This window comes from Castanea sativa, chromosome 7 (genome assembly GCF_040712315.1).
Source record: "Castanea sativa cultivar Marrone di Chiusa Pesio chromosome 7, ASM4071231v1".
Taxonomy (NCBI): Eukaryota; Viridiplantae; Streptophyta; class Magnoliopsida; order Fagales; family Fagaceae; genus Castanea; species Castanea sativa.
This window is the reverse complement of record NC_134019.1, coordinates 15,336,531-15,408,619: the sequence shown is the minus strand read 5'-3', so window position 1 is coordinate 15,408,619 and position 72,089 is coordinate 15,336,531. Positions and strand designations below refer to the sequence as shown.

Sequence of the window (72,089 nt, the reverse complement as noted above, 5' to 3'; positions counted from 1 at the left end):
GGTGCACTAAGGTGGCCATGCAAAAAATGCATTTTTGACATCAAGTTGTCAAAGTTCCCAGCGTTTAACAACTGCAATTGTGAGGACAATTCTGATGCTGACTCGCTTGATGACAGGTGAAAAAGTCATAGAAAAATCCACTCCATTGACTTGATTAAAGCCTTTTGCCACTAAATGTGCTTTGAGGCGTTCAAGGGAACCATTGGGCTGTAGCTTGGCTTTGTAAACCCATTTGCATCCCACCACATTCATTTCTGGTCTACGGGGAACGAGGGTCCAAGTTTGATTGGTGGAAAGGGCAACCAACTCCTCATCCATTACTGTAGACCAGCCAAGGTGTTTTTTGGCTTCAATGACTGATTTTGGGATTGTTGGAATCTCATGGACAACATGAAAATTTGAATATTTTGGATTTGGCTTACGTATGCCAACCTTGGATCTAGTAAGCATAGTATGCTGAATTGGTTGAGGCCTGATAGTAGCTAGCTGTTCTAAGATGGGTGAATCATTTTCAGATAGTGCTCTTACTGCTGGATCTAACTGTGGGCTAGCAGGTGGTGGTTGAGGCAAAGAGAGTTGAGAATCAGTTGGAAATGGTGGTGGAGCAAATGCTGTCAATGGTGGAGAAGGATTTGATGATGTAGGAATGGTCTTGTCAGCTGCAAAGTTCTCCCATTCAAAGAAGGTGCAAAGCTCCCCTTCAACTGGTTCATGGCCATAAAGACATGTGGGTTGTGAGTATGGTAGAATGGATTCATCAAACACCACATGCCGTGAGATGTAAATGGGACCTATTGGAGGATAGAGGCACTTGTATCCCTTGTGTTTGTTGCTATGACCAAGAAACACACAAGGCAGTGACTTTGGCTCCAATTTGTGTTGTCTATAGTCCCCAAGATAAGGAAAGCACCCACTTCCCAAGATTTGAAAAGTGCCATAGTTTGGATGTTTGCCATAGAGACGATAGAAGGGTGAGTCCATCCCTAAAGCAGGAGAGGGCAATCTGTTGAGTAGAAAAACTACTGTGGAGAAGCATTCTGGCCAGAACCTTGATGGAATTTTGGCATGGAACATCATGGTTAACCCTAGTTCTGTGATGCTTCGATACTTTCTCTTAGCTTTGCCATTTTGTTCTGGAGTCTTAGGGCATGCAGATTGATGATGGATACCCTTAGTTGTCAAAAAATCAGTGAATGCTTTGGCTGCAAATTCCCCTCTTTCATCACTTTGAAATATGTGTATTTTGGCATCAAACTGACAAGAAACATAATTGTGAAATTGGACAAATGTGTCAAATAGATCAGATTTATGTCTAAGAGGAAAGAGCCATGTAAAATTTGTGAATTCATCAACAAAAATGGCATAGAACCGAAATTTGTCTTTGGAAACAATTGGAGCTGGCCCCCATAAATCACAATGAACTTTATAGAAAGGGATACTTATATTATTATCACTTTGTAAAAAAGGTAATCTATAGGATTTTCCCATTTGACAACTGGGATAAAAATCATGCAATTGAGATTGAGAAGAAGTGATAAACTTCTGAGAATGGAGATAATTTATATTTTTTTGATGAGGATGTCCTAAGCGTTGATGCTAACACTGTTTATTGACTTGGCGAAATGTGTTTGAGAACAGAGCTGTTGGGTCTTTATCTAAGATTCTGTTAGGCGATCCTCCATAAAAAATATATAGTCCCTTCTGTTTCCTTCCCTTCGCCACTATCCTTTGAGTGATCCTATCCTTTATCACAAAAGCAGGGCCATCAAACTCAAATTTGAGAGGATAATCAAAAGTTAACTTACTAATAGAGAGGAGATCTTTCTTAATGTCTGGTACAAGTAAAACATCATTAAGTGGAATAGAGGAATCACCTGATCCTACAGTGGCTTTGCCAATGTGTGTAATTTGCAAAGTATCACTATTTCCAACCATTACACCATCATTCCCAGTATAAGGAGTTAAGGAATGAAGATTACCTGCATTTCCAGTCATGTGGCCTGTGGCACTAGTGTCAGGATGCCATGCAGAGTCTTGAATATCACTTAATTTCATTGCTGCAAAACTTTGAGGTAGATTGTCAGCAGTGAATGAGTGATTAAATCTATTAAAACACTTGATGGCAGTGTGATTTTTTTTTATTGTATATCTGACAAACAACAACTTCATCTTTATTTTTGTTGTTTGTGTTTTGATTGCTTGACTGTCCTCGAGATTGAGAGTTGTAAGGCTTGAATTCAAATTGGTTGCCTTGAATGAACCCTCATCCTTTGGAACTGAATGATACTTGCTGCCCTTGATTTTTCTTGTTCTTGTTTTGCTTTTGATCATAAAACACCATGGGAGAGGTTGCTGGAGTGTCAAGCTTGTATCTATCTGCATAACTTTCAAGATGAGTCACAATCTCAGCATATGGTGGAATAGGAGGTCGAAGCATAGTTACTGTGAAAACCTCATATTCTTTGCTGAATCCATTAAGAAGCTACCATGACTTCTTGTGATCAGGTACAGGTTTACCTATGGCAGCAAGTTCATCACATATAGTTTTGAATTTTCTTAAGAACACACTCAAGGTGTCAGTTCCTCCAGTAATGGAGGTGAGCCTCTGCTTGAGTGCAAGGCTTCTATAGGGCGAAACACGGGTAAAGGCATGAACCAATGCATTCCAAACCTTAGCTGCAGTGCTGAGACCAACGGTAATACCAAGGACTTCTTCTGAGAGAGTGGCAGTGAGCCATCCCTTGACAAGTCACTCAGATCTACGCCACTTCAAAAACGCAGGATTTTGTTGGGGTTCAGTTTCATCAACAGTGATGAACTGAGGTGGTAATGTAGTATCACCATTGATAAATCCTTGAAAGTCATAGCTCTCCAGGATGTTAAGCATTTGTGTCTTCCATAGAAGGAAATTGGTGGAAGTGAGGCGGAGTGACATAAAATTGGCAATATTTTGTGTCACAGGGTAAGGGTAATTATTAGTTTGGGTGGTAGTGTTTCAAATATTGAAAAAAAAAATGTGAGAAAAGATAAACAAAGAAGACAAGTTCTCTCTATCTTCCTGTTAGCTCTGATACCATAAAGAAGTTTGAGAAATTCTATCTCATAGGGTTGAGATAGAGTGAAGACTTCTATATCTTATATATAATCAATTACATAATGTTTCTGGTCCATTTTATGTAGACTTGTATAGGATGGCTACAATCAAGTAAATATACAACAAATATGGAATACCACAATCTTAGCTTTCCTAGAATAGATAGAGTGATATGCGCCTCTATTTAATAATGCTAGAATCATGGAGGAGCCTTTTTTACTACAGTTGTAATCACAGTGCATGATTTTCTGGTCTGCTCATTGCTATGATCATGCTCTATGGGTGTAATTCTATCACCCTAGACACCCTAATTCAAAATATACAATTTATCATGAAATTTATAAGCTACCAATGCAGAATTTGTCTAGGTGGTAGTAGTGACAACTTTTCTCATAAATTCTCAAATTAGAGATAAGTGACCTTATTTTCATGTGGGAACTTTTATACATATACTAGACCTTATTTTCATAAATTCTAGAGATAAGTGACCAAGCAGCGCGTTACTCAATTCAAGCATCATTGTTTACCCAAGAAAGTCAGGCTGCAAGTTAAGTTAATAACACATAAAATTTTCTTTGTATGAATTAGCCTATTGAACCATATAACACATGAATTCAATTTTAACTACTTAAAGGCCCTAAACCATTTCAAAATATCCCTTTGCCCTGTGCATTATTTCACTAATCCATTCACAATTTTCATGCTTTCTAAGACCCCAAACACAATACACAATTTACATTAAAAAGAAAAAAAGAAACCCATGATTAAAGGAGTGAGAGGCTAGATTTCCTTACTTAAGGCTTCGGTCCTTGGAGAGTTATGTTAGACTCATTTTATCTTGAATTTGTGAACAAGGCTTTGAGAGAAACTTGAAACATCAAAGAAGTTTAAGCATTTTCTTGGCTGGACCCATGGGTTTAGAGAGTTAAAGAGTTACAGAGTTGGAGAAAGTAAGAGCCAAATCAGAAGGAGATGTTTGTTTGCATGGCCGGTCATGTGGCAAATTTTTGGGGTTAAGTAGAGAACACATGTCACTCATGCATGTGTTAGTGAGTTGCTTAAGATGGATTTACTAAATTAACCCTCTCTTGAATTTATAATACAACATTAACCAAGCTACTATATATATTATATACATATATACATTAAAGCATTTTATATAATTACTATCTACAACTCTACCCACATCTTATTATGTGACTATATATATATTTGTTAGGATGTGTGCCCTTAAATCTTATTGTAAGATGCTATGTACAACATTATGTATGACATTAATGTTGTGATTAATAAAATTGTTTTATTATTATCTAAAAATAATGGTAACATGAATATTGGGACATTATCATATAATCCTTGAGATGTATAGTATGTGATTTATGTGAAAAGTCATAGAAGATATAAATCACAAGTTCTTTGTAAACTTAGAATTTTAGTTCATAGTCGGTGATGAAATTGGGTATTTCATCTGCGAAAATTATAACATATCAACTAAGATGATTTATCTTGATCATGAAAATGGAGATTTCTAGTTAGTATGTTGATATGTTTTAAGAGTTAAAACATATTGAACTGGACCGCTGTGAGATTTATTATTCTCTTAACGACTGTCAAATGAATAATATATATATATATATATATATATATTGTTAGGATGTGTGCCCTTAAATTCTATTGTATGATGCTATGTATAACATTATGTATGACATTAATGTTGTGATGCTATGTATGATGCTATGTATAACATTATGTATGACATTAATGTTATGATTAATAAAATTGTTTTATTATTATCTAAAAATAATGGTAACATGAATATTGTGACATTATCATATAGTCCATGAGATGCATAGTATGTGATTTATGTGAAAAGTCATAGAAGATATAAATCACAAGTTCTTTGTAAATTTAGAATTTTAGTTCATAGTCGGTGATGAAATTGGGTATTTCATTTGCGAAAATTATAACATATCAACTAAGATGATTTATCTTGATCATGGAAATGGAGATGTCTAGTTGGTATGTTGATATATTTTAAGAGTTAAAACATATTGAACTGGACTGCTGTGAGATTTATTATTCTCTTAATGACTGTCAAATGAATAATAAATCTTACGACTTATATTTACATGAACTCTTAATCCTGAGAGAATAATGGACCTGATCATGAGGTGTCGGTTGCTTTGATATATCAGGAGTGAGATCTAAAGTTAATGATCAAAACCTCAGTATGTTGGGCAGCCACATTTAGTGTTGATGAAACATATATTCTCAAGATGGAATTCATAGTCTCTTAACGGAAAGATAAAATATTCCATTGAGATAAGTTTAATAGGTTTGGTTATTCAGAGTGTTAGGCCTAACCACTTTAGTAAGAAGTTACTAAAGTATATATTTATAAAATTGGATTTCATAAATATATGATGAATAACATTAAATGATTAAATCGGGTATTAAGGACTTTGTATTACTACCGATATTTTATGAAGGGATTGTATGTACAATAAAGTCTTGAGATATAATTTATAAATAAAGCCTAGAGTGCAACTATATTTATATAGTGGTATTAGATATAGTTAATGGTAATTTTTGACTTGTCAAGAGTTGACAATAAGGCCGAAGGCCTATTGGAGCTAGTGTCTAATTGGTCCCTTTTGGTCTCACTCCAAGCCACACACTTAAGTCCAATTGGAAAGGCTTAAAAGACTAGCCCAATTAGATAATTAGTTAGATATTAAGGGAGAAACATACATAATTTTAAGAAATAGAGAGGCACTATTGTAAAATGGTGTGTATGTGTGAGAGAAAGCCACTCTCTAATTCTCCCTTGGAAACTGATTGAGAGACCACACTTCTTGGAAGTTAGTGGAATTGGAGTAAAAATTAAAAGTGTTCCCAAGTGCTTATGATCTTTGTTTTGAAATTCACTGCTTCAAGGTACGCTCCCTTGTTTTTAAATTCTGAAATTTACATAGTACATGTTAACAATTGCAAATGAAGTAGATTCGTTAATTTTTCGCTGTGTATATTTTGTATGCGATGCAAATATGTATTTATCCAACATATATATATAGACTTTAGTTAATAATAGTCCTAGTAGGAGTTAAACAAAAGCGGGGCAGCAATGTAAACACGTGCGGTAGGTAAGTGCAAATCTAAAAATTTGGATTTGTAAAGGGTAAAGTTCTATGTATTAACCTTGTTGTTATTCATTTCCCTTTGCTTTTATCTTTGTTATTGCCTTACTTCTATGTTGTTGTTGCCTTCTTTGAGTATTTTGTTACTAGTACCTTTTGAGCAATTTTAGGTTTTTATTATTATTTAAATTTATTTAAATTTTTTTTATTATGCATTAGTTATTAATTTTGTTGCTTGGTGTATTCTAAAAATCCTTATGACATTTTTCCTTTTTGTCCTAATTTTTCTTAAGTACATGCTTTTTTGCCATTGATTTGGGCCTCCAAGACGTGTTCGAGGGCGACTCAAAGCAATTATCTTCAAACACTTCACTTTTGATCCACCAAGTTTAGCTACCTTCGGCCACATAGTTGACGATGCTCGCTCCCTAGCAGCAACGTTGAGGATGTTTTCTTTTTCACACGTCAAGTGCAAGGGTAACATGGTTGTAGAAAAACTTGCAAAATTAGCAAAGGTCTTGTATGAACCCCAAATATGGCTTGAAGACATCCATAGTAATGCAGCCAACTTTGTAATTTCTGACAGAAATTTTCTGTCCTAGTCATGAAAATTCTCTACTGGTTTCTCAAAAAAAGGAAAAAAAAATGGATTGACTATGCAGTAATGTATTATTCTGGTAGGATAATATGTTTGGCCTTTTGTAGTTCATTTTATACATACAAACTATGGGTCTTGATAGGTGAAGTTGTGAGGAATTTTTTTGTTGTCTTGAATTGTTACTAATCATACTTCACTAGTTCAACCCAAATTTTGGGCAATAGATTACTGATTTTTATATTTTGTGAGTGCATGCCCAAAATATTCTAGGGTTTTGGTTCAAAATAATCTTCCGAAATTTGGTGATTTTAATTTTCTTTTAATAAAACATAAAGTATTTCTAGATGAACTTTGATTCTACTTAGACATTTCATTATAAACATTATAAATGACAAACTTCATGGCTAATGATCTGCATCTGTAGCAATTAATGGGGATGCCAAGACAAAGGAACATCTGAAAAGGTCAATTTTGTATAATTAAGTGTCGATTTTATGAACATTAGATTTAATCTATGATTCATATTGAAGTTATTGCACCTCATACAATACTCTAGGCATTGCATGAGATCTCAATTCTATCTAAATACCCTTTTGTTAGAGTTTTCTGACCAAACAACTAACTTAAAAGTGGGTCCCATAGTTTTAAGCATTTAAATCACACAAACACTCTTTATATGCTACTACCTAACATGCCCTTAGTTACAATGATAAAATTTGTGCAAAAGTATCTAAGCTAAAGTTTAATCATTCTAGAATTTAAATTTTATTAAATAAAATATATTAAATGAATTTTTGACAGTCATTCACTAAATAATCTATTGACTATTACATGAAATACAATGTGAATTGAAACATAAACCTACAAAAAGACTTATTTTTCATCATTTTATTAAAGACAAATTATTTGTCATGAAAATTTCAAATTTTATTGGATCTAGAAAGATGGACTCACATATTGCAAATATAATAACCAAAAATAACCCATAAGTGTGGGTTCTAGTTAGCTCAACTAGTTAATTCTATGATGGTTGAATAAGAGATCTGAAGTTCAATCCCCACCTACAAAAAAAACTGATTGGTGTCTTGGTTTGATGATAAAAGGCCATCATCAGGAATGGATGCAATAGGTTGAAACTCTTTTTTTTTTAAAACCCATATGTTTAATGGAAAAAAAAATAAATAAGAAGAAAAAGAAAGGAACAACGTACAGTACTTGCAGTCCCAAGCTCCAAGACTCCCAAATATTCTAATTTTTTTATTACCAATTATTTAAAATAAATTTCCATAAAAAACATTTTAAAATAATTTAATAATAGAAATTAAAAAATACATAATCATTCACAAAGTACCAAATTGGAGTTTTTATGTGAGAGAGAAAAAAAGCCGTTTCAAAAGTCAAAAAGCGAGAGTCTGAGTAGGTTTACTTTACATTTAAAAACTATGGCAAATTCCAACCCCCAAAACCTTTTTTTGTGTTGAATTGTTCTTTTTTTCAAAGCAATGCAGGGTTTCTTTCCAGAGTACCGTAGTTTAGGGATTGTTTTGGTGATGGGTTGCAAAAACCCACAAAAATCCAAATCCCATAAGCAAAACCCATGGCAAATTCCAACCCCCAAAACTTTTTTTTTTGGGTTAAATTTTTCTTTTTTTTCAAAGCAATTTAGGGCCTCTTTCCAGAGTACCGTAGTTTAGGGATTGTTTTGGTGATGGGTTGCAAAAACCCACAAAAATCCAAATCCATAACAAACTCCAACCCCCAAATTTTTTTTTTTTTTTGGAATTTTTCTTTGTTTAACAGCAATTTAGGATTTCTTTTTAGAGTACTATAGTTTGGTGATGGGTTGTGTAAGTTTGGATTTTGCTGAAATATCTATTTGTTGTTTCACAACCGTCTAGTGGGACGTGTGGCTGGACAACTTCCTGCCACACGCACCACTCAAGCAGTTCTCAAAAAAAAAAAAAAAAAAGCATTGCACCTGAAATTTAGCTACGACTATACCGAAAGCTAGTGCAGCACTTTCTTTGAAGTTTTGGCCCATGAAGTGATCAGTTAAGAGAAAAAATAGAAGAAAATTGCTTCGGAGATCCTCTATAAATTTGAGAGGAACACGTAAAAAAAAAAAAAAAAAAGGAGGGCAGATATGAAGAAAAAAAAAAGAGAAAGTAAGGAAAAGAAAAGGTGAAATACACAAAAAGAGAGAGCAAGTACTCAGAGAAAAGAGGTAGAGTGAAGAAAATAAAAGAGAGGCACGGACATAAAAAAACATCAAGCAGAGAAGGAATACACAACATAGGTTTGTATGTGAGATTTTATCAATCCTTTTCTTCTCTAAATCTTTCTCTCCCTCATTCTTAAATCTGAATTTTTACTTGGTAATGCAAATAGGATCGAGTTTCATGGGGAGTTTCTAACTCCAAGCATGAAGCTTTAAATACGAGTCTTTGACTCGTAATTCCTATTTGTACATTATCAAAAAAAAATTCTCTCAAGTTGTGGTGCACTGTTCTTCTTTAATGGAGTCTTTGACTCTACCCCAATAATGGAGTCTTTGACTCTACCCCATTAATGGAGTCCTTGACTCTACAAAAATAATGGAGTCTTTGACTCTACCCCATTAATGGAATAATGGAGTCTTTGACTCTACCCCATTAATGGAGTCCTTAACTTTACAAAAATAATGGAGTCCTTGACTCTACCTTATCAATGGAGTACTTGACTCTAATGTTTTTTAGTGGAGTCTTTGACTCTACCATATGAATCATGACGAATTCTTTGAGATTATTAATTCTTTAATCAAAATAATTCCTAAAATAAAATGACCATAAAAATTGATTTAAGGAAATTTTCCAATTCCAATGATTAAATTGCTTCAAATGAGTTTTCTTTCCATTAATTAAATCTGGGAATTTCAGTCAAAATGCCATTAAATTCCTACAAAGAAGCAAACAAAAGAAAGGAAAAATTACTTGGACATTTAATTTCTCAAAGATAGAATCCCTGGTTCAATTTCCCATAAAAATATGGCCCATAAATTTTCCTTGAGATTAAAATCAATTATCTCACCCAAATTAAAAAAATTATGTCAAGACTTAATTAAATACCAAGTATTGACTTAAAGGTCCATCACTTAAAATTGGACAAAACCATATTTGAGACTTTAAATTTAAGATCTCAAATTAAGAACTACGAAGAGGCTTGATCCTTGCCAAGGGTACGTAGGCAACCTAAACAAATTATTAGGTGCAACCACAAATAAATAAAAACACATATCTCCTCAAACATAAAAATAAATAAACTTATGTATGAAGATGACGTGGTTGGAATCAAAGGGTCTTCCCTTGAAATAAGGGACTGTAATTAAGAGATACATAATCTTGAATGGGCATTACTCATATCAATAAAACTCATACGCCAAAAAAGGCCTATGGGTGAAATTATGTTTTGACGAATTTGACAACGTTGGTTAAACATAACTTGACAATATTTGTTAAACACAATTTTACGACGTTTGTTAAACATAATTTGACAATATTTGTTAAACATAATTTGACAACATTTGCTGAACATAATTTGACAACATTTGACGTTAAACATAATCTAACAATTATTGTTAACAATTTTCGTCAACATGATTTTTGGCACGCCCGGTGGGACCCATTCTCCTTTTCATCTCCAACTATGTTACTTATACATTTGATTTAATACGTTCTACTTTTGCATTGTGCATAGGTCTACCGATGGCTCCCCACGTTACCGTTTACTTCCATAAGCTTCTTGCAATAGCACGAGGAGCAAGTGGTTGTCGCATGACAATTGCCCTTGGTCGCCCTTCCATCAAACTCGAGGTACCAAATGATGAATGCATCACTAACATCTAGGTTTTGTCAACTTCAAAGACTTCAAAGAAGAGAAGGGCAAAGAAAAGCGCTAAAACTAAGAAATCCCAAACCAAGGGTCCAAATGTGAATGACTCTGACACTATGGGTACGGTCTCAAGGCCTCTCCCTATCCAAATTATGATTGGTTCCATCCCAATCACGTTGGGGACAACCGAGTCGGTAATGATGACTTCAACTGAAGAAAGGGAAGCAAGTCCTCTTGAAACCCCAAACCTTAAGGTTACCAAGAAACCTACCTAGGCTTCAAAGAATGCGTCATCACTAAAGCAAAATGTGACTTCTCAACCAAAGATAATGCGACCTTGCATTTTTAAATCAGCTTCACCCAAGTGTGATCCTATTTCAAAGGGAAAGAAGTAGCCATGGACATTGATGCATTGCCACCAACCAAGCAAGGTCCTAGAAAAAGGGTAAGGAGAGAAGAAAGCCAAAATTTTGAATTATTTGATCACTTTCCGTTAACGACTCTTTGTGTTGAACAATCGAAAAGGGCCAAGTCAAACTTGGAGGTTCAAAAATGGGCATTCTTCTCAGGCTATTTGTTGGCAAAAGAAGAAAATTCTGGATTCGGGACAAGTTCAAAGCACAAAAATGTGACAAAGATTTGTGAAGAGGTTAATAAGCCACCAAGGCTTTACTCAGGTCCTGTCACACGCTCTAGGGCTCGCCTCATGTCCCAATCCATCATCAACGATTCATCAATCTCCACCACTTCTTCTGATACTATGGAAACACAAAGTGATTTTCATAGTCCACTATATGGAGATTCAGAGTCCATTTTTCAAGAAGAAGACTTTCTAGAAATTCTAATAAACTAATTTGGCAAAGTGTTAAAGATCTCAGATGAAAGTGATTTTGAAGACATGTTGGTTCTAGCACCACAAGTTTAAAAGAGCAACTTCAAGAGTTGCAAAGGAAACTCATTGAAAAAGATGCCGAAATAGCATCCTTGGCAGCCCAAGTAGCGTCTCAAGCAAGTACATCTGCTCGAACCATGTGCCTACAGCCGAAGAAGGGCACACATCATCTAGTTCTATAACACAAGATGAATTAAAGACACTCATTGCTGATGGAATCAAAGAATTTTAGGCATCTATAAATTTACCCGTTCATGGGTGTCGAAAGCCTTATCCAGCTCATTATGATACTGTTCCATTCCCAACAGGTTATTAAAAACCAAACTTTGAGAAATTTGATGGTTTGATCAGTTCCCCTTAAGAACATTTGGCACATTTTTATTCGGCTTGTGGAGAATCTGCTTTGACAGATGCCTTGTTGATAAGACAGTTCATGCAATCTCTCAAGGGTTCCGCGTTTACTTGGTACACCCAATTACAACCAGGGTCAATCCATACGTGGGATGATTTGCAAAGGGCTTTTCTTGCCCAATTTGTAAGTTCAAAGAAAAAGGTGTCAATCATTGATTTAGTCGATGCTCGACAAAAGTCAAATGAAAGTGTCAATGACTTCATTACAAGATGGAGAAGCCTAAATCTCCAATGTTCTGAAAAGTTGACTGAACAATCTGCAGTACAAATGTGTTCAAACAATCTGTTACCAGAGATTGCCACGTTCATAGGGACTGCAGAACCTCATAGTTTTGATGCATTGGTATCTAAAGCAAGCAATGTTGAAAGACAAATTGCCCGACAAAAGAGTACCACGCAAAGGGGCCGTAATTTAGAAGAAAAAGATACATAAGGAAAAAAGCCCCGAAATAATAGAGAAGTAATGGCTACCTTTGTCAATAATGGAAGGCAAAATGGAAAAGGTAAGGAAGGCTCAAAAAAGCTCACTCTTGAAGAGAAAAAGAAAACAAAATACTCATTCCATGATGATAATGTGGAAGGGAATTTTAATGAGTTGATGAAAGAAAAAGCAATACAACTCCTTGAGCCTAAAAGACCTTCTGAGGTTGATAAGATAAATGACCCTAAATATTGCCGCTACCATCGAATCATTAGCCATCCTCTATCAGAATGCTATATCTTGAAGAATATAATTCAGAAAATGATAAATGATGGTGAAATCGAGGTAGATAGTTCTTCTCGAGCACCAACTGCTGCATCAAATAGCATTTCCTTACTTGAGGAGGAACCAAAGTCCACTTTCCCTTGCCCACTGGGGGCAAAACCAAATAATGGTGAAAAGATAAAAAAGACTCTTAATGTCAAGGCCGAGTCAAGCGGTCTCCCAAATCTTTATGAGCTTATGACTGAAGCAAAATTAGACTTTTGGGAAAATTCCTCTAAAGATGGAAATGAAGAAGAATGGCAAACATATATCGGTAAGAAATCCAAGAAAATGGCTAAAAGGCCATTGCCAATCATTATACCCTTTGAGAAGTCAGGAATCAAAATCCACGGAAGGAAGGATTCCAAGAAAAACAAGAAAAAGAAGAACACTCAAGAGAAAAGCATGAGTTTAGAGGAAGAAAAATATATTCAATCTGAGAGAATGCCAATAACTCTAGTTGAATATCTTCCTAAGGGATTTCTTCAAAATCATTCCGAGGATGAGATGAAAGAGGAAGTTGTGCAATGTTGCATGGTTTCAATTGATGACAATGAACGAGAGGTAGATGAAGTAACTTTGCTTTCAAGCCAACATTTTTCATTACCACAAAAGGAAAAATTAAACCAAAATGCAAAAGATGATGCTTCTAAAGGGAAGGAAGGCAATTCCTCACAACCCTTGTCACCTAGACTATGTGTTTCATGTTCGGCATGCATAATGTTTAGTGATGAGGACCTCCAGCTTGGGAAAAAATTTCAGAATCAGTTTTTATATGTCAAGGGCACAATTGGAGATGTATGGTTATCAAGAATCCTATTGGATTACGGATCAACTGTAAATCTTCTCCCTTATAAGACATTCAAAGTAATGGGCATGAATTCCAAACAATTGTCCCCATCCAACTTGACCATTCAAAGCTTCAACCAAGTTGGACAAAGAGCCATGGGAAGCATCTCATTAAAGGTGGAAATTGGAGAATTGTATCCTTAAGCTCTTTTCCACGTAATTGATGTCGATACTTCCTACAATGTGTTGTTGGGACGCCCTTGGGTACACACTTATGGCATAATCGGTTCTACACTTCATCAATGCTTTAAACTTTGCGATGAAGATGGAAATGTGAAAATGGTGTACACTGATCCTAACCCTTTCATGGGAGAAGAGGCAAATTATCTTGATGCCAAATTTTAAGCAACGACCATCCTTATGCATCCATCCCAAAACAAGGATACTGAGGAAGAAGGGTGAGGAACAATGTGTTTACCCTTGTGTAAATGAGAAGTTCATTAAACAGCTCTACCAAAAAAAAAAGCCCGCTAGGTTGAAAACCTTTTTATAAGGCGGCATAGGCAAAAGTTTGGGCGCACAAAAAAAAAAAAAAATCTATCCCCTTGAACTACTTGTTGACTTGATCCCCTTTCGGGTACGTAGGCAGTTTAGTATCATTTACTAAGTTCAGTTACACCTTCCAAAAAAAAAATCCTTTAAAAAAAAAAAGAAATTTTGAACTATGTGTTGACTTGATCCCCTTTCGGGTATGTAGGCAACTTAGTATTATTTACTAAGTTCAGTCACATCTCAAAAAAAAAAAAAAAAAAAACATTTCCCACCAAATAAGTGATAAATCTTATGCATGCAAGAAATTTGCTGAAGTATAAAGTGCAAATCAATGTTCAAACAAAGAATCAAAAAAAAAAAAAAAAAAATCAAGAAGCCAAATGAATATGCCACTTGGGACTTCGAAGTCAATGGAGGTTCCAAATCACACCAAAAAAATATATATATATGAGCGTCACGCAAGAATCGTCATCGTTCTCACATGACACTGGGGGGCACTGTTGAAATATTAAATTTTCAACCAAAAAAAAAAATGGTTACTTAAAAAAACAATAATGTCCAAGCAAGATTTATCAAAAAAATATAAATTTTGGACAAGCTCACAAGACAAATGCCCTTCAAAATTAACAAATGTAATTAAAAACAAATGGTGCAAAAAAATAATAATAAAGGGAGATGTTAACAATTCACACTCACACATCACGTGAGTGAAGTTGTTTATGGCAGTACTGCCACATTGTAATGTCACATCCCTATTTAAAAAAAGAAAAAAAGAAAAAAAAAAGAAGATAACGATAAGGTGAAAGTGGGACGTGTGGCTGGACAACTTCCTGCCACAAGCACCACTCAAGCAGTTCTCAAAAAAAAAGAAAAGCATTGCACCTGAAATTTAGCTACGGCTATACCGAAAGCTAGTGCAACACTTTCTTTGTAGTTTTGGCCCATGAAGTGATCAGTTAAGAGAAAAAATAGAAGAAAACTGCTTCGGAGATCCTCTATAAATTTGAGAGGAACACGTAAAAAAAAAAAAAAAAAAAAGGAGGGCAGATACGAAGAAAAAAAAAGAGAAAGTAAGGAAAAGAAAAAGTAAAATACACAAAAAGAGAGAGCAAGTACTCAGTGAAAAGAGGTAGAGTGAAGAAAATAAAAGAGAGGCACGGACAGAAAAAAACATCAAGCAGAGAAGGAGTACGCAACATAGGTTTGTATGTGGGATTTTATCAATCCTTTTTTTCTCTAAATCTTTCTCTCCCTCATTCTTAAATCTGAATTTTTACTTGGTAATGCAAATAGGATCGAGTTTTATGGGGAGTTTCTAACTCCAAGCATGAAGCTTTAAATACGAGTCTTTGACTCGTAATTCCTATTTGTACATTATCAAATAAAAATTCTCTCAAGTTGCGGTGCACTGTTCTTCTTTAATGGAGTCTTTGATTCTACCCCAATAATGGAGTCTTTGACTCTACCCCCATCAATGGAGTCTTTGACTCTACAAAAATAATGGAGTCTTTGACTCTACCCCATTAATGGAGTCCTTGACTCTACAAAAATAATGGAGTCTTTGACTCTACCCTATCAATAGAGTACTTGACTCTAATGTTTTTTAGTGGAGTCCTTGACTCTACCATATGAATCATGACGAATTCTTTGAGATTATTAATTCTTTAATCAAAATAATTCCTAAAATAAAATGACCATAAAAATTGATTTAAGGAAATTTTCCAATTCCAATGATTAAATTGCTTCAAATGAGTTTTCTTTCTATTAATTAAATTTGGGAATTTCAATCAAAATGCCATTAAAATTCCTACAAAGAAGCAAACAAAAGAAAGGAAAAATTACTTGGACATTTAATTTCTCAAAGATAGAATCCTTGGTTCAATTTCCCATAAAAATATGGCCCATAAATTATCCTTGAGATTAAAATCAATTCTCACCCAAATTTAAAAAATTATGTCAATACTTAATTAAATACCAAGTATTGACTTAAAGGTCCATCACTTAAAATTGGACAAAACCATATTTGAGACTTTAAATTTAAGATCTCAAATTAAGAACTACGAAGAGGCTTGATCCCCGACAAGGGTACGTAGGCAACATAAACAAATTATTAGGTGCAGCCACAAATAAATAAAAACATATATCTCCTCAAACATAAAAATAAATAAACTTATGTATAAAGATGATGTGGTTGGAATCAAAGGGTCTTCCCTTGAAACAAGGGACTGTAATTAAGAGATACATAATCTTGAATGGGCATTACTCACATCAATAAAACTCATACGCCAAAAAAGGCCTATGGATGAAATTATGTTTTGACGAATTTGACAACGTTGGTTAAACATAACTTGACAATATTTGTTAAGCACAATTTGACGACGTTTGTTAAACATAATTTGACAACAGTTGTTGAACATAATTTGACAACGTTTGACATTAAACATAATTTAACAATTATTGCTAACAATTTTCGTCAACAGGGGTGAATATTTGTGGGCCATTGGTATGCTATTGAGACCCAATAGTTGTGTGTTTTAAAGCAAAAAGAATTGAAGAAGGTTTTATGGTAGGTGTTAACTCCCCCTGTTCCAATTTGTTTATCCTATTTAAAAAATTCATCTTTTCAAGGGAACATTATTTATTATTTTGTTTGCTGTATAAAAAAGTATAAATTTCCAGAACTACCCTCATTAATTTGAATTATAGAAAAAGAATGGCATTGAATTTTTAAATAAAGTAAAGGGTAAGATAGAAATTTTATTTATTAATTTTAAAAAGAGGGCTTCATTTTGGGACATCTCAAAATGAAATAGAGGACTAACAAATTTGGACGAAGAGAGTACTTCTTAAGGCATATTGAGAGAGAAAAAACAAAACAGTGATTGTCTTCGCGCGGGATACTTAACGCGTTAGCTACAACACTGCACAGGTCGATACACACAACGCCTAGTATCTATCATTTACGGCCACGACTACTAGGGTATCTAATTCCATTCATTCCCCTAGCTTTTGTTTCTTAGTGTCAGTGTTGGCCAAGTATAGTGCTTTCGCCGTTGGTGTTCTTTTTGATTTCTACGTATTTCACCGCTCCACCGAAAATTCTCTCTGCCCCTATTGTACTCCAGCTTGGTAGTTTCCACCGTCTATCTAGAGTTGAGCCCTGAAATTTGACGGTGGACTTTAAAAGCCAACTACAGACGCTTTACGCCCAATCATTTTTAATAACACTTGTATCCTTTGTATTACCGCGGTTTCTGGCACAGAGTTCACTACAAGAAAAAAGTCTTATTCCAATGAAATATTTTGTTGCAAAAAACTCAAAATTGTTGCAATAAACACCTTTGCAACGAAAATTTTTTGTTACCTATTGTTGTAATAAACTCTATGGCAATAAGTTATCGCAACAAAAATTTCATTGCAATAGTGTTTCATCGTAATAATTAAATTTGTTGCAAAAAATATTTTTTATTTTTATTATAAATATTTATTGCAACGAAATATATTGCTGCTATAACTTATCGCAACAATTTGTTTGTTGTAATAGATATGACCATAGTTTTAAAAATGTAATAGATATGACCATAGTTTTAAAAACCGGACTGGACTAGCCAGTTTGACCGGTTTAACCGGAAACCGGACAGTAATCCGGTCCAGTTATGCTTAAAAACCGAAAATATAAAAAATCGGATTTAACTGGTAACCGTCCGTTTAACCGGAAAACCCGGAAACCGAAATGGTTGAATCGGTTTTGCAAAATTGATGAAAGACAGAAAGAGATTTGAAACAGAGCTTTATTTTGCAGAAAAATCTTCTTTTTTCTCAGATCTGTTGGTCTAAGCAGGTAAGGATAGATTTTTTGCTATAAAAATCTTTTTTTTCTCTCAGATCTGCTAAGCTTGAGAGAGTGAGAAAATTACTGAATGCTCATGCTTGGTGTTGAAACTAGCCTCTTGAACTGGTATGAGATATCCACAGCTCTTCGGTGAGACAGAAAATGAGAGGAGCTGATGGAGATCTAAGGCTGAGTTTGGATACGGATGAAAAAGTTAGCGTCTGCAACTTCAGCGTTTTTTTTTTTTTTCCTTCTGCTGCACGCGTTTCATAGGGGACAAGGCTACTGTTCATGTTACTGTGCATGAACAGTAGCCGATTTTGTTGACTTTCAGCATATTTGTGGGTCCCGTGTACTGTTCATGGGACCCACAAACTTCACTTTACAGATTTTTTTTATTAAAAATGGGTCCCACGGTACTATTCACACATTTAAAAATTATTTTGCTACAGTATTTTCAGTTTTCAGTTTTCAATTTTCAGTTTTCAGCAATAAGCTCTATCCAAACGGACCCTAAGTCTAACTTCGAGAGAGTAAAAGAGAGAGAGAGATAGACGGAGAAATTGGAGGACAAAGCAATGAGAACTGAAAAAATAAAAGTAGCTGATAGGAAACGGTGTGGGCCTGTGGGGGTGCTAGATTTATGACGAGAAATTAAAAATTAAAGAAGAGTATACCGTATACGTGTGTGGCTGGGAATGGAATAATGGATTGGTCACTCATAATAACAAGTCAGTGAGTTGTCTAATCTTTTTTTGAGAAGCAGGGAGTTGTCTAATCACTTGACTCCATTATGGATTTCTCTTGTAAATATTGATCAATTAAACTGGGAAGAGCATAAGACCATAACAGTTTTAACAAAAATGGTGGAATTCTTAAATTGTTGTGGATGTTATCATATATTAGTTATTTTCTGATATTGACTCATAAAGAGTTTGGTTTAAACACCTAGCCATCATTAATACTATTGGAGTCTTTGTTGGAAAAATGGCATGGAGTGAATAAGAAATTGATGTTTTCTATGTTCACTTGAAGATGTTATTAAAAATGGTAAAAATCCTGAGTCCCACATAGAAAAGGAAAGAGATAATATATGAGTTTATATGCTCATGAGTTGGACATTGGGTTAAGCTTGTGGCATATGTGGATTGGGCATACTTGTCCAAATAATAGTATTTTATTATTTTAATATTCTGAGTCAGTTAGTCTGTGCACAACAGTTATTACTGAAAAAGTGTGCCTGTTCAATAACGTATAATTTTTTATAGTCCCTCATTTATAAAAAAACAAAATTTTTTTCTTCAGAAAACTCTCCAAGTGAGAATATTTTTTGTGCATTTCATTTTGTGTCAAAGAGAAAGAAAAAGACATTGAGTAATATGCAGAGCACGACCTTGTGTGCTTCATTTTCATGCTGTAGATAATTTTATCCTGGGAGACAGATGTTCGTGAGTCTCAAAACACCACAATGATTGTGTGAGGGGCGAAATTTGCTTTAAGAAGATTGTGTCAAACACAAGACTTGATCTGAATTGTTCATCTTTCACGCATTTGGTCTGTGAGTTTTTGATTATTGCAAATTTCTCTTTATATATATATATATATATATATATATATATATATATATATATATATATATATTCAGTATTTGTTTATTGCTTTTGCCTATCACATCTATTTGTGTTATTGCTTATTCTTAGATCTGTGTATTGTTCTTTTTGCTTTATCACAAAAGTAAATTGTTGAAATATATCCAACAATCTTAAAGCAGAATTAAAAATATTTTAATTTATTTTTGTGATTCACGGTGAAAGGAATCTTGTGATTGTTAAAAACACTTTTTCGGCAATTGATTTAACTGTGCAAATTTTTTTGGCAAAACTGGGTTTGTGTTTATCAATTGACGTGTATATCTATCTACTTGTTTGTTTTATAAAGTTAAAATTGTGAACTTTAATATTTTGAAAACATTGAATTTTGTGTTTGAATGCAAAATTTGGTTTGTATATACTGTTTGTTGTTGATCTTTTTCTCTTGATTATTATATTGGACTAGGACCTTTGTCATATTTGCTAATGTTTGCCCTGTGTCTTAGATATTTTCTAAGGATGTGATAAAGTTGATTTGATGCTTGATAGTAGGGGTGAGTTTAATTAAATTATATTATATTAGGATATTTGTGAAACTTGAATTATTGTTTGGTTGGGGATTGGTTTCATTTGTTCAATCATTGTACGAATTGTGTTAGCAATCCGATATTTTTAAATATTTGTTGGATACAATATTATATATGCTTATGACCTTAGTAATTTATGTGGCTCTAGAACCTCTTTTTTTGTGTTGGTTATGTATTGTCTAGTCTACAAAAGTGATTGTTAGTTGTTGATTTTTTTTTTAGTGCAAATTCATGTTCTCTTGAATTTTGACTGTATTTCTATGGTACCTAAGTAGAATACTTTTACTATCAAAATCCTTTGTCTATTTTGACATTACGCAGAGACTAGATGACTTATTATATTTTATATGATTTTTGCTTTAAAGTGATACTTGAATGTAGTGCCGTGTCTATATGCCGTCTCTCTCTCTCTCTCTCTCTCTCTCTATATATATATATATATATATGGTTATTGTGTAATATAAAACAATGCTTCAGTTGGATTTTGCGAATTCAATCTGATGGAGTTTTATTTTGACAGAAATGTTGAATGAAATTGTGCCTGTTGTTGCCCCTATTACTGTTCCTGTTAATCATGGAGAAAAGCCAGAGAAATTTAATGGTACTGAGTTTAAGAGATGACAACCAAAAATGCTGTTCTATCTCACTACATTGAATTTGACAAAATTCTTATATGAGAATGGTCCAAAACTCAAGGAAAATGAGACAGATAGGCAAGTGGTTGCTGCTGTGGAAGCATGGAAACATGTTGACTTCCTGTGCAAAAACTATATTCTGAATGGATTGACAACACATTGTATAGTGTGTATAGTTCAATCAAGATAGCAAAAGAATTGTGGGATTCCCTAGATAAGAAATATAAGACAGAAGATGCTAGAACTAAAAAGTTTATTGTGGGCAAACTTCTGGATTACAAAATGGTGGATTCCAAAATTGTGCTTAGTCAAGTGCAAGAGCTACAAGTAATCTTACATGAAATATATGCTAAGGGTATGTCTGTAAGTGAATCATTTCAAGTGACTACTATCATTGAGAAACTGCCTCCTTCTTGGAAAGATTTCAAAAATTACCTGAAGCATAAGCGCAAGGAGATGCGGCTAGAAGACTTGATCGTAAGATTGAGAATTAAGGAAGAAAATGTTCTTCAGAAAAAGCCGTAGGGAATCACTACATGGAATCTAAAGCAAACATTGTGGAGCATAATAAGAATAAGAGGAAGTACTCTGGAACTAGTGGGGGTAACTTTACAAAGTTAAACAGAAAATGTTATGTGTGTGGCAAGATGGGGCATCGTGCTAAGGACTGCCATAAGCGTAAAGACCAAGGGACCAAGAAAGGCTTTCAAGCCAACATTACTAAAGTGGAAAATATTTCTAAAGATGTGGATGATATAGACCTTTCTGCAGTGATTTCTGAAGTGAATTTGGTAGGAGGAGATACCAAGGAATGGTGGATGGTCACTGGTTCTACTCGCCATGTATGTTTAGATCAGAATTTGTTTTCTGATGATATAGACCTTTCTGCAGTGATTTCTGAAGTGAATTTGGTAGGAGGAGATACCAAGGAATGGTGGATGGTCACTGGTTCTACTCGCCATGTATGTTTAGATCAGAATTTGTTTTCTTCATACCATACTGTGGACAATGGAGAAGAAATATTCATGGGGAATTCCTCAACCTCTAAGGTTGTAGGAAAAGGAAAGGTAATATTGAAGATGAGTTCAGGCAAGAAACTTACTTTGAATGATGTGTTGCATGTGCCAGATATTCGTAAGAATCTTGTTTCTTTCTCACTGTTAAGTAAGAATGGCTTCAAATTGGTCATTGAATCTGACAAGTTTGTACTCACAAAGAATGTCATGTACGTGGGAAAGGGTTATATGAGCAATGGGCTATTCAAAATTAATATAGAGTAAATCTAGATTATTGCAAGTGTGGTTTTGGTTTGTAATAATTTAAGTGTGATATTGTAGTAATGTGATATAGAGATGACTTATATATTATATTATATTTATATATATATACAGCTTGTAATTTACGTACTTTTGTATTGTAAAAGCATGTATATAATCTTCAGTTGACTTATATGTGTGTTTGATGTAATATATTTAGAATTATTTATTACTTTTCGGCTTCTCTTTATTTGTGTATATGATTCTTTACACTTTTTCTTTTAATTGCTTTTTGGAAAAAATAGTTTAGCATATTACAGAAGGAAAAAGAGTTCACATGGCCTAGATATATAAAGTGACATGATAGAGTAGTAAGATCTTTTAATATGCTTAAATTAGCCATGTGAACTTGTAATATAAATATAAGCTAGTATATTAATTTAACCTTTTTGGACGTGATGAATAGGATTGGCCATCATTTGTATTCATTGTTTTGTAAAATTGTTTCTTTGCAATAACTATTTGTTGACCCAATGTTATATTATGCATTTAATGAACATATGTGATTATGATCATTGATAACATTGAATGGAATTGAAATGGTTCTGCAAAACGATGATGTGTGGAGCGAATGGTGCAATCCATTTGGACAAAACAAAGGAGGAATGAAAGAAAATTTGTAAGACACTATGAATTATGGAAAGGTCAAATAACTTTTTTATAATTCTTTAAATGTGGGGGTGTCTTCTTAAAAAGAAGGTGACTTATTTAAAGAGGTTTTGATTGAGATACAAAACAATGACATGTGAAATATGCTACCTATTTCTAAATGTGTAATTACCAATTAAGTGTCTTGGTAGTACACATAGTTATGGTAGATCTTGACATATTCTTCTGAGGCATATTACCATGAGGCAGTTGCTCTCAAATGAAAGTTGTTTTAAATTATAAAACAGATCCGTAATTAGTTATTTGAGTGGAGAGCAAGTAAACTGCTCATTGAGGGGAATGAGGTTAAAGCCTATGACCTAAAGGATCCATGACGGTAACCCCGCCTAGTTGACTGGAGATCCTAAGATCTAGGTTTTCAAAGGGACAACAAAATTGTGTAGACTAGTTTTTATCACTATGGAGATTACATCTCTCTCTCTCTCTCTCTCTCTCATTCATATGATGAAATAATGATGTCTGTAAGCAATGTTTAGGGTAAGCTTTGCTTTTAATGATTCTTATATCTTAGAATTCCGAGTGGGGTATAACAAGATACTTTTAATAAGAATCACCTATATGAGTGTGAAGTGGGGCCACTTTCATGAGAGTTTCTAGGCTGAATTCTCTAAAACACTTCATGAATTTCCTAGGATATGTTCAGGATCGAAATGAACACAACTATAAGAACAAAATATGTTCAAAAAGGAGCCGTGTGAATTCTATTGTCTTAGTATATACAAACGGCTGAACAGTTCAAGACATCATGTTCACTAGTTAGCTAGTATATCCGATAGTCTTTCACAAAGGAAAGTTCAAAACCACAAGGTACTTCTCTCAATACAGTAACTTTTCTTCTACTCTCTCTGTTTCTGCATCATCATTTGCATTGTTTTTATCACTTTCTATTCATGTGGGGGATTGTTGGAAAAATGGCATGGAGTGAATAAGAAATTGATGTTTTTAAGTGGTAAAAATCCTAAGTCCCACATAGAAAAGGAAAGAGATTATATATGAGTTTATATGCTCATGAGTTGGACATTGAGTTGGGCTTTTGACATATGTGGACTGGACCTACTTGTCCAAATAATAATATTTTATTATTTTAATATTTTAAGTCAATTAGTCTTTGCATTGCAGTTAATACTGAAACAGAGTACCTGTTCAGTAACGTACAATTTTTGATAGTCCCTCATTCATAAAAAACAATTTTTTTTTTCAAAAAACTCTCCAAGTGAGAATATTTTTTGTGCATTTCATTTTGTGTCAAAGAGAGAGAAAGAGACATTAAGTAGTTTGCAGAGCACGACCTTGTGTGCTTCATTTTCGTGCTATAGATAATTTTATCCTGGGAGGTAGACGTTCGTGAGTCTCAAAGCACCACAATAATTGTGTGAGGGGCGAAATCTACTTTAAAGAGATTGTGTCAAACACAAGACTTGATCTGAATTGTTTATCCTTCACGCATTTAGCCTGTAAGTTTTTGATTATTGCAAATTTCTCTTTATATATATATATATATATATATATATATATATATATATATATATATATATTCAGTATTTGTTTATTGTTTTTGCCTATTACATTTATTTGTGTTGTTGCTTATTCTTAGATCTGTGTATTGTTCTTTTTGCTTTATCCCAAAAGTAAATTGTATAAATATATCCAGCAGGCTTAAGGCAATTACACTAAGTGGAGGTTTAAGTTGGAAGGCACATCTTTTATGCATGACAGCATGTCAAATTAAGTTTATGACTAAGAGGACGTATTACAAACTAATAGGAGTGTTGGATATTTTGTATATCCAAGTCGATTGTAATACATCACTTTAGTAGTGAAAGAGTGTTATTATCTCTTCAGAAGAGATAATGAGAAGGAAACAATTGAAAATCAATTGGAAAATTAAGTACATTTATGGTGGCTAACGAATGTCTGGCGAGATTTTTGGTTGACCGAGTGTCTACCAAATGTCTAACAAGAGTTTTTGTCCAAAACTCTATATACACTCGATTGACCAATTGCCTAACAAGTCTATACAAATATTGCGGTTTTCGGCAGAATTTTTACCAAGAGTTCTAAAACTTGATATTTAAGCATCTAGGAACATTGGGAGATTATTTCTAACTGCTTTTAGCAGTAAGAGCTTTTTTTTTTTTTTTTTTTGGGTATCATTTACGAGAAAAACCAACTTGTAGTATCTGTCTCCTCCATCTCAATTTCGGGTCTCTAAATCTAAATGACAAATGTGAGTCATTTTTTAGTTCTTCTTGTATTGCGTTCCTATTATTTCATTTCATTTTCTTCAAATCTCCTTTATGATGAATCTCCATCAATAGCTACGCTTAATGTTGTAAGGCCATTCGAGCTAATATTTTTAATGCTTTCATTGTTGCCATAGTTGTTATTATTTATTGCAGAAGCGGTAGCAATCTCACTCGATTGAGATTGAAATTCTTGGGAGCTTTTTGATGACTCTGGCTGATCTATCATCTTCATTTCCCTGCTTTTACCCCACAACACCATGTACAACCCGCACACGATCAAAGCCGCTCCTAGTATACTGTCATTTGAAAACATAAAAGTGCTAATGTAAGAATTTATCGTTTATTTTATTTTATTTATTTTATTTTTATTTTATTTTTTTTTGAGATTAAAGCTTTTACAAGTTTTGCATAATCTACAATAATTCAACGAACGCAGCAATCAACATTTACTAAAAGAGGCCACTACCCCTTTTAGCCAAAGCTTAATTATTTACTCTCCAGTTTTAACTATAAATAAATCGAGCATGTTGACCAAAGATTATGTTCATTATAAATTGTTTGTATACACTTACAAACATTTGGGTTGAAATTTGGTTCATAAAAAAATATGGGTCAGTTGTATTCTATCTCAAGGCCAAGTTGGGACAACATGTTAGTCCTTTCCCTACACTGCCTTTAGTGAACCAAGAGGTCATTCTTTCATTCGAAACATTGGCTATGTTTCAGGAGAGATCCCATCAGCTTAGAAATAGGACTATCATTGATCAATGGGTATCTAAGGAAGATGCTACTTGGTTCAATTTGCATAAACTCTGCAGCTAGTTTCGACACCTTATGGACATGGTGTTTTAAGGAGGGCGGTATGTTACAAACCTTTCAAGGTGCCCTAGTATATACTGTTATGCCTTAATGGATATTGTTATGATCCTATTGGTGATGTTATTGTTGCATTATGTTACCGCATTGTGCTGTTAATGCTACATGATGTTATTGCTTTATGTATAATGCTATGGTAGTGAGAGTGTCACTACTAGGTGTGCTGATTATGACAATTGCCAACTTATACTGATGGTACAGTTGCAACCTTGGGCCAACGGCTAGTTACCAATACAAATTCTTATGTGCTTGTGAGGACCTTAAGGTTTTTATTGTTAGATATTAAGGTTAGTGTATAACATATTAGGCTTAGTTCCATGTGTTTTGTTTAGTGTCTATGCATAATTGATAGGGTGTTCGGTTGTTGTAGGATGTTATGCTAGCTGCCCCAACTGGTTAGAAGATTTGGTTGAGCAAAGCATCTCCCCCTTTGCAATTCACGTGTAAATGGCATGCTAGCCTTGTATGATCATTAATAAAAAAAAAAAAAAAAAAGAAGTCTCTTTCATCTCTTATTTCCCAATCGTCTCCCAATCCTCCCATTTATTCTTAGGAGGCATGGCTCCTCTGAAGTTAGCCATTAACCTACAGCTAGTCACTCATCCGGAACCTTAACAGCATTCCAGCCCTACCTTGCTACTTAAGTTAACACTTCTATTGAGGAAACCCTTCGTTTCAGTTACTTGAACTTCAGAAAATTTTGAAGAAAGCATTGGAAGCGCTGAAGAAAAATTTCTGGATTGAAATCTTAGTTGAAAGTGTTTGTTATGTCAGCTCCAAAAGGACAAATTGAATGTGAAAACAAAATAAAATCAAATTAGTAACTTTATATCCATATACTTATAGGATGCTCTTAATTTTCGGGATAGCCACTTACGAACTAAGGTGTAACCTAAAATTAATCTTTTATATTAGTGGACAACTCTGGACTTACCTTATTGGATTGATTTGTTTTTTCTTTGAGAATCTTATTGCATTGAAATTGAATGTGAAAGAATAATAGTATAAATTAGTAACTTTAATGAGTTAATCTAGATATACTTTATAGGATCTTAATTTTCAGGCTAACCAATTATTAATTATCTTCTCCGAAAAAAAAAAAAAAAAACTAGGGGTAAGTTATAAATACTCATAAGTAGTATTTGAGTACTCGCTATATGATTCAAAATTCAAGGTGGAGGGAGAGATGGACAGAGGGGATAAATTGTAGGATTTTTGAAAATTCAAATATAAATTGAACAACTAAAAGTTTAAGATTTAATTTGTTTGGAATTATGTATTCCCCTTTTTTATTTTTTATTTTTGCTAAAACAAGAAAAAAATAATTTTTTATAAGTCATTTATTGCTTTAATATATTTAGAAGTTGTTGGAAAATATATACCTTCCCAGGTGCAGCTCTTCCTCCAATACTAAAGATCCTACGAGTGCTACGATTAAGAGCGAAAGAGGATTAAAAATTGAGACAAACATTGGACCTCTTGCTTGTATACACCAAGCAATTACAGCCACCACCACGCCAGAACACACAATCCCCTACAAGTCAAGAACCAAAACAAATTCCAAAACTGTCAAAGATTCTTCTAAATTTAGGTTTATATATAGCAATGAAAAAAAAAAATTTTAAAAAAAATCAAATTCGAGGTTACACCTACAAATTAAGTTGGGTAAAAGATTTCAAAACATAAATTTAAAAACGTCAGCATTAAATTCTACAGTTTCAAAAATAACAATATGATTTAATTTGCTACTTTTGAAACAATATGATTTAATTTGATACACCCCTATATTATAAGGTTTTAAAAGTAATTTACCTAGTAATATATTTATTAGATATGTTCACAAAGGTTTTGTAATATGTATTTCTGTTTGTTTCAACAATGATATTTTCTAGAAAATGAGTCATTTTTCAAGAAGCATTTTTTTATAAAACTATCTTATTTTTCAATATTTGGTAGCAATTTTAAATGAATTGAAAAAAACCTTTAAACTTCCATTATTTAATTAGCTTGCTGTGAGATAGAGTTATTTTCCAAAAAAATTTAATGGAAAACAATCTCTAAAAATAAGCCATACTTTTTATGATGACCAAAAATAGTTTTCTTTAGACTCATATTTTTTTATGCTACCAAATACTGAAAAACAAAGAAAACTATCTTTACACAAGATTTTTCATCGAAACAAACAGAGTGTATAGTGTAAAATCCTCTAGTCTAGTGTATAAAAAAAAATGAAGGATGAAGTACCGAATAAGCTGCAGTAAGGAGCCTAAGACCCCAACTCAATTTCCACTCACTCCAATCCCTTTCAGTGCATAACGCAAAAACAATAGACTGCAAGAAACTCATTGTACATATGAGAGCTGTGACTGAATAAAGGCATGGATATCTTTCATTCATTTTTGCCTGTCCTCAAAAACAACAGCAACATAGTTATAAAAATATAAATTAGAAAATTGCATGGGCATTAATTAATATTTAATTATTGTAAAATGGCAGTAATTGGAATTCTGACCTACCTGGATTATCAACCACAGTGCATAGGATAAACTGCTGGCTAAACATAACAGGGCACCGATTACATGACGACTAGAGCCTGGGTGTGATGGTGCCACGTGTTGCTGATGATGATCATGATGTAAAAGGTCAACATGCGTTGACCACAACTCAATTTTCTCACCTCTGTATAAAGTGAATAGCATTGCCCCTCCTATTCCTACCACTGTCCCCGCAATCTTCATAATCCCACCCAATGTTCCTAGTGCTGACTTTTCCAACCTAACAATTAATATCAAATTAATTGAAATTCAAACATCTACTTTAACCCTAATAAGGGTGATTGGTTTTGATGTTCTTAAAGAAATCATTCTCGATTCAAAACTCTTAATCCTTATTTTGTGGTCACTACATCAGATTTACTTAATTGTTTTTGTAAATAACTATTGTATGGGACTTGCAGGGCTATGATTTCATTTTAAAGGACTCAAATCTAATACTTTACAAGTACTAGTTGCAGAGTTAAGATTTGATTTCAAGGAATAAAAATAATATCAAAATTTTGAAAATTTTATTGTGTAACTATCCCTAGATTTTATCGCTTATTAATAGTTTTCCAAAAAAAAAAAAATTATATAAAGAACATATTACAAACTTCTCTTCACTTATTATATTTCTTTTTTCATTACCTCTTTCCTCTAAAATAAAATTAACAAAAGCTTTGAGGGTTTTTTTTTTTATGAGAAAAAGCTTTGAGGGTTTGATATAGAGTAAGGTAATTATATTGCAAAATGAATAAGTATTATAATACAAAAATTAATGAAATAACTACACTATTCTTCTGTTTGGTGACACACAAATAAATACCTAAATCTGTAATCCACAATTTAGTTGTAATATGATAAGATGGTGGAATAAAAAGATATTTCAATGAAATTTTATAAATATAATATTCCAATCAAAGTTCCTAAATATAATTTTGTTTGTAAATTTGTATTTACTATTTTTCTCGTCCAGCGTAGTATCTTATTAGGTATAAATTGAGAATCTGTATAATTACTATTACTTTGTTCAAAATTATCTCAAATTTTTTTTAAAAGCATATCTTATATGTTCATTAAAGTCTAAATTCACTTGCTTGAATATCATGATATCATATAAAAGATATTTTTTACGCATTTATTTAAAAAATTAATCCAACCATCTAAAAAAAAGAAGAAAAAAATAATTGAAATGAACACTAATAATTGAAAGTTTGAAACCATTGTTAAATAAAAAAAATTATGAGGTCATAAAAGATTTGTACATCTTTGATAAACTCGGTAAGATTAAACCAGAAATATTTATTTTTTATTTTAAAGAATAATTATTGCTTATAAATAGCTATTTGGCTATACCTTTACTGCCATATATTAGAGTAAGTTTGAAGTTTAGTACCCGACAGATGTTGCTAGAACGAAGGTAATGGCTGGATTGAGATTACTCATGGCGACAGCAAATGTTGCTGATGTGAAGGCAAAGCTCTCAAAATATAGATTCTGAGCCAATGTCCCCCTGCAATTGAACACATATTATAAATTAATATTCCTGGTGGCTGGTTTCAACTTTGGCCCGAGTTCCTCTTCATTGCATTATATATAAACAAATAAAATTTATTTGATTTAAATTTACGTTAAAATATAATTCTATACAAATTTTACATCTCCTAATATCCTTTTTATTAAATACAATTTTATGATACGATACTTTGTATAATTGAATTTTTCAAGTTTGATTTGGTGGTGAATCTGAATTAAAATCCTTGTTATTCCATCCGCAGCATTGTTTCCTTTGAACTGTTTTGAGTTATAATATTATCGGTGTTGAAATATTAGTGGTTTTGTGAAATATGCTGCTATAACGCATTTTCTAATTTATGGGTATCATTATTAGGATTTGGTAATTTCCTTTTCAATGTTAAATTAGTAATCACGTTTATGTTGTTTTGCAAGGAAAAATAAACTAGTAATATCTTAAATTTTCCTTCGAATTTGAATATTATTATTTTTTCATCTAACTTTTTTTTTTAGAAAAAAATCTAATTTAGGTATATGTGTGTGAAGTTTTCTCTTGGAAACTTGTAGAGTGACCATTACCATGCCAAAGATATGCGATGATATTTTTTTTCATTTAACTTGAAAAGTGAATAGTTGTGCCCTAAAGGTTAGGTGACTGACTTCCAATCTAGGTGAGATGGTCTAAAATTTGGATTAAATTTTCACTGGAAAGGACTAAGCTTGCCTTTTTTTTTTTTTTAAATGTTTGGGTGTTGGAAATTATATTTCGTTCATTCTCATTTTCAAGATATAGTTGTTAGATTAAGCTTTTCTAATTTTTATACAAATTGAGGATAATTACCCCATATAATGCCTTTATTTTTTAGAGAGAAGGAAGATGTGATATTTCAATTAGTTCTCCACCATGATTTTTTTCAGATACAATAGGATTAATCTCACAATTTATATATTACATTTTCACTTGTTATGGCTCAGCAAAAATTTGGCTTCCAGCCAATTACAATGTTGAGAGTATCATGTCTGAAACTTACCCAAGTAACCCACAAAGAAAAGCCTGGAAAATGACTACCCATGTTAGTTTTGGCCTGGTCTTCCTGCAAAGGTTGTAAACAACAATCATTAATGGGATTACATTGGCATAAAATATAGCTTCCATTTTTCCTCTTCCCTATGTTTTTATTTTCGTAGGTTACAGATTACATTAACAAAAGGTAAAATCATTAGAAGGCATATCTTAAAATGCCAAAAACATTTTGAACAAGTAGATATATCATCAAAGTAGAATGCAATATTTATTTAATGGGATTTTTGTACCAAAGAAATAGCTTTTATATATGTATTTGAAGAACAACACCTTCCAAAGATGAGAGCAAGAGGAACCATGAAGGCAGTGGCAAACAACATACGGTAGGCAATAAGGATCCTCAAATTCACTCCATTTTCTGATACAAGTTTGTATAGTATATTCATCCCTGCATATACAATCTGAACTACTACCATTAACATCCCTGGCTTCGAGCTTTGTATCACATTACATAGGTACCCCATCTTTTGCATATATTGTATAGTACTTTGAGAGAGAGAGAGAGAGAGAGAGAGAGAGAGAGCAATTTGGATATCTAAGGCTTTGCTGTTATAGAGATCGAGAGGCCTGATTCATGCGGTGCATGCTATGCCCTCACGTCACTTCAGGTCCACTTAGCGTCCACGTATGGCTGCCAAAAGACACGTAAGAGAATCTTCCTTGGACTCAAAGTATTCCATCGCTCATGTTATAGTGGAAGCACAAATTGACAGATCTTGAAACAGCCTTTTTGTCTAATTTTATCGTTGCCTTGGAAATAAAGGAAAAGCAAAATAAACATGCAATATTTTGATTTGTATTTGGAGTGAAAGACACAAAAAAAAAAGCTCAGTTGGATAGTCGTACAAGACTTGATTTTGTTGTTGATATTAAATACATACTGATCTTATATATTGGTCCCTAGCGATCAAAATCTGAAAAGTTTCTGAAACCAAAATTTCTTCTTTTTTCCTCTTTTTTCTATTTACTAGTAAACAAGAGGAAAAAAATTTGTTGCCACTGCCCCCATCGGACAACCTGTGTTTCCATGTGAAATTAAGAACCCATTAATCACTAACTGTTTACTATGTACTTTAGTAATTGTGTTTAAGAATAGAATAACTAAAAATGCACAACAGTGTGAGACTAATGCATGCCACTTTGGTTTAAGGGTTCTGGTTTTAGACCTAACCTTCTATAAAGGTTTTTTTTTTTTCTACGATTAACTTTCATGAAGACTCCAAGTCACCGTTTCTTTTATATATATACATGTAATTATATATCTCAATATATTATTGGTAGTGGGAGGTTGGGATTTTACCTGGACCATGCATTGTTTCACGTGATTGAACACGCTAACTCAATAAAGGCAAAACCATCTAACAGAAAGAACAAGGAAAAAGAAAGGAAACCAGGGAAAAAGGCTGAAAAAATAAGATTGAGCCAAAAAGAGTAGAAGACACGGCTCTAAGTATAACAGTTCAAATTGTTTGTTCATTTTATCCAAAACTTCTATTTTTCCACTCTTCTGTTCAAATAATTATATATATAAATGGGAAAGATTTTCAAGGAATGCCACTTTCAAACAATGCCAGATATGTTTGTATGACTCATGTACCACAATGATATTCATATTGATCTTGAATTCATGATGTTATTGACTGTTCTAATTTTAAATATGTAGCTCGTATGTCACTTGTCATTTCTTTTAATTCCCAAGGATATATATTGGTATGATCATGTAGCCTAGCTTTTACACGCTTAGTAATTTGTCTTGCATACCAATAAGTCCAGTTAGTCCAAAAATCAGTCTCTGTTATGTGATCTCGTTTCTTGTACTTATTTCAAACAAGGAATTTTGGGACCATTGGGTTCTATTGGCAGGAGAGAGACCAGTTGGCTCACTACTAAGGAGTTTTTTGTTGATTTGAATCTGTTCTAAAAGCAATGGGATTTATGAGTTATATTTTTGATACCACACCCAAGTTTCTTGAGAGTAGGATAAAAAAAACACAAAAAGGAAAACCATAAACAAAGCTTTTTTTTTTTGAGAATAAACAGCTGAAGCAAAGCTAGTTTAAGATAAAGGATGAGTGAAGAATTAATTATTGGAAAATACTCCGTATGCTTTGCATAAGTTAAGAAAAAAGACATCAAAATGACAACATAAAAGAAAGGCATGGGTGATTTTTTAAGCACCTAGTACAATTATCCTTGTATTATTATGAAAAATAATGACAGGGAGGAAGTATCATCAGTGTTTATGCATATACTAGGGAAAACTCTCCTTTTATTGTGCCTCATCTTCTAATTTGTTATGTTGTCATAACTTTTGATTTAGTTGTTTGCAGATGTTCAATATGAATTTTTATCGGTTAAGGGATAAAGAAAAAGGAAAACTTTGACAATTTTATCTAGTAAGCAAGCATGAATGCATTAATTCACCTTAAAGCTGAGAGCGTTATCAGTTATAAGGTTAATTATATTGGCTTGAGGATGCATAGAATCAGATGTAAGATATTGTGAATGTTCAATTTGGCTTTCAATCTGTTGTTAACTATCTTCTTTCTTTTACCCCCTTAAAACATGATATTGGGTTGTGAGCAATCATCAAAATACGAGCTCTTTGTTTTACTTAATTATTACAGTTCAACCAGTTGGAAATAATGGAGAAGTTTATAATATGAAGGATTGGCATTTTTTGGATATTGCTTGTAGGTTTCATCAATCCTTGGTATATGTCAAGAAGAAGGGTATGAAGATTATTGAGAACAAAGCAGTATTGAAGAAGCCAGAAGTGAAGAAGAAGAAGAACACAGTTAAGAAGGCTCTAAATGACACATTCAAAGCAAAGAAAAGGCTGACTTCATTGAGTGAAACACTTGCATTTTGAATGAACAAAAAGGGCATAATCTGATAAGTGAAGAAGAAGAAGAACACAGTTAAGAAGGCTCTAAATGACACAGTCAAAGCAAGGAAAATGCTGACTTCATTGAGTGGAACGCTTGCGTTTTGGATGAAAGTTTTGACGAAACTACTTGCCATTTGAAGCTTTAAGTTAAGCACGTGACATTCATGAGCAAGCAGTTATGGTTGGTTAGGATTAGCTTGATAGGTGTCTTAATGTTATTGGAGGAGCGTTTTTAGGAAAGTTAGTTATTTTTCCCACCCTTTTTTCTTTGTTCTTCCTTGATCTGCTCTATAGTATATAAATAGATCTTGTACATAAAATCAATTACATTTTTCATTTTATAGAGCTTTAGCAATAAGAAGCTATTCTCTCATCAATTATCTCTCTGTTTTCAGAAAATTTTTAGATCATTTTGTGAATCTTCTTTCTCTATTGTTCAATTTCTTTAATCATCTTGAAGTTTTAATAGTATACTTCCTGCGTTATTTTGAATCATCAATTACTTGAGGGGAAAGACTATCAAAGTGTCAGGTATTCTAGGTGACTGCATTTCATGTATCGTCATGTTAAGAAATTACACAGAAAATAAAACCTCATTAGACATATTTTGATAATGTTAATAACATATCACATATATGGTCACTATTCAGCTAAAAAAATACTCAAGCATGTACACACAAAACCAACATCTTTAAGTATCTTCTAAGCCAACTACAAAAAATACCAAAAAGTTGCTACAAACTTTGTAAATAATTGTCTAAGTTGCCCTACAAGCTATAATATATCAAATCTCAATCTTTACTTAAACTGAAAAATTAGCGAATTTTGCATTGCGAACTTCAAGATACATTTTCTTCAATTAGTCATGGGATACTTCAAAACCTTTTCTTCAAAACAAATGGGCGAAAATTAGTACATGGAACTTTGCATAAAGCTTGCACTTGATTTCATGAACAACACTTGTACCCGTCTTTAGACCTTTTTTAAGGATAGGCTTCTCCAACTCATTTTCTACAAAAAGAAAAATCAAATGCATTATGTACATCAGAAGGGAAAAAAATCCACAAAGAAAAATTTCTCAAAAATCCATACCATCAAATCAAAATCTCTACATATAGCAAATACATTGACAAACTTCAAGTGGTCCATATACTCAGTCATGAAACTGAACTAACATAAGAACAAAAGCAATATCTTTTATTAAACATACCTTCTATTTGAAAAACTAAACCAACATAAGAACAAAAGCAATATCTTCTATTAAACATACCTTCTATTTGAAAGGGAATCTGGTAAGAAGCTAAGCAAAATCCAAACACTTTTGTGTGAAAAGAACACGAGTTCAAAAAGGCTTGTCCCTACATGCACATTACATCAAGCCTGAGCCTTGAGGTCCAATAAAAGTTTTTAAAATTATAGTATTTATAGTAACTTACAAAATGAAAAAGGCCATTTAATAATAATAATTTAGATGATAAATATTTATGCTTTTATTTGCAGTAAGCCAAATGTTCAATTTTTCAAACCCCCTTCACACAAGCATTTTGACCTATCAACTCAAAAGCCCATTTAATAATGTGATGCATACAAACATAACAAGATCAATTGAAATCATACAAAGTAGACTGAAATGGATATTTGATTTAATATTATACTTACCAAAAAACAAAAGCAGTTCAAAGTACTGGACCTAATTATAAGAATAAGTAATATGTTAATTAAAAAGTTAAGCACTAGCTAGCTATGATACATTGGGACATATGTTGCAATGTAGAAATACGATGCCAAGTTGCAAAAAATGTTATGATACAAATTTAGTTGACAATTCTACAAAATACTACTAATACACAAGTAATATTGAGGACAGTAACTTCTACAAGGTATGTAAAACTTAAAAAGAATTGTTACTGCACAAAATTCAAGTGGTTTAGCTAGGAATTGGATAGAAATTCAAAGAAGCACCTTTTGCATAAAGTCAGCCCTATTTTGTTAATGAAAGCAAATGTCTAACTCAGCCTACAAGCTAAACTGATAAAAGGAAATGAGATTTTGATGATGAAAGATTTGTCATGATAATGAGCAGCAAGAGTTTGAAATTAGGCAAAGCAGAGCCAAACTTAACCATTCCATGGCAGAGCATTCTGAAAATTTTTAATCTTGAAGCTCAAACCAACAACTAATAAAGCCACACAAAAAAGAAACTAAATTCAGCACCATTAAAAAAAATAGCAGTATCATAGTTTTTTTTTTCCTTTGTTTTTCCAGCAATCAAACAAAGCTTTTTAGTAAAAAAAATCATAGAGAGGGAAAACTTACTAGGCAATGCCTGTGCCGGTGGAGCAACCGACGATGCTGGACTAGTGTGAGACTTGGCCTACGCGATAATGGTGGCTAGGCACGAGGGGTCATGGTGGTAGTGACAATGTAAGGGTTAACATAGAGAGAGAGATAGAGAGAGTGTAGTTTGGAGATGGGTTGGAGAAGAGAGAGATTTTGAAATTTTCGAAAAAGATGGGTTTGCTAAGTAAACTGTATGGTTAAACACAGTTGCGTTTGTTGAGTTAGGTATTTGTATTTTAATTGACTTGGCATGTCTTAGATCATTGATGTATTTCAAAGAGATCCTGTCCATGAAATGGATACTCTCCATTTCAAAGAGAAATGCAGAGGATCCAAATCCCCTTAGCATTTGGATGGTCTATATAAGAGATGAGTTGTATGCTTTAAACCCCATTGTTCCAAATGCTAGGAATGTATCTGTTATCATATCAAATACTATATATAAAAGTAGAAGCGAGTGAAAGTTTATTTCTGTATTATCTCTAGTTATCTCACATAGGACAAAATACTGAGTTTAAATTGACGTGTTGAAAAAAAAAACGCAAAACGCCACACTAAAACAAAACGTTAATCCATCTGATGTTTCAAGTCAGTTGAATAAATTGACAAAAAAAAAAAAAAACCCTTCATTCTACCAAACATATGTACTTTTCTGTTTCTTTTTTGTAAAAACATGCGCAAGGTCAGTATAGTGTAATTAATCTTTCTGCAATTTGTTGATTGTGTAAATAATTGTTTATTGTTACCATGGTTGCCCTTTCTACTCAATTTAGCATCTCAAATTTCAGCATATATATATTTTGGAACTTTGTTTAATTCGGTTTTTCTAACATCAAAATAGAACAGCCAGATTAAAAATTGATTTTATCATTCTAAGTGCGTACTTGACACGTTTGTGTCCGTATCGGATACGTATTCGACACCAGTATGTTGACAATTTTGCCATGTTTGTGTTTCTTAGCCAAGCATTGCACTAGACCAGACATAGTCTTTGCAACGTGCAAACTTTTTAGATATACAAGTAATCCAAGTGAGGATAATTGATAATAAATAGGCAAAGACTTTGGTTCCTTAAAGAGAACCAGTAGTCTAGGACTCTCATATTCTAATTTTCCAGTCTTATTGGAAGTGTATTTGAATGCTAGTTGAATTAAAAGTGTGAGTGGTAAAAAGTCTATTATGGTTGGATATTTATTCTTGGTGGAGTGCAATCTCATGGGCATCTAAGAAACAAATGAAAATTTCTCATTCCACCATGGAATATACGTTTATAGCTTTGCCAGCAGAGGACAAGGAAGCAAAATGTCTACGAAATATGTTTTTAGATATATAGGGTTATGGTCACAATTGATACTAGCCGTTTTGGTGTACTATGATTGTGAAGTCATCATGGCTTGAGCATATAGTAAGGTATAAAAGGAAAAGTATAGATGTATAAGGCATAAGTTCATAAGACAATAGATAGAAGATGGTACCATATCAATTGTGCTTGTTAATTCAAGTAATAACTTGACCAATCCTATTACCAAAGCATTGTCTCGAGACTTGGTTAGGATAATATTCATTGGAATGAGACTAAAACCATTCTTTTAAGAGAATCACTAATAGTGGCCACTATTAGTGTGACAAGCTATTGACACGTAGTTAGTAAATGCACTAAAATTTTGCATCTCATTTAGAGTGGATTAGAACTGTCTGTTATGTTTTTAGAGGATGAATTTTATACTCTTAACGAAGTTCATAAATAATTAAAGGTTTGTGTAATAAAGACATAAAGTATGAACTTCACATTTGTGAACATAAGAGTAAAATGGATTTCTCTTGTAAATATTGATCAATTAAACTGGGAAGAGCATAAGACCATAACGGTTTTAACAAAAATGGTGGAATTCTTAAATTGTTGTGGATGTTATCATATATTAGTTATTTTCTGATATTGACTCATAAAGAGTTTGGTTTAAACACCTAGCCATCATTAATACTATTGGAGTCTTTGTTGGAAAAATGGCATGGAGTGAATAAGAAATTGATGTTTTCTATGTTCACTTGAAGATGTTATTAAAAATGGTAAAAATCCCGAGTCCCACATAGAAAAGGAAAGAGATAATATATGAGTTTATATGCTCATGAGTTGGACATTGGGTTAAGCTTGTTGCATATTTGTATAGGGAATACTTGTCCAAATACTAGTATATGATTATTTTCATATTCTGAGTCGGTTAATTACGTGTACAACAGTTATTATTGCGAAAAAGTGTGCCTGTTCAATAACGTATAATTTTTGATAGTCCCTCATTTATAAAAAAAACAAAATTTTTTTCTTCAGAAAACTCTCCAAGTGAGAATATTTTTTGTGCATTTCATTTTGTGTCAAAGAGAGAGAAAAAGACATTGAGTAATATGCGAGCACGACCTTGTGTGCTTCATTTTCATGTGTAGATAATTTTATCCAGGGAGTCAGATGTTCGTGAGTCTCAAAACTCCAAAATGATTGTGTGAGTGGCGAAAGTTGCTTTAATAAGATTTAGTCAAACACATGACTGGATCTGAATTGTTCATCCTTCACGCATTTGGTCTGTGAGTTTTTAATTATTTGCAAATTTCTCTTTATATATATATATATATATATATATATATATATATATATATATATATATATATATATATTCAGTATTTGTTTATTGCTTTTGCCTATCACATCTATTTGTGTTATTGCTTATTCTTAGATCTGTGTATTGTTCTTTTTGCTTTATCATAAAAGTAAATTGTTGAAATATATCCAACAATCTTAAAGCAGAATTAAAAATATTTTAATTTATTTTTGTGATTCACGGTGAAAGGAATCTTGTGATTGTTAAAAACACTTTTTCGGCAATTGATTTAACTGTGCAAATTTTTTTGGCAAAACTGGGTTTGTGTTTATCAATTGACGTGTATATCTATCTACTTGTTTGTTTTATAAAGTTAAAATTGTGAACTTTAATATTTTGAAAACATTGAATTTTGTGTTTGAATGCAAAATTTGGTTTGTATATATTGTTTGTTGTTGATCTTTTTCTCTTGATTATTATATTGGACTAGGACCTTTGTCATATTTGCTAATGTTTGCCCTGTGTCTTAGATATTTTCTAAGCATGTGATAAAGTTGATTTGATGCTTGATAGTAGGGGTGAGTTTAATTAAATTATATTATATTAGGATATTTGTGAAACTTGAATTATTGTTTGGTTGGGGATTGGTTTCATTTGTTCAATCATTGTACGAATTGTGTTAGCAATCCGATATTTTTAAATATTTGTTGGATACAATATTATATATGCTTATGACCTTAGTAATTTATGTGGCTCTAGAACCTCTTTTTTTGTGTTGGCTATGTATTGTCTAGTCTACAAAAGTGATTGTTAGTTGTTGATTTTTTTTTAGTGCAAATTCATGTTCTCTTGAACTTTGACTGTATTTCTATGGTACCTGAGTAGAATACTTTTACTATCAAAATCCTTTGTCTATTTTGACATTACGCAGAGACTAGATGACTTATTATATTTTATATGATTTTTGCTTTAAAGTGATACTTGAATGTAGTGCCGTGTCTATATGCCGTCTCTCTCTCTCTCTCTCTCTCTCTCTAATGCTTCAGTTGGATTTTGCGAATTCAATCTGATGGAGTTTTATTTTGACAGAAATGTTGAATGAAATTGTGCCTGTTGTTGCCCCTATTACTGTTCCTGTTAATCATGGAGAAAAGCCAGAGAAATTTAATGGTACTGAGTTTAAGAGATGACAACCAAAAATGCTGTTCTATCTCACTACATTGAATTTGACAAAATTCTTATATGAGAATGCTCCAAAACTCAAGGAAAATGAGACAGATAGGCAAGTGGTTGCTGCTGTGGAAGCATGGAAACATGTTGACTTCCTGTGCAAAAACTATATTCTGAATGGATTGACAACACATTGTATAGTGTGTATAGTTCAATCAAGATAGCAAAAGAATTGTGGAATTCCCTGGATAAGAAATATAAGACAGAAGATGCTGGAACTAAAAAGTTTATTGTGGGCAAACTTCTGGATTACAAAATGGTGGATTCCAAAATTGTGCTTAGTCAAGTGCAAGAGCTACAAGTAATCTTACATGAAATACATGCTAAGGGTATGTCTGTAAGTGAATCATTTCAAGTGGCTACTATCATTGAGAAATTGCCTCCTTCTTGGAAAGATTTCAAAAATTACCTGAAGCATAAGCGCAAGGAGATGCGGCTAGAAGACTTGATCGTATGATTGAGAATTAAGGAAGAAAATGTTCTTCAGAAAAAGCCGTAGGGAATCACTACATGGAATCTAAAGCAAACATTGTGGAGCATAATAAGAATAAGAGGAAGTACTCTGGAACTAGTGGGGGTAACTTTACAAAGTTAAACAGAAAATGCTATGTGTGTGGCAAGATGGGGCATCGTGCTAAGGACTGCCATAAGCGTAAAGACCAAGGGACCAAGAAAGGCTTTCAAGCCAACATTACTGAAGTGGAAAATATTTCTAAAGATGTGGATGATATAGACCTTTCTGCAGTGATTTCTGAAGTGAATTTGGTAGGAGGAGATACCAAGGAATGGTGGATGGTCACTGGTTCTACTCGCCATGTATGTTTAGATCAGAATTTGTTTTCTGATGATATAGACCTTTCTGCAGTGATTTCTGAAGTGAATTTGGTAGGAGGAGATACCAAGGAATGGTGGATGGTCACTGGTTCTACTCGCCATGTATGTTTAGATCAGAATTTGTTTTCTTCATACCATACTGTGGACAATGGAGAAGAAATATTCATGGGGAATTCCTCAACCTCTAAGGTTGTAGGAAAAGGAAAGGTAATATTGAAGATGACTTCAAGCAAGAAACTTACTTTGAATGATGTGTTGCATGTGCCAGATATTCGTAAGAATCTTGTTTCTTTCTCACTGTTAAGTAAGAATGGCTTCAAATTGGTCATTGAATCTGACAAGTTTGTACTCACAAAGAATGGCATGTACGTGGGAAAGGGTTATATGAGCAATGGGCTATTCAAAATTAATATAGAGTAAATCTGGATTATTGCAAGTGTGGTTTTGGTTTGTAATAATTTAAGTGTGATATTGTAGTAATGTGATATAGAGATGACTTATATATTATATTATATTATATTATATATATATATATATATATATATATATATATATATATATATATATATATATATATATATATACAGCTTGTAGTTTACGTACTTTTGTATTGTAAAAGCGTATATATAATCTTCAGTTGACTTATATGTGTGTTTGATGTAATATATCTAGAATTATTTATTACTTTTCGGCTTCTCTTTATTTGTGTGTATGATTTTTACACTTTTCCTCTTGACTGCTTTTTGGAAAAAGTAGTTTAGCATATTACAGAAGGAAAAGGAGTTAACATGGCCTAGATATATAAAGTGACATGATAGAGTAGTAAGATCTTTTAATATGCTTAAGTTAGCCATGTGAACTTGTAATAAAAACATAAGCTAGTATATTACTTTAACCTTTATGGACGTGATGAATAGGATTGGCCATCATTTGTATTCATTGTTTTGTAAAATTGTTTCTTTGCAATAACTATTTGTTGACCCAATGTTATATTATGCATTTAATGAACATATGTGATTATGATCATTGATAACATTGAATGGAATTGAAATGGTTCTGCAAAACGATGATGTGTGGAGCGAATGGTGCAATCCATTTGGACAAAACAAAGGAGGAATGAAAGAAAATTTGTAAGACACTATGAATTATGGAAAGGTCAAATAACTTTTTTATAATTCTTTAAATGTGGGGGTGTCTCTTAAAAAGAAGGTGGCTTATTTAAAGAGGTTTTGATTGAGATATAAAACAATGACATGTGAAATATGCTACCTATTTCTAAATGTGTAATTACCAATTAAGTGTCTTGGTAGTACACATAGTTATGGTAGATCTTGACATATTCTTCTGAGGCATATTACCATGAGGCAGTTGCTCTCAAATGAAAGTTGTTTTAAATTATAAAACAAATCCGTAATTAGTTATTTGAGTGGAGAGCAAGTAAACTGCTCATTGAGGGGAATGAGGTTAAAGCCTATGACCTAAAGGATCCATGACGGTAACCCCGCCTAGTTGACTGGAGATCCTAAGATCTAGGTTTTCAAAGGGACAACAAAATTGTGGAGACTAGTTTTTATCACTATGGAGATTACATCTCTCTCTCTCTCTCTCTCTCTCTCTCTCTCTCATTCATATGATGAAATAATGATGTCTGTAAGCAATGTTTAGGGTAAGCTTTGCTTTTAATGATTCTTATATCTTAGAATTCCGAGTGGGGTATAGCAAGATACTTTTAATAAGAATCACCTATATGAGTGTGAAGTGGGGCCGCTTTCATGAGAGTTTCTAGGCTGAATTCTCTAAAACGCTTCATGAATTTCCTAGGATATGTTTAGGACCGAAATAAACACAACTATAAGAACAAAATATGTTCAAAAAGGAGCCGTGTGAATTCTATTGTCTTAGTATATACAAACGGCTGAACAGTTCAAGACATCATGTTCACTAGTTAGCTAGTATATCTGATAGTCTTTCACAAAGGAAAGTTCAAAACCACAAGGTACTTCTCTCAATACAGTAATTTTTCTTCTACTTTCTCTGTTTCTGCATCATCATTTGCATTGTTTTTATCAATTTCTATTCATGTGGGGGATTGTTGGAAAAATGGCATGGAGTGAATAAGAAATTGATGTTTTTAAGTGGTAAAAATCCTAAGTCCCACATAGAAAAGGAAAGAGATTATATATGAGTTTATATGCTCATGAGTTGGACATTGAGTTGGGCTTTTGACATATGTGGATTGGACCTACTTGTCCAAATAATAATATTTTATTATTTTAATATTTTAAGCCAATTAGTCTTTGCATTGCAGTTATTACTGAAACAGAGTACCTGTTCAGTAACGTACAATTTTCGATAGTCCCTCATTCATAAAAAACAATTTTTTTTTTCAAAAAACTCTCCAAGTGAGAATATTTTTTGTGCATTTCATTTTGTGTCAAAGAGAGAGAAAGAGACATTAAGTAGTTTGCAGAGTACGACCTTGTGTGCTTCATTTTCGTGCTATAGATAATTTTATCCTGGGAGGTAGACGTTCGTGAGTCTCAAAGCACCACAATAATTGTGTGAGGGGCGAAATCTACTTTAAAGAGATTGTGTCAAACACAAGACTTGATCTGAATTGTTTATCCTTCACGCATTTAGCCTGTAAGTTTTTGATTATTGCAAATTTCTCTTTATATACATATATATATATATATATATATTCAGTATTTGTTTATGGTTTTTGCCTATTACATTTATTTGTGTTGTTGCTTATTCTTAGATCTGTGTATTGTTCTTTTTGCTTTATCACAAAAGTAAATTGTATAAATATATCCAGCAGGCTTAAGGCAATTACACTAAGTGGAGGTTTAAGTTGGAAGGCACATCTTTTATGCATGACAGCATGTCAAATTAAGTTTATGACTAAGAGGACGTATTACAAACTAATAGGAGTGTTGGATATTTTGTATATCCAAGTCGATTGTAATACATCACTTTAGTAGTGAAAGAGTGTTATTATCTCTTCAGAAGAGATAATGAGAAAGAAACAATTGAAAATCAATTGGAAAATTAAGTACATTTATGGTGGCTAACGAATGTCTGGCGAGATTTTTGGTTGACCGAGTGTCTACCAAATGTCTAACAAGAGTTTTTGTCCAAAACTCTATATACACTCGATTGACCAATTGCCTAACAAGTCTATACAAATATTGCGGTTTTCGGCAGAATTTTTACCAAGAGTTCTAAAACTTGATATTTAAGCATCTAGGAACATTGGGAGATTATTTCTAACTGCTTTTAGCAGTAAGAGCTTTTTTTTTTTTTTTGGGTATCATTTACGAGAAAAACCAACTTGTAGTATCTGTCTCCTCCATCTCAATTTCGGGTCTCTAAATCTAAATGACAAATGTGAGTCATTTTTTAGTTCTTCTTGTATTGCGTTCCTATTATTTCATTTCATTTTCTTCAAATCTCCTTTATGATGAATCTCCATCAATAGCTACGCTTAATGTTGTAAGGCCATTCGAGCTAATATTTTTAATGCTTTCATTGTTGCCATAGTTGTTATTATTTATTGCAGAAGCGGTAGTAATCTCACTCGATTGAGATTGAAACTCTTGGGAGCTTTTTGATGACTCTGGCTGATCTATCATCTTCATTCCCCTGCTTTTACCCCACAACACCATGTACAACCCGCACACGATCAAAGCCGCTCCTAGTATACTGTCATTTGAAAACATAAAAGTGCTAATGTAAGAATTTATCGTTTATTTTATTTTATTTTTATTTTATTTTTTTTGAGATTAAAGCTTTTACAAGTTTTGCATAATCTACAATAATTCAACGAACGCAGCAATCAACATTTACTAAAAGAGGCCACTACCCCTTTTAGCCAAAGCTTAATTATTTACTCTCCAGTTTTAACTATAAATAAATCGAGCATGTTGACCAAAGATTATGTTCATTATAAATTGTTTGTATACACTTGCAAACATTTGGGTTGAAATTTGGTTCATAAAAAAATATGGGTCAGTTGTATTCTATCTCAAGGCCAAGTTGGGACAACATGTTAGTCCTTTCCCTACACTGCCTTTAGTGAACCAAGAGGTCATTCTTTCATTCGAAACATTGGCTATGTTTCAGGAGAGATCCCATCAGCTTAGAAATAGGACTATCATTGATCAATGGGTATCTAAGGAAGATGCTACTTGGTTCAATTTGCATAAACTCTGCAGCTAGTTTCGACACCTTATGGACATGGTGTTTTAAGGAGGGCGGTATGTTACAAACCTTTCAAGGTGCCCTAGTATATACTGTTATGCCTTAATGGATATTGTTATGATCCTATTGGTGATGTTATTGTTGCATTATGTTACCGCATTGTGCTGTTAATGCTACATGATGTTATTGCTTTATGTATAATGCTATGGTAGTGAGAGTGTCACTACTAGGTGTGCTGATTATGACAATTGCTAACTTATACTGATGGTACAGTTGCAACCTTGGGCCAACGGCTAGTTACCAATACAAATTCTTATGTGCTTGTGAGGACCTTAAGGTTTTTATTGTTAGATATTAAGGTTAGTGTATAACATATTAGGCTTAGTTCCATGTGTTTTGTTTAGTGTCTATGCATAATTGATAGGGTGTTCGGTTGTTGTAGGATGTTATGCTAGCTGCCCCAACTGGTTAGAAGATTTGGTTGAGCAAAGCATCTCCCCCTTTGCAATTCACGTGTAAATGGCATGCTAGCCTTGTATGATCATTAATAATAAATAAATAAAAAAGAAGTCTCTTTCATCTCTTATTTCCCAATCGTCTCCCAATCCTCCCATTTATTCTTAGGAGGCATGGCTCCTCTGAAGTTAGCCATTAACCTACAGCTAGTCACTCATCCGGAACCTTAACAGCATTCCAGCCCTACCTTGCTACTTAACACTTCTATTGAGGAAACCCTTCGTTTCAGTTACTTGAACTTCAGAAAATTTTGAAGAAAGCATTGGAAGCGCTGAAGAAAAATTTCTGGATTGAAATCTTAGTTGAAAGTGTTTGTTATGTCAGCTCCAAAAGGACAAATTGAATGTGAAAACAAAATAAAATCAAATTAGTAACTTTATATCCATATACTTATAGGATGCTCTTAATTTTCGGGATAGCCACTTACGAACTAAGGTGTAACCTAAAATTAATCTTTTATATTAGTGGACAACTCTGGACTTACCTTATTGGATTGATTTGTTTTTTCTTTGAGAATCTTATTGCATTGAAATTGAATGTGAAAGAATAATAGTATAAATTAGTAACTTTAATGAGTTAATCTAGATATACTTTATAGGATCTTAATTTTCAGGCTAACCAATTATTAATTATCTTCTCCGAAAAAAAAAAAAAAAAAAAACTAGGGGTAAGTTATAAATACTCATAAGTAGTATTTGAGTACTCGCTATATGATTCAAAATTCAAGGTGGAGGGAGAGATGGACAGAGGGGATAAATTGTAGGATTTTTGAAAATTCAAATATAAATTGAACAACTAAAAGTTTAAGATTTAATTTGTTTGGAATTATGTATTCCCCTTTTTTATTTTTTATTTTTGCTAAAACAAGAAAAAAATAATTTTTTATAAGTCATTTATTGCTTTAATATATTTAGAAGTTGTTGGAAAATATATACCTTCCCAGGTGCAGCTCTTCCTCCAATACTAAAGATCCTACGAGTGCTACGATTAAGAGCGAAAGAGGATTAAAAATTGAGACAAACATTGGACCTCTTGCTTGTATACACCAAGCAATTACAGCCACCACCACGCCAGAACACACAATCCCCTACAAGTCAAGAACCAAAACAAATTCCAAAACTGTCAAAGATTCTTCTAAATTTAGGTTTATATATAGCAATGAAAAAAAAAAATTTTAAAAAAAATCAAATTCGAGGTTACACCTACAAATTAAGTTGGGTAAAAGATTTCAAAACATAAATTTAAAAACGTCAGCATTAAATTCTACAGTTTCAAAAATAACAATATGATTTAATTTGCTACTTTTGAAACAATATGATTTAATTTGATACACCCCTATATTATAAGGTTTTAAAAGTAATTTACCTAGTAATATATTTATTAGATATGTTCACAAAGGTTTTGTAATATGTATTTCTGTTTGTTTCAACAATGATATTTTCTAGAAAATGAGTCATTTTTCAAGAAGCATTTTTTTTATAAAACTATCTTATTTTTCAATATTTGGTAGCAATTTTAAATGAATTGAAAAAAACCTCTAAACTTCCTTTATTTAATTAGCTTGCTGTGAGATAGAGTTATTTTCCAAAAAAATTTAATGGAAAACAATCTCTAAAAATAAGCCATACTTTTTATGATGACCAAAAATAGTTTTCTTTCGACTCATATTTTTTTATGCTACCAAATACTGAAAAATAAGGAAAATTATCTTTACACAAGATTTTTCATCGAAACAAACAGAGTGTATAATGTAAAATCCTCTAGTCTAGTGTATAAAAAAAATGAAGGATGAAGTACCGAATAAGCTGCAGTAAGGAGCCTAAGATCCCAACTCAATTTCCACTCACTCCAATCCCTTTCAGTGCATAACGCAAAAACAATAGACTGCAAGAAACTCATTGTACATATGAGAGCTGTGACTGAATAAAGGCATGGATATCTTTCATTCATTTTTGCCTGTCCTCAAAAACAACAGCAACATAGTTATAAAAATATAAATTAGAAAATTGCATGGGCATTAATTAATATTTAATTATTGTAAAATGGCAGTAATTGGAATTCTGACCTACCTGGATTATCAACCACAGTGCATAGGATAAACTGCTGGCTAAACATAACAGGGCACCGATTACATGACGACTAGAGCCTGGGTGTGATGGTGCCACGTGTTGCTGATGATGATCATGATGTAAAAGGTCAACATGCGTTGACCACAACTCAATTTTCTCACCTCTGTATAAAGTGAATAGCATTGCCCCTCCTATTCCTACCACTGTCCCCGCAATCTTCATAATCCCACCCAATGTTCCTAGTGCTGACTTTTCCAACCTAACAATTAATATCAAATTAATTGAAATTCAAACATCTACTTTAACCCTAATAAGGGTGATTGGTTTTGATGTTCTTAAAGAAATCATTCTCGATTCAAAACTCTTAATCCTTATTTTGTGGTCACTACATCAGATTTACTTAATTGTTTTTGTAAATAACTATTGTATGGGACTTGCAGGGCTATGATTTCATTTTAAAGGACTCAAATCTAATACTTTACAAGTACTAGTTGCAGAGTTAAGATTTGATTTCAAGGAATAAAAATAATATCAAAATTTTGAAAATTTTATTGTGTAACTATCCCTAGATTTTATCGCATATTAATAGTTTTCCAAAAAAAAAAAAAAAAAATTATATAAAGAACATATTACAAACTTCTCTTCACTTATTATATTTCTTTTTTCATTACCTCTTTCCTCTAAAATAAAATTAACAAAAGCTTTGAGGGTTTTTTTTTTTTTTGATGAGAAAAAGCTTTGAGGGTTTGATATAGAGTAAGGTAATTATATTGCAAAATGAATAAGTATTATAATACAAAAATTAATGAAATAACTATACTATTCTTCTGTTTGGTGACACACAAATAAATACCTAAATCTGTAAAACACAATTTAGTTGTAATATGATAAGATGGTGGAATGAAATGATATTTCAATGAAATTTTATGAATATAATATTCCAATCAAAGTTCCTAAATATAATTTTGTTTGTAAATTTGTATTTACTATTTTTCTCGTCCAGCGTAGTATCTTATTAGGTATAAATTGAGAATCTGTATAATTACTATTACTTTGTTCAAAATTATCTCAATTTTTTTTTAAAAGCATATCTTATATGTTCATTAAAGTCTAAATTCACTTGCTTGAATATCATGATATCATATAAAAGATATTTTTTACGCATTTATTTAAAAAATTAATCCAACCATCTAAAAAAAAGAAGAAAAAAATAATTGAAATGAACACTAATAATTGAAAGTTTGAAACCATTGTTAAATAAAAAAAATTATGAGGTCATAAAAGATTTGTACATCTTTGATAAACTCGGTAAGATTAAACCAGAAATATTTATTTTTTATTTTAAAGAATAATTATTGCTTATAAATAGCTATTTGGCTATACCTTTACTGCCATATATTAGAGTAAGTTTGAAGTTTAGTACCCGACAGATGTTGCTAGAACGAAGGTAATGGCTGGATTGAGATTACTCATGGCGACAGCAAATGTTGCTGATGTGAAGGCAAAGCTCTCAAAATATAGATTCTGAGCCAATGTCCCCCTGCAATTGAACACATATTATAAATTAATATTCCTGGTGGCTGGTTTCAACTTTGGCCCGAGTTCCTCTTCATTGCATTATATATAAACAAATAAAATTTATTTGATTTAAATTTACGTTAAAATATAATTCTATACAAATTTTACATCTCCTAATATCCTTTTTATTAAATACAATTTTATGATACGATACTTTGTATAATTGAATTTTTCAAGTTTGATTTGGTGGTGAATCTGAATTAAAATCCTTGTTATTCCATCCGCAGCATTGTTTCCTTTGAACTGTTTTGAGTTATAATATTATCGGTGTTGAAATATTAGTGGTTTTGTGAAATATGCTGCTATAACGCATTTTCTAATTTATGGGTATCATTATTAGGATTTGGTAATTTCCTTTTCAATGTTAAATTAGTAATCACGTTTATGTTGTTTTGCAAGGAAAAATAAACTAGTAATATCTTAAATTTTCCTTCGAATTTGAATATTATTATTTTTTCATCTAACTTTTTTTTTTAGAAAAAAATCTAATTTAGGTATATGTGTGTGAAGTTTTCTCTTGGAAACTTGTAGAGTGACCATTACCATGCCAAAGATATGCGATGATATTTTTTTTCATTTAACTTGAAAAGTGAATAGTTGTGCCCTAAAGGTTAGGTGACTGACTTCCAATCTAGGTGAGATGGTCTAAAATTTGGATTAAATTTTCACTGGAAAGGACTAAGCTTGCCTTTTTTTTTTTTTAAATGTTTGGGTGTTGGAAATTATATTTCGTTCATTCTCATTTTCAAGATATAGTTGTTAGATTAAGCTTTTCTAATTTTTATACAAATTGAGGATAATTACCCCATATAATGCCTTTATTTTTTAGAGAGAAGGAAGATGTGATATTTCAATTAGTTCTCCACCATGATTTTTTTCAGATACAATAGGATTAATCTCACAATTTATATATTACATTTTCACTTGTTATGGCTCAGCAAAAATTTGGCTTCCAGCCAATTACAATGTTGAGAGTATCATGTCTGAAACTTACCCAAGTAACCCACAAAGAAAAGCCTGGAAAATGACTACCCATGTTAGTTTTGGCCTGGTCTTCCTGCAAAGGTTGTAAACAACAATCATTAATGGGATTACATTGGCATAAAATATAGCTTCCATTTTTCCTCTTCCCTATGTTTTTATTTTCGTAGGTTACAGATTACATTAACAAAAGGTAAAATCATTAGAAGGCATATCTTAAAATGCCAAAAACATTTTGAACAAGTAGATATATCATCAAAGTAGAATGCAATATTTATTTAATGGGATTTTTGTACCAAAGAAATAGCTTTTATATATGTATTTGAAGAACAACACCTTCCAAAGATGAGAGCAAGAGGAACCATGAAGGCAGTGGCAAACAACATACGGTAGGCAATAAGGATCCTCAAATTCACTCCATTTTCTGATACAAGTTTGTATAGTATATTCATCCCTGCATATACAATCTGAACTACTACCATTAACATCCCTGGCTTCGAGCTTTGTATCACATTACATAGGTACCCCATCTTTTGCATATATTGTATAGTACTTTGAGAGAGAGAGAGAGAGAGAGAGAGAGAGAGAGCAATTTGGATATCTAAGGCTTTGCTGTTATAGAGATCGAGAGGCCTGATTCATGCGGTGCATGCTATGCCCTCACGTCACTTCAGGTCCACTTAGCGTCCACGTATGGCTGCCAAAAGACACGTAAGAGAATCTTCCTTGGACTCAAAGTATTCCATCGCTCATGTTATAGTGGAAGCACAAATTGACAGATCTTGAAACAGCCTTTTTGTCTAATTTTATCGTTGCCTTGGAAATAAAGGAAAAGCAAAATAAACATGCAATATTTTGATTTGTATTTGGAGTGAAAGACACAAAAAAAAAAGCTCAGTTGGATAGTCGTACAAGACTTGATTTTGTTGTTGATATTAAATACATACTGATCTTATATATTGGTCCCTAGCGATCAAAATCTGAAAAGTTTCTGAAACCAAAATTTCTTCTTTTTTCCTCTTTTTTCTATTTACTAGTAAACAAGAGGAAAAAAATTTGTTGCCACTGCCCCCATCGGACAACCTGTGTTTCCATGTGAAATTAAGAACCCATTAATCACTAACTGTTTACTATGTACTTTAGTAATTGTGTTTAAGAATAGAATAACTAAAAATGCACAACAGTGTGAGACTAATGCATGCCACTTTGGTTTAAGGGTTCTGGTTTTAGACCTAACCTTCTATAAAGGTTTTTTTTTTTTCTACGATTAACTTTCATGAAGACTCCAAGTCACCGTTTCTTTTATATATATACATGTAATTATATATCTCAATATATTATTGGTAGTGGGAGGTTGGGATTTTACCTGGACCATGCATTGTTTCACGTGATTGAACACGCTAACTCAATAAAGGCAAAACCATCTAACAGAAAGAACAAGGAAAAAGAAAGGAAACCAGGGAAAAAGGCTGAAAAAATAAGATTGAGCCAAAAAGAGTAGAAGACACGGCTCTAAGTATAACAGTTCAAATTGTTTGTTCATTTTATCCAAAACTTCTATTTTTCCACTCTTCTGTTCAAATAATTATATATATAAATGGGAAAGATTTTCAAGGAATGCCACTTTCAAACAATGCCAGATATGTTTGTATGACTCATGTACCACAATGATATTCATATTGATCTTGAATTCATGATGTTATTGACTGTTCTAATTTTAAATATGTAGCTCGTATGTCACTTGTCATTTCTTTTAATTCCCAAGGATATATATTGGTATGATCATGTAGCCTAGCTTTTACACGCTTAGTAATTTGTCTTGCATACCAATAAGTCCAGTTAGTCCAAAAATCAGTCTCTGTTATGTGATCTCGTTTCTTGTACTTATTTCAAACAAGGAATTTTGGGACCATTGGGTTCTATTGGCAGGAGAGAGACCAGTTGGCTCACTACTAAGGAGTTTTTTGTTGATTTGAATCTGTTCTAAAAGCAATGGGATTTATGAGTTATATTTTTGATACCACACCCAAGTTTCTTGAGAGTAGGATAAAAAAAACACAAAAAGGAAAACCATAAACAAAGCTTTTTTTTTTTTTGAGAATAAACAGCTGAAGCAAAGCTAGTTTAAGATAAAGGATGAGTGAAGAATTAATTATTGGAAAATACTCCGTATGCTTTGCATAAGTTAAGAAAAAAGACATCAAAATGACAACATAAAAGAAAGGCATGGGTGATTTTTTAAGCACCTAGTACAATTATCCTTGTATTATTATGAAAAATAATGACAGGGAGGAAGTATCATCAGTGTTTATGCATATACTAGGGAAAACTCTCCTTTTATTGTGCCTCATCTTCTAATTTGTTATGTTGTCATAACTTTTGATTTAGTTGTTTGCAGATGTTCAATATGAATTTTTATCGGTTAAGGGATAAAGAAAAAGGAAAACTTTGACAATTTTATCTAGTAAGCAAGCATGAATGCATTAATTCACCTTAAAGCTGAGAGCGTTATCCGTTATAAGGTTAATTATATTGGCTTGAGGATGCATAGAATCAGATGTAAGATATTGTGAATGTTCAATTTGGCTTTCAATCTGTTGTTAAATATTTTCTTCCTTTTACCCCCTTAAAACATGGTATTGGGTTGTGAGCAATCATCAAAATATGAGCCCTTTGTTTTACTTAATTATTATAGTTCAACCAGTTGGAAATAATGGAGAAGTTTATAATATGAAGGATTGACATTTTTGGATATTGCTTGTAGGTTTCATCAATCCTTGGTATATGTCAAGAAGAAGGGTATGAAGATTATTGAGAACAAAGCAGAATTGAAGAAGCCAGAAGTGAAGAAGAAGAAGAACACAGTTAAGAAGGCTCTAAATGACACATTCAAAACAAGGAAAAGGCTGACTTCATTGAGTGAAACGCCTGCGTTTTGAATGAACAAAAATGGCATAATCTGATAAGTGAAGAAGAAGAAGAACACAGTTAAGAAGGCTCTAAATGACACAGTCAAAGCAAGGAAAATGCTGACTTCATTGAGTGAAACGCTTGCGTTTTGGATGAAAGTTTTGACAAAACTACTTGCCATTTGAAGCTTTAAGTTAAGCACGTGACGTTCATGAGCAAGCAGTTATGGTTGGTTAGGATTAGCTTGATAGGTGTCTTAATGTTATTGGAGGAGCATTTTTAGGAAAGTTAGTTATTTTTCCCACCCTTTTTTCTTTCTTCTTCCTTGATCTGCTCTACAGTATATAAATAGATCTTGTACATAAAATCAGTTACATTTTTCATTTTATAGAGCTTTGGCAATAAGAAGCTATTCTCTCATCAATTTTCTCTTTGTTTTCAGAAATTTTTTAGATCATTTTGTGAATCTTCTTTCTTTGTTGTTCAATTTCTTTAATCATCTAGAAGTTTTAATAGTATACTTCCTGCGTTATTTTGAATCATCAATTACTTGAGGGGAAAGACTATCAAAGTGTCAGGTATTCTAGGTGACTTGCATTTCATGTATTGTAATGTTAAGAAATTACACAGAAAAGAAAAACTCATTAGACATATTTTGATAATGTTAATAACATATCACATATATGGTCACTATTCAGCTAAAAAAATACTCAAGCATGTACACACAAAACCAACATCTTTAAGTATCTTCTAAGCCAACTACAAAAAATACCAAAAAGTTGCTACAAACTTTGTAAATAATTGTCTAAGTTGCCCTACAAGCTATAATATATCAAATCTCAATCTTTACTTAAACTGAAAAACTAGTGAATTTCGCATTGCGAACTTCAAGATACATTTTCTTCAATCAGTCATGGGATACTTGAAAACCTTTTCTTCAAAACAAATGGGCAAAAATTAGTACATGGAACTTTGCATAAAGCTTGCACTTGATTTCATGAACAACACTTGTACCTGTCTTTAGACATTTTTTAAGGATAGGCTTCTCCAACTCATTTTCTACAAAAAGAAAAATCAAATGCATTATGTACATCAGAAGGGAAAAAATCCACAAAGAAAAATTTCTCAAAAATTCATACCATCAAATCAAAATCTCTACATATAGCAAATACATTGACAAACTTCAAGTGGTCCATATACTCAGTCATGAAACTGAACTAACATAAGAACAAAAGCAATATCTTTTATTAAACATACCTTCTATTTGAAAAACTGAACCAACATAAGAACAAAAGCAATATCTTCTATTAAACATACCTTCTATTTGAAAGGGAATTTGGTAAGAAGCTAAGAAAAATCCAAACACTTTCATGTGAAAAGAACACGAGTTCAAAAAGGCTTGTCCCTACATGCACATTACATCAAGCCTGAGCCTTGAGGTCCAATAAAAGTTTTTAAAATTATAGTGTTTATTGAACTTACAAAATGAAAAAGGCCATTTAATAATAATAATAATAATTTAGATGATAAATAGTTATGCTTTTATTTGCAGTAAGCCAAATGTTCAATTTTTCAAACCCCCTTCACACAAGCATTTTGACCTATCAACTCAAAAGCCCATTTAATAATGTGATGCATACAAACATAACAAGATCAATTGAAATCATACAAAGTAGACTGAAATGGATATTTGATTTAATATTATACTTACCAAAAAACAAAAGCAGTTCAAAGTACTGGACCTAATTATAAGAATAAGTAATATGTTAATTAAAAAGTTAAGCACTAGCTAGCTATGATACATTGGGACATATGTTGCAATGTAGAAATACGATGCCAAGTTGCAAAAAATGTTATGATACAAATTTAGTTGACAATTCTACAAAATACTACTAATACACAAGTAATATTGAGGACAGTAACTTCTACAAGGTATGTAAAACTTAAAAAGAATTGTTACTGCACAAAATTCAAGTGGTTTAGCTAGGAATTGGATAGAAATTCAAAGAAGCACCTTTTGCATAAAGTCAGCCCTATTTTGTTAATGAAAGCAAATGTCTAACTCAGCCTACAAGCTAAACTGATAAAAGGAAATGAGATTTTGATGATGAAAGATTTGTCATGATAATGAGCAGCAAGAGTTTGAAATTAGGCAAAGCAGAGCCAAACTTAACCATTCCATGGCAGAGCATTCTGAAAATTTTTAATCTTGAAGCTCAAACCAACAACTAATAAAGCCACACAAAAAAGAAACTAAATTCAGCACCATTAAAAAAAATAGCAGTATCATAGTTTTTTTTTTCCTTTGTTTTTCCAGCAATCAAACAAAGCTTTTTAGTAAAAAAAATCATAGAGAGGGAAAACTTACTAGGCAATGCCTGTGCCGGTGGAGCAACCGACGATGCTGGACTAGTGTGAGACTTGGCCTACGCGATAATGGTGGCTAGGCACGAGGGGTCATGGTGGTAGTGACAATGTAAGGGTTAACATAGAGAGAGAGATAGAGAGAGTGTAGTTTGGAGATGGGTTGGAGAAGAGAGAGATTTTGAAATTTTCGAAAAAGATGGGTTTGCTAAGTAAACTGTATGGTTAAACACAGTTGCGTTTGTTGAGTTAGGTATTTGTATTTTAATTGACTTGGCATGTCTTAGATCATTGATGTATTTCAAAGAGATCCTGTCCATGAAATGGATACTCTCCATTTCAAAGAGAAATGCAGAGGATCCAAATCCCCTTAGCATTTGGATGGTCTATATAAGAGATGAGTTGTATGCTTTAAACCCCATTGTTCCAAATGCTAGGAATGTATCTGTTATCATATCAAATACTATATATAAAAGTAGAAGCGAGTGAAAGTTTATTTCTGTATTATCTCTAGTTATCTCACATAGGACAAAATACTGAGTTTAAATTGACGTGTTGAAAAAAAAAAACGCAAAACGCCACACTAAAACAAAACGTTAATCCATCTGATGTTTCAAGTCAGTTGAATAAATTGACAAAAAAAAAAAAAAACCCTTCATTCTACCAAACATATGTACTTTTCTGTTTCTTTTTTGTAAAAACATGCGCAAGGTCAGTATAGTGTAATTAATCTTTCTGCAATTTGTTGATTGTGTAAATAATTGTTTATTGTTACCATGGTTGCCCTTTCTACTCAATTTAGCATCTCAAATTTCAGCATATATATATTTTGGAACTTTGTTTAATTCGGTTTTTCTAACATCAAAATAGAACAGCCAGATTAAAAATTGATTTTATCATTCTAAGTGCGTACTTGACACGTTTGTGTCCGTATCGGATACGTATTCGACACCAGTATGTTGACAATTTTGCCATGTTTGTGTTTCTTAGCCAAGCATTGCACTAGACCAGACATAGTCTTTGCAACGTGCAAACTTTTTAGATATACAAGTAATCCAAGTGAGGATAATTGATAATAAATAGGCAAAGACTTTGGTTCCTTAAAGAGAACCAGTAGTCTAGGACTCTCATATTCTAATTTTCCAGTCTTATTGGAAGTGTATTTGAATGCTAGTTGAATTAAAAGTGTGAGTGGTAAAAAGTCTATTATGGTTGGATATTTATTCTTGGTGGAGTGCAATCTCATGGGCATCTAAGAAACAAATGAAAATTTCTCATTCCACCATGGAATATACGTTTATAGCTTTGCCAGCAGAGGACAAGGAAGCAAAATGTCTACGAAATATGTTTTTAGATATATAGGGTTATGGTCACAATTGATACTAGCCGTTTTGGTGTACTATGATTGTGAAGTCATCATGGCTTGAGCATATAGTAAGGTATAAAAGGAAAAGTATAGATGTATAAGGCATAAGTTCATAAGACAATAGATAGAAGATGGTACCATATCAATTGTGCTTGTTAATTCAAGTAATAACTTGACCAATCCTATTACCAAAGCATTGTCTCGAGACTTGGTTAGGATAATATTCATTGGAATGAGACTAAAACCATTCTTTTAAGAGAATCACTAATAGTGGCCACTATTAGTGTGACAAGCTATTGACACGTAGTTAGTAAATGCACTAAAATTTTGCATCTCATTTAGAGTGGATTAGAACTGTCTGTTATGTTTTTAGAGGATGAATTTTATACTCTTAACGAAGTTCATAAATAATTAAAGGTTTGTGTAATAAAGACATAAAGTATGAACTTCACATTTGTGAACATAAGAGTAAAATGGATTTCTCTTGTAAATATTGATCAATTAAACTGGGAAGAGCATAAGACCATAACAGTTTTAACAAAAATGGTGGAATTCTTAAATTGTTGTGGATGTTATCATATATTAGTTATTTTCTGATATTGACTCATAAAGAGTTTGGTTTAAACACCTAGCCATCATTAATACTATTGGAGTCTTTGTTGGAAAAATGGCATGGAGTGAATAAGAAATTGATGTTTTCTATGTTCACTTGAAGATGTTATTAAAAATGGTAAAAATCCTGAGTCCCACATAGAAAAGGAAAGAGATAATATATGAGTTTATATGCTCATGAGTTGGACATTGGGTTAAGCTTGTGGCATATGTGGATTGGGCATACTTGTCCAAATAATAGTATTTTATTATTTTAATATTCTGAGTCAGTTAGTCTGTGTACAACAGTTATTACTGAAAAAGTGTGCCTGTTCAATAACGTATAATTTTTGATAGTCCCTCATTTATAAAAAAAACAAAATTTTTTTCTTCAGAAAACTCTCCAAGTGAGAATATTTTTTGTGCATTTCATTTTGTGTCAAAGAGAGAGAAAAAGACATTGAGTAATATGCAGAGCACGACCTTGTGTGCTTCATTTTCATGCTGTAGATAATTTTATCCTGGGAGACAGATGTTCGTGAGTCTCAAAACACCACAATGATTGTGTGAAGGGCGAAATTTGCTTTAAGAAGATTGTGTCATACACAAGACTTGATCTGAATTGTTCATCTTTCACGCATTTGGTCTGTGAGTTTTTGATTATTGCAAATTTCTCTTTATATATATATATATATATATATATATATATATATATATATATATATATATATATATATATATATTCAGTATTTGTTTATTGCTTTTGCCTATCACATCTATTTGTGTTATTGCTTATTCTTAGATCTGTGTATTGTTCTTTTTGCTTTATCATAAAAGTAAATTGTTGAAATATATCCAACAATCTTAAAGCAGAATTAAAAATATTTTAATTTATTTTTGTGATTCACGGTGAAAGGAATCTTGTGATTGTTAAAAACACTTTTTCGGCAATTGATTTAACTGTGCAAATTTTTTTGGCAAAACTGGGTTTGTGTTTATCAATTGACGTGTATATCTATCTACTTGTTTGTTTTATAAAGTTAAAATTGTGAACTTTAATATTTTGAAAATGTTGAATTTTGTGTTTGACTGCAAAATTTGGTTTGTATATACTGTTTGTTGTTGATCTTTTTCTCTTGATTATTATATTGGACTAGGACCTTTGTCATATTTGCTAATGTTTGCCCTGTGTCTTAGATATTTTCTAAGCATGTGATAAACTTGATTTGATGCTTGACAGTAGTGGTGAGTTTAATTAAATTATATTATATTAGGATATTTGTGAAACTTGAATTATTGTTTGGCTGGGGATTGGTTTCATTTGTTCAATCACTATACGAATTGTGTTAGCAATCCAATATTTTTAAATATTTGTTGGATACAATATTATATATGCTTATGACCTTAGTGATTCATGTGGCTCTAGAACCTCTTTTTCTGTGTTGTCTATGTATTGTTTAGTCTACAAAAGTGATTGTCAGTTGTTGATTTGTTTTTAGTGCAAATTCATGTTCTCTTGAACTTTGACTGATTTCTATGGTACTTGAGTAGAATACTTTTACTATCAAAATTCTTTGTATATTTTGACATTACGTAGAGATGACTTATTATATTTTATATGATTTTTGCTTTAAAGTGATACTTGAATGCAGTGCTGTGTCTATATATATATATATATATATATATATATATATATATATATATATATATATATTTGATTGTTGTGTAATATAAAACAATGCTTCAGTTGGATTTTGCGAATTCAATCTGATGGAGTTTTATTTTGACAGAAATGTTGAATGAAATTGTGCCTGTTGTTGCCCCTATTACTGTTCCTGTTAATCATGGAGAAAAGCCAGAGAAATTTAATGGTACTGAGTTTAAGAGATGACAACCAAAAATGCTGTTCTATCTCACTACATTGAATTTGACAAAATTCTTATATGAGAATGCTCCAAAACTCAAGGAAAATGAGACAGATAGGCAAGTGGTTGCTGCTGTGGAAGCATGGAAACATGTTGACTTCCTGTGCAAAAACTATATTCTGAATGGATTGACAACACATTGTATAGTGTGTATAGTTCAATCAAGATAGCAAAAGAATTGTGGAATTCCCTGGATAAGAAATATAAGACAGAAGATGCTGGAACTAAAAAGTTTATTGTGGGCAAACTTCTGGATTACAAAATGGTGGATTCCAAAATTCTGCTTAGTTAAGTGCAAGAGCTACAAGTAATCTTACATGGAAATACATGCTAAGGGTATGTCTGTAAGTAAATCATTTCAAGTGGCTACTATCATTGAGAAACTGCTTCCATCTTAGAAAGATTTCGAAAATGACCTGAAGCATAAGCGCAAGGAGATGCGGCTAGAAGACTTGATAGTAAGATTGAGAATTGAGGAAGACAATGTTCTTCAGAAAAAGCCATAGGGAATCACTACATGAAATCTTTAGCAAACATTGTGGAGCATAATAAGAATAAGAGGAAGTACTCTGGTGAAAGTTCAAGTCAAGGAATTAGTGGGGGTAAATTTACAACGTTCAACGAAAAATGCTATGTGTGTGGCAAGATGGGGCATCGTGCTAAGGACTGCCATAAACGTAAAGACCAAGGGACCAAGAAAGGCTTTCAAGCCAACATTATTGAAGTGGAAAATCTTTCTAAAGATATAGATGATACAGACCTTTCTACAGTGATTTCTGAAGTGAATTTGGTAGGAGGAGATACCAAGGAATGGTGGATGGACATTGGTTCTACTCGCCATGTATGTTTAGGTTAGAATTTGTTTTCTGATGATACAGACCTTTCTACAGTGATTTCTGAAGTGAATTTGGTAGGAGGAGATACCAAGGAATGGTGGATGGACATTGGTTCTACTCGCCATGTATGTTTAGGTTAGAATTTGTTTTCTTCATACCATACTGTGGACAATGGAGAAGAAATATTCATGGGGAATTCCTTAACCTCTAAGGTTGTAGGAAAAGGAAAGGTAATATTGAAGATGACTTCAGGCAAGAAACTTACTTTGAATGATGTGCTGCATGTGCCAGATATTCGTAAGAATCTTGTTTCTTGCTCACTGTTGAGTAAGAGTGGCTTCAAATTTGTCATTGAATCTGACAAGTTTGTACTCACAAAGAATGACATGTACGTGGAAAAGGGTTATATGAGTAATGGGCTATTCAAAATTAATATAGAGTAAATCTGGATTATTACAAGTGTGGTTTTGGTTTGTAATAATTTAAGTGTGATATCGTAGTAGTGTGATATAGAGATGACTTATATATATATTATATTATATTATATATATATATATATATATATATATATATATATATATATATATATATATATATATATATATATATATATATATATATACAGCTTGTAATTTACGTACTTTTGTATTGTAAAAGCATATATATAATCTTCAGTTGACTTATATGTGTGTTTGATGTAATATATTTAGAATTATTTATTACTTTTCGGCTTCTCTTTATTTGTGTATATGATTCTTTACACTTTTCCTTTTAATTGCTTTTTGGAAAAAATAGTTTAGCATATTATAGAAGGAAAAAGAGTTCACATGGCCTAGATATATAAAGTGACATGATAGAGTAGTAAGATCTTTTAATATGCTTAAGTTAGCCATGTGAACTTGTAATATAAATATAAGCTAGTATATTAATTTAACCTTTATGGACGTGATGAATAGGATTGGCCATCATTTGTATTCATTGTTTTGTAAAATTGTTTCTTTGCAATAACTATTTGTTGACCCAATGTTATATTATGCATTTAATGAACATATGTGATTATGATCATTGATAACATTGAATGGAATTGAAATGGTTCTGCAAAACGATGATGTGTGGAGCGAATGGTGCAATCCATTTGGACAAAACAAAGGAGGAATGAAAGAAAATTTGTAAGACACAATGACTTATGGAAAGGTCAAATAACTTTTTTATAATTCTTTAAATGTGGGGGGTCTTCTTAAAAAGAAGGTGGCTTATTTAAAGAGGTTTTGATTGAGATACAAAACAATGATATGAGAAATATGTTACCTATTTCTAAATGTGTAATTACCAAGTAAGTGTCTTGGTAGTATACATAGTTATGGTAGGTCTTGACATATTCTTCTTAGGCATATTACCATGAGGCAGTTGCTCTCAAATGGAAGTTGTTCTAAATTATAAAACAGATCTGTAATAAGTTGTTTGAGTGGAGAGCAAGTAAACTGCTCATCGAGGGGAATGAGGTTAAAGCGTATGACCTAAAGGACCCATGACGGTAATCCCACCTAGTTGACTGGAGATCCCAAGATCTAGGTTTTCAAAGGGACAACAAAATTGTGGAGACTAGTTTTTATCACTATAGAGATTACATCTCTTTCTCTCTCTCTCTCTCTCTCTCTCTCTCTCTCTCTCTCTCTCTCTCTCTCTCTCTCATTCTTATGATGAAATAATGATGTCTGTAAGCAATGTTCAGGGTAAGTTTTGCTTTTCATGATTCTTATATCTTAGAATTCCGAGTGGGGTATAGTAAGATCCTCTTAATAAGAATCACCTATATGAGTGTGAAGTGGGCCGCTTTCATGAGAGTTTCTAGGTTGAATTCTCTAAAGCACTTCATGAATTTACCAAGATATGTTCAGGACCGAAATGAACACAACTATAAGAACGAAATATGTTTGAAAAGAAGCTGTGTGAATTCTATTGTCTTGGTATACACAAATAGCTGAACAATTCAAGACATCATGTTTAATGGTTAGCTAGTATATCCGATAATCTTTCACAAAGGAAAGTTCAAAACCACAAGGTACTTCTCTTGATATAGTAACTTTTCTTCTACTCACTCTGTGTCTGCATCATCATTTGCATTGTGTTTATCAATTTCTATTCATGTGGGGGATTGTTGGAAAAATGACATAGAGTGAATAAGAAATTGATGTTTTCTATGTTCACTTGAAGATGTTATTAAAAGTGGTAAAAATCTGAAGTCCCACATAGAAAAGGAAAGAGATAATATACGAGTTTATATGCTCATGAGTTGGACATTAGGTTGGGCTTTTGGCATATGTGGACTGGGCCTACTTGTCCAAATAATAATATTTTAAGTCAATTAGTCTGTGCACAGCAGTTATTACTGAAACAGAGTACCTGTTCAGTAACGAATAATTTTTGATAGTCCCTCATTCATAAAAAACAATTTTTTTTTCTCAAAAAACTCTCCAAGTGAGAGAAAGAGACATTGAGTAGTTTGCAGAGCACAACCTTGTGTGCTTCATTTTCGTGCTATAAATAATTTTATCCTGAGAGGTAGACGTTCGTGAGTCTCAAAGCACCACAATGATTGTGTGAGGGGCGAAATCTGCTTTAAGGAGATTGTGTCAAACACAATACTTGATCTGAATTGTTCATCCTTCACGCATTTGGTCTGTAAGTTTTTTATTATTGCAAATTTCTCTTTATATATATATATATATTTTTTTTTTTTCAGTATTTGTTTATTGTTTTTGCCTATCACATCTATTTGTGTTATTACTTATTCTTAGATTTGTGTATTGTTCCTTTTGCTTTATCACAAAAGTAAATTATTGAAATATATCCAACAGTCTTAAAGCAATTACACTAAGTGGAGGTTTAAGTTGGAAGGCACATATTTTATGCATGACAGCATGTCAAATTAAGTTTATGACTAAGAGGACGTATTACAAACTAGTAGGAGTGTTGGATATTTTGTATATCCAAGTCGATTGTAATACATCACTTTAGTAGTGAAAGAGTGTTATTATCTCTTCAGAAGAGATAATGAGAAAGAAACAATTGAAAATCAATTGGAAAAGTACATTTATGGTGGCTAACGAATGTCTGGCGAGATTTTTGGTTGACCGAGTGTCTACCAAATGTCTAACAAGAGTTTGTCCAAAACTCTATATACACTCGATTGACCAATTGCCTAACAAGTTTATACAAATATTGCGGTTTTCGGCAGAATTTTTACCAAGAGTTCTAAAACTTGATATTTAAGCATCTTGGAACATTGGGAGATTATTTCTAACTGTTTTTAGCAGTAAGAGCTTTTTTTTTTTTGGTATCATTTACGAGAAAAACCAACTTGTAGTATCTGTCTCCTCCATCTCAATTTCGGGTCTCTAAATCTAAATGACAAATGTGAGTCATTTTTTAGTTCTTCTTGTATTGCGTTCCTATTATTTCATTTCATTTTCTTCAAATCTCCTTTATGATGAATCTCCATCAATAGCTACGCTTAATGTTGTAAGGCCATTCGAGCTAATATTTTTAATGCTTTCATTGTTGCCATAGTTGTTATTATTTATTGCAGAAGCGGTAGCAATCTCACTCGATTGAGATTGAAATTCTTGGGAGCTTTTTGATGACTCTGGCTGATCTATCATCTTCATTTCCCTGCTTTTACCCCACAACACCATGTACAACCCGCACACGATCAAAGCCGCTCCTAGTATACTGTCATTTGAAAACATAAAAGTGCTAATGTAAGAATTTATCGTTTTTTTATTTTTTTATTTTTTTTGAGATTAAAGCTTTTACAAGTTTTGCATAATCTACAATAATTCAACGAACGCAGCAATCAACATTTACTAAAAGAGGCCACTACCCCTTTTAGCCAAAACTTATTTACTCTCCAGTTTTAACTATAAATAAATCGAGCATGTTGACCAAAGATTATGTTCATTATAAATTGTTCGTATCCACTTACAAACATTTGGGTTGAAATTTGGTTCATAAAAAAATATGGGTCGGTTGTATTCTATCTCAAGGCCAAGTTGGGACAACATGTTAGTCCTTTCCCTACTCTGCCTTTGTGAACCAAGAGGTCATTCTTTCATTTGAAACATTGGCTATGTTTCAGGAGAGATCCCATCTGCTTAGAAATAGGACTATCATTGATCAATGGGTATCTAAGGAAGATGCTACTTGGTTCAATTTGCATACACTCTGCAGCTAGTTTCCACACCTTATGGACATGGTGTTTTAAGGAGGGCGGTATGTTACAAACCTTTCAAGCTGCCCTAATATATACCTTTATGCCTTAATGGATGTTGTTATGATCCTATTGGTGATGTTTTTGTTGCATTATGTTACCGCATTGTGCTGTTAATGCTGCATGACGTTATTGCATTATGTATAATGCTATGGTAGTGAGACTGTCACTACTAGGTGTGCTGATTATGACAATTGCCAACTGATACTGATGGAACAGTTGCAAGCAACCTTGGGCCAACGGCTAGTTACCAATACAAATTCTTATGTACTTGTGAGGACCTTAAGGTTTTTATTGCTAGATATTAAGGTTAGTGTATAACATTTTTGGCTTAGCTCCATGTGTTTTGTTTAGTGTCTATGCATAATTGATAGGGTGTTTGGTTGTTGTAGGATGTTATGCTAGCTGCCCCAACTGGTTAGAAGACTTGGTTGAGCAAAGCATCTCCCCCTTTGCAATTCACATTTGTAAATGGCATGCTAGCCATGTATGACCATTAATAATAAATAAATAAAAAAGAAGTCTCTTTCATCTCTTATTTCCCAATCGTCTCCCTATTCTCCCATTTATTCTTAGGAGGCATGGCTCCTTTGAAGTTAGCCATTAACCTACAGCTAGCTAGTCACTCATCCGGAACCTTAACAGCATTCCAGCCCTACCTTGCTACTTAAGTTAACACTTCTATTGAGGAAAATCTTCGTTTCAGTTACTTGAACTTCAGAAAATTTTGAAGAAAGCATTGGAAGCGCTGAAGAAAAATTTCTGGGTTGAAATCTTAGTTGAAAGTGTTTGTTATGTCAGCTCCAAAAGGAAAAATTGAATGTGAAAACAAAATAAAATAAAATTAGTAACTTTATATCCATATACTTTATAGGATGCTCTTAATTTTCGGGATAACCACTTACGAACTAAGGTGTAACCTAAAATTAATCTTTTATATTAGTGGACAACTCTGGACTTACCTTATTGGATTGATTTGTTTTTTCTTTGAGAATCTTATTGCAATATTGAAATTGAATGCGAAAGAATAATAGTATAAATTAGTAACTTTAATCTAGATATACTTTATAGGATCTTAATTTTCAGGCTAACCAATTATTAATTATCTTCTCCGGAAAAAAAAAAAAAAAAACTAGGGGTAAGTTATAAATACTCAAAAGTAGTATTTGAGTACTCGCTATATATATGATTCAAAATTCAAGGTGGAGGGAGAGATGGACAGAGGGGATAAATTGTAGGATTTTTGAAAATTCAAATATAAATTGAACAACTAAAAGTTTAAGATTTACTTTGTTTGGAATTATGTATTCCCCTTTTTTTTTTTTTTTTTTTTGCTAAGACAAAAAAAAATTAATTTTTTATAAGTCATTTATTGCTTTAATATATTTAGAAGTTGTTGGAAAATATATACCTTCCCAGGTGCAGCTCTTCCTCCAGTACTAAAGATCCTACGAGTGCTACGATTAAGAGCGAAAGAGGATTAAAAATTGAGACAAACATTGGACCTCTTGCTTGTATACACCAAGCAATTACAGCCACCATTCCAGAACATACAATCCCCTACAAGTCAAGAACCAAAACAAATTCCAAAACTGTCAAAGATTCTTCTAAATTTAGGTTTATATATAGCAATGAAAAAAAAAAAAAAATCAAATTCGAGGTTACACCTACAAATTAAGTTGGGTAAAAGATTCCCAAACATAAATTTAAAAACGTAAGCATTAAATTCTATAGTTTTAAAAATAATAATATGGTTTAATTTGCTACTTTTGAAACAATATGATTTAATTTGTTACACCCCTAAATTATAAGGTTTAAAAAGTAATTTACCTAGTAATATATTTATTAGATATGTTCACAAAGGTTTTGTGATATATATAGTTTTTTAGTTTCAACAATGATATTTTTTAGAAAATGAGTCATTTTTCAAGAAGCATTTTTTATAAAACTATCTCATTTTTTAATGTTTGGTAGCAATTTTAAATAAGTTGAAAAACAACCTCCTAATTTCTCTTATTTAGCCTGCTATGAGATCGAGTTATTTTCCAAAAAAATTTAATGGAAAACAATCTCTAAAAATAAGTCATATTTTTTATGTTAACAAAAAATAATTTTCTTTTGATTCATCTTTTTTTATGCTACCAAATATTGAAAAACAAGAAAAACTATCTTTACACCAAATTTTTTATCGAAATAAATGGAGCTGTAGTGTAAAATCCTCTAGTCTAGTGTATATAAAAAATGAAGGATGAAGTACCGAATAAGCTGCAGTAAGGAGCCTAAGATCCCAACTCAATTTCCACTCACTCCAATCCCTTTCAGTGCATAAGGCAAAAACAATAGACTGCAAGAAACTCATTGTACATATGAGAGCTGTGACTGAATAAAGGCATGGATATCTTTCATTCATTTTTGCCTGTCCTCAAAAACAACAGCAACATAGTTATAAAAATATAAATTAGAAAATTGCATGGGCATTAATTAATATTTAATTATTGTAAAATGATAGTAATTGGAATTCTGACCTACCTGGATTATCAACCACAGTGCATAGGATAAACTGCTGGCTAAACATAATAGGGCACCGATTACATGGCGATTAGAGCCTGGGTGTGATGGTGCCACGTGTTGTTGATGATGATCATGATGTAAAAGGTCAACATGCGTTGACCACAACTCAATTTTCACACCTCTGTATAAAGTGAATAGCATTGCTCCTCCTGTTCCTATCACTGTCCCCGCAATCTTCATAATCCCACCCAATGTTCCTAGTGCTGGCTTTTCCAACCTGATAATCAATATCAAATTAATTGAAATTCAAACATTTACTTTAACCCTAATAAGGGTGATTGGTTATGTTGTTATTAAAAAAACCGTTCTCGATTCAAAACTCTTAATCCTTATTTTGTGGTCACTACATCGGATTTACTTAATTATTTTTGTAAATAACTGTTGTATGGGACTTACAGAGTTAGGATTTCATTTTAAAGGACTCAAATCTAATATTTTACAAGTACTAGTTGCAGAGTTAAGATTTGATTTCAAGGAATAAAAATAATATCAAAATTTTGAAAATTTTATTTTATAACTATTCCTAGATTTTATCGCTTATTAATAGTTTTCAAAAAAAAAAAAAAAATTATATAAAGAACATATTACAAACTTCTCTTCACTTATTATATTTCTTTTTTCATTACCTCTTTCCTCGAAAATAAAATTAACAAAAGCTTTGAGGGTTTGATATAGAGTAAGGTAATTATTTTGCAAAATGAATAAGTATTATAATACAAAAATTAATGAAATAACTATACTATTCTTCTGTTTGGTGACACACAAATAAATACCTAAATCTGTAATCCACAATTTAGTTGTAATATGATAAGATGGTGGAATGAAATGATATTTCAATGAAATTTTATAAATATAATATTCCAATCAAAGTTCCTAAATATAATTTTGTTTGTAAATTTATATTTACTCTTTTTCCCGTCCAGTGAAGTATCTTATTAGGTATAAATTGAGAATCTGTATAATTACTATTACTTTGTTCAAAATTATCTCAAATTTTTTTTTTAAAAGCATATCTTATTTGTTCATTAAAGTCTAAATTCACTTGCTTTTTTTTTTTTTTTTGAGAATGTAAATTCACTTGCTTGAATATCATGATATCATATAAAAGATATTTTTTACGCATTTATTTAAAAAAATTAATCCAACCATCTAAAAAAAAGAAGAAAAAAATAATTGAAATGAAGACTAATAATTGAAAGTTTGAAACCATATTTATTAGTGTTCATTTCAATTATTTTTGTGCAGTAGCAGAAAAAAATAAAAAATAAAAATAAAAAATAAAAAAAGAGAGAGGAGAAAACACGCTGAAAAAGACGCAGACGCACATAAGTTGGATCCAAACGCCACCGAAAAATACAATGTGCCAAACTACCGATTGTGTCCTAAACTTTTTATTTTTTATTTTTTATTTTTTTCTTTCCAAAGATTGTATTAACATTAAGTAGAAATTTTTGAAAATTACTGTTGGGCTTTATAAGAAGTCTAATAAGTTAAGTATATATCATATATTAGAGTAAGTTTGAAGTTTAGTACCCGACAGATGTTATGAGGTCATAAAAAATTATGAGGTCATAAAAGATTTGTACATCTTTGATAAACTCGGTAAGATTAAACCAGAAATATTTATTTTTTATTTTAAAGAATAATTATTGCTTATAAATAGCTATTTGGCTATACCTTTACTGCCATATATTAGAGTAAGTTTGAAGTTTAGTACCCGACAGATGTTGCTAGAACGAAGGTAATGGCTGGATTGAGATTACTCATGGCGACAGCAAACGTTGCTGATGTGAAGGCAAAGCTCTCAAAATATAGATTCTGAGCCAATGTCCCCCTGCAATTGAACACATATTATAAATTAATATTCCTGGTGGCTGGTTTCAACTTTGGCCCGAGTTCCTCTTCATTGCAGTATATATAAACAAATAAAATTTATTTGATTTAAATTTACGTTAAAATATAATTCTATACAAATTTTACATCTCCTAATATCCTTTTTATTAAATACAATTTTATGATGTGATACTTTGTATAATTGAAATTTTCAAGTTTGATTTGGTGGTGAATCTGAATTAAAATCCTTATTATTCCATCCGCAGCATTGTTTCCTTAGAACTGTTTTGAGTTATAATATTATCGGTGTTGAAATATTAGTGGTTTTGTTGAAATATGCTGCTCTAACACATTTTCTAATTTATGGGTATCATTATTAGGATTTGGTAATTTCCTTTTCAACGTTAAATTAGTAATCACGTTTATGTTGTTTTGCAAGGAAAAATAAACTAGTAACATCAAAAAATTCCTTCGAATATGAATATATTTTTTTTCATTTAACTTTTTTTTTAGAAGAAAATCTAATTTAATTTAGGTATATGTGTGCGAAGTTTTCTCTTAAAAACTTGTAGAGTGGCCATCACCATGCCAAAGATGTGCGATGATATTTTTTTCATTTAACTTGAAAAGTGAATAGTTTTGCCCTAAAGGTTAGGTGACTGACTTCCAATCTAGGTGAGATGGTCTAAAATTTGGATTAATTTTTCACTGGAAAGGACTAAGCTTGCCTTTTTTCTTTTCTTTTTTCTTTATTTTTTTTTTTAATGTTTGGGTGTTGGAAATTATATTTCGTTCATTCTCATTTTCAAGATATAGTTGTTAGATTAAGCTTTTCTAATTTTTATAAAAATTGAGGATAATTACCCCCATATAATGCCTTTATTTTTAAGAGAGAAGGAAGATGTGATATTTCAATTAGTTCTCCACCATGATTTTTTTCAGATACAATAGGATTAATCTCACAATTTATATATTACATTTTAACTTGTTATGGCTCAGCAAAAATTTGGCTTCCAGCCAATTACAATGTTGAGAGTATCATGTCTGAAACTTACCCAAGTAACCCACAAAGAAAAGCCTGGAAAATGACTACCCATGTTAGTTTTGGCCTGGTCTTCCTGCAAAAGTTGTAAACAACAATCATTAATGGGATTACATTGGCATAAAATATAGCTTCCATTTTTCCTCTTCCCTATGTTTTTATTTTCGTAGGTTACAGATTACATTAACAAAAGGTAAAATCATTAGAAGGCATATCTTAAAATGCCAAAAACATTTTGAACAAGTAGATATATCATCAAAGTAGAATGCAATATTTATTTAATGGGATTTTTGTACCAAAGAAATAGCTTTTATATATGTATTTGAAGAACAACACCTTCCAAAGATGAGAGCAAGAGGAACCATGAAGGCAGTGGCAAACAACATACGGTAGGCAATAAGGATCCTCAAATTCACTCCATTTTCTGATACAAGTTTGTATAGTATATTCATCCCTGCATATACAATCTGAACTACTACCATTAACATCCCTGGCTTCGAGCTTTGTATCACATTACATAGGTACCCCATCTTTTGCATATATTGTATAGTACTTTGAGAGAGAGAGAGAGAGAGAGAGAGAGAGAGAGCAATTTGGATATCTAAGGCTTAGCTGTTATAGAGATCGAGAGGCCTGATTCATGCGGTGCATGCTATGCCCTCACGTCACTTCAGGTCCACTTAGCGTCCACGTATGGCTGCCAAAAGACACGTAAGAGAATCTTCCTTGGACTCAAAGTATTCCATCGCTCATGTTATAGTGGAAGCACAAATTGACAGATCTTGAAACAGCCTTTTTGTCTAATTTTATCGTTGCCTTGGAAATAAAGGAAAAGCAAAAGAAACATGCAATATTTTGATTTGTATTTGGAGTGAAAGACACAAAAAAAAGCTCAGTTGGATAGTCGTACAAGACTTGATTTTGTTGTTGATATTAAATACATACTGATCTTATATATTGGTCCCTAGTGATCAAAATCTGAAAAGTTTCTGAAACTAAAATTTCCTTCTTTTTTCCTCTTTTTTCTATTTACTAGTAAACAAGAAGAAAAAAATTTGTTGCCACTGCCACCATTGGACAACCTGTGTTTCCATGTGAAATTAAGAACCCATTAATCACTAACTGTTTACTATGTACTTTAGTAATTGTGTTTGAGAATAGAATAACTAAAAATGCACAACAGTGTGAGACTAATGCATGCCACTTTGGTTTAAGGGTTCTGGTTTTAGACCTAACCTTCTATAAAGGTTTTTTTTTTCTACGATTAACTTTCATGAAGACTCCAAGTCACCGTTTCTTTTATATATATACATATAATTATATATCTCAATATATATTATTGGTAGTGGGAGGTTGGGATTTTATCTGGACCATGCATTTTTTCACGTGATTGAACACGCTAACTCAATAAAGGCAAAACCATCTAACAGAAAGAACAAGGAAAAAGAAAGGAAACCAGGGAAAAAAGGCTGAAAAAATAAGATTGAGCCAAAAAGAGTAGAAGACACGGCTCTAAGTATAACAGTTCAAATTGTTTGTTCATTTTATCCAAAACTTCTATTTTTCCACTCTTCCGTTCAAATAATTATATATATAAATGGGAAAGATGTTCAAGGAATGCCACTTTCAAACAATGCCAGATATGTTTGTATGACTCATGTACCACAATGATATTCATATTGATCTTGAATTCATGATGTTATTGACTGTTCTAATTTTAAATATGTAGCTCGTATGTCACTTTTCACTTCTTTTAATTCCCAAGGATATATATTGGTATGATCATGTAGCCTAGCTTTTACACGCTTAGTAATTTGTCTTGCATACCAATAAGTCCAGTTAGTCCAAAAATCAGTCTCTGTTATGTGATCTCGTTTCTTGTACTTATTTCAAACAAGGTATTTTGGGACCATTGGGTTCTATTGGCAGGAGAGAGACCAGTTGGCTCACTACTAAGGAGTTTTTTGTTGAGAGTCGCTTATGATAAAGTCTTTTTTAAGATTAGAAACTCACGGATTTTATCTGGGTACAACGTACCTATAGACCCCAAAGGCAAAAATCAATCCACTATATAATTGAAGTTTTACAAACAATATTACAACCCTATTCTGATTTACCACCTCTTATATTACTTACTAACGTGACTACGCATACCACACCACTCACCACTTCAAGTACTTA

The 72,089-nt window shown here is 32.4% G+C and overlaps 3 protein-coding genes and 1 non-coding gene across 4 annotated transcripts; all 4 read right to left on the bottom strand.

Annotated features, from left to right (window-relative positions):
- Positions 1 to 16,964: 16,964 nt before the first annotated feature.
- On the bottom strand, positions 16,965 to 17,428 carry LOC142605444 (18S ribosomal RNA). Its single transcript, XR_012839064.1, has one exon. It is a non-coding gene; the product is annotated as an 18S ribosomal RNA (ribosomal RNA).
- Positions 17,429 to 25,008: 7,580 nt separating this feature from the next.
- On the bottom strand, positions 25,009 to 31,433 carry LOC142644034 (WAT1-related protein At1g25270-like). The gene is made up of 7 exons (XM_075818723.1): positions 31,239 to 31,433; positions 30,916 to 30,978; positions 29,766 to 29,882; positions 28,352 to 28,610; positions 28,080 to 28,238; positions 27,218 to 27,369; positions 25,009 to 25,255 (listed from the first exon to the last, which is right to left on the bottom strand). The coding sequence occupies exons 1-7, from the start codon at positions 31,430 to 31,432 to the stop codon at positions 25,009 to 25,011; spliced, it is 1,191 nt and encodes a 396-aa protein (XP_075674838.1). The 5' UTR covers position 31,433.
- Positions 31,434 to 44,311: 12,878 nt separating this feature from the next.
- LOC142644033 (WAT1-related protein At1g25270-like) lies at positions 44,312 to 50,731 on the bottom strand. The gene is made up of 7 exons (XM_075818722.1): positions 50,537 to 50,731; positions 50,214 to 50,276; positions 49,065 to 49,181; positions 47,642 to 47,900; positions 47,370 to 47,528; positions 46,508 to 46,659; positions 44,312 to 44,558 (listed from the first exon to the last, which is right to left on the bottom strand). Exons 1-7 carry the CDS (start codon positions 50,728 to 50,730, stop codon positions 44,312 to 44,314), a joined length of 1,191 nt encoding a protein of 396 aa, XP_075674837.1. The 5' UTR covers position 50,731.
- Positions 50,732 to 63,677: 12,946 nt separating this feature from the next.
- LOC142644032 (WAT1-related protein At1g25270-like) lies at positions 63,678 to 70,439 on the bottom strand. The gene is made up of 7 exons (XM_075818721.1): positions 70,245 to 70,439; positions 69,922 to 69,984; positions 68,751 to 68,867; positions 66,992 to 67,250; positions 66,720 to 66,878; positions 65,874 to 66,022; positions 63,678 to 63,924 (listed from the first exon to the last, which is right to left on the bottom strand). The coding sequence occupies exons 1-7, from the start codon at positions 70,436 to 70,438 to the stop codon at positions 63,678 to 63,680; spliced, it is 1,188 nt and encodes a 395-aa protein (XP_075674836.1). The 5' UTR covers position 70,439.
- Between the last annotated feature and the right edge of the window lie 1,650 nt (positions 70,440 to 72,089).

Excerpts from the sequence above, each read along its gene's own strand:
- LOC142644034 (XM_075818723.1), bottom strand. The coding sequence starts at position 31,432 with ATGGGGTACCTATGTAATGTGATACAAAGCTCGAAGCCAGGGATGTTA. Across the intron at positions 30,979-31,238 it reads CTTGCTCTCATCTTTGGAAG|GAAGACCAGGCCAAAACTAA; the intron begins GTGTTGTTCTTC and ends CAACCTTTGCAG. Across the intron at positions 28,611-29,765 it reads GTTCTAGCAACATCTGTCGG|GTTGGAAAAGTCAGCACTAG; the intron begins GTACTAAACTTC and ends ATTAATTGTTAG.
- LOC142644033 (XM_075818722.1), bottom strand. The coding sequence starts at position 50,730 with ATGGGGTACCTATGTAATGTGATACAAAGCTCGAAGCCAGGGATGTTA. Across the intron at positions 47,529-47,641 it reads CACTGTGGTTGATAATCCAG|GCAAAAATGAATGAAAGATA; the intron begins GTAGGTCAGAAT and ends TTTTGAGGACAG. Across the intron at positions 44,559-46,507 it reads GAAGAGCTGCACCTGGGAAG|TATACTAGGAGCGGCTTTGA; the intron begins GTATATATTTTC and ends TTCAAATGACAG.
- LOC142644032 (XM_075818721.1), bottom strand. The coding sequence starts at position 70,438 with ATGGGGTACCTATGTAATGTGATACAAAGCTCGAAGCCAGGGATGTTA. Across the intron at positions 69,985-70,244 it reads CTTGCTCTCATCTTTGGAAG|GAAGACCAGGCCAAAACTAA; the intron begins GTGTTGTTCTTC and ends CAACTTTTGCAG. Across the intron at positions 67,251-68,750 it reads GTTCTAGCAACATCTGTCGG|GTTGGAAAAGCCAGCACTAG; the intron begins GTACTAAACTTC and ends ATTGATTATCAG.